Source organism: Lycium ferocissimum, chromosome 3 (assembly GCF_029784015.1).
Source record: "Lycium ferocissimum isolate CSIRO_LF1 chromosome 3, AGI_CSIRO_Lferr_CH_V1, whole genome shotgun sequence".
Lineage (NCBI taxonomy): Eukaryota > Viridiplantae > Streptophyta > Magnoliopsida > Solanales > Solanaceae > Lycium > Lycium ferocissimum.
This window is the reverse complement of record NC_081344.1, coordinates 12327259-12399347: the sequence shown is the minus strand read 5'-3', so window position 1 is coordinate 12399347 and position 72089 is coordinate 12327259. Positions and strand designations below refer to the sequence as shown.

General features: G+C 34.9%; 5 protein-coding genes and 1 non-coding gene across 6 annotated transcripts in view; 4 read left to right on the top strand and 2 right to left on the bottom strand.

Moving 5' to 3' along the window:
• The window catches only part of LOC132049746 (BEL1-like homeodomain protein 9), a 6776-nt gene extending 4418 nt beyond the window's left edge, over positions 1–2358 (top strand). Inside the window, exons 2-4 of the mRNA XM_059440666.1 lie at positions 282–664; positions 1322–1382; positions 1739–2358. Of these exons, the coding sequence (XP_059296649.1) occupies positions 282–664; positions 1322–1382; positions 1739–2272 (978 nt within the window). The 3' untranslated portion in view covers positions 2273–2358. The remainder of the gene's footprint in view (positions 1–281; positions 665–1321; positions 1383–1738) is intronic.
• Positions 2359–36870: 34512 nt separating this feature from the next.
• LOC132049745 (CASP-like protein 5B2) lies at positions 36871–41492 on the top strand. The gene is made up of 3 exons (XM_059440665.1): positions 36871–37404; positions 39988–40120; positions 40837–41492. Exons 1-3 carry the CDS (start codon positions 37274–37276, stop codon positions 41035–41037), a joined length of 465 nt encoding a protein of 154 aa, XP_059296648.1. The 5' UTR covers positions 36871–37273; the 3' UTR covers positions 41038–41492.
• A 646-nt stretch (positions 41493–42138) lies between these two features.
• TRNAI-AAU (transfer RNA isoleucine (anticodon AAU)) lies at positions 42139–42212 on the top strand. The gene has a single exon. It is a non-coding gene; the product is annotated as a tRNA-Ile (tRNA).
• Positions 42213–42586: 374 nt separating this feature from the next.
• On the bottom strand, positions 42587–43315 carry LOC132050948 (uncharacterized). The gene has a single exon (XM_059442274.1). It carries the CDS (start codon positions 43237–43239, stop codon positions 42955–42957), a length of 285 nt encoding a protein of 94 aa, XP_059298257.1. The 5' UTR covers positions 43240–43315; the 3' UTR covers positions 42587–42954.
• An 8479-nt stretch (positions 43316–51794) lies between these two features.
• LOC132048701 (uncharacterized) lies at positions 51795–52226 on the bottom strand. The gene has a single exon (XM_059439398.1). The coding sequence runs from the start codon at positions 52224–52226 to the stop codon at positions 51795–51797; it is 432 nt and encodes a 143-aa protein (XP_059295381.1).
• Positions 52227–70676: 18450 nt separating this feature from the next.
• The window catches only part of LOC132048700 (uncharacterized), a 1549-nt gene continuing 136 nt past the window's right edge, over positions 70677–72089 (top strand). The window contains exons 1-3 of the mRNA XM_059439397.1: positions 70677–70757; positions 71263–71328; positions 71461–72089. The exon at positions 71461–72089 is cut by the window's right edge and continues 136 nt beyond it. Coding sequence (XP_059295380.1) covers positions 71638–72089 — 452 coding nt within the window. The 5' untranslated portion in view covers positions 70677–70757; positions 71263–71328; positions 71461–71637. The remainder of the gene's footprint in view (positions 70758–71262; positions 71329–71460) is intronic.

Sequence of the window (72089 nt, the reverse complement as noted above, 5' to 3'; positions counted from 1 at the left end):
TTGAATGTATATGCCTTGTTTTTCTTTTTAGTCCGTTTTTTAAAATATGTTACTTTCTAAATTACTAACTCCTTAACATTCAATATCTCATGTCGCATGTGTAAAACTACAAGATTTAAGAGAGATTTGGTACATTATACACATTTTTATATTAAGACTAAGATTAAAATTATTCTTTCTTAAACTCTATGCTCATTCAAACTAAGACACATAAAATAAATCGCTCTGAAGTTTCTCATTGCATTCTTGATAAATTAATCATTTTGGGTGATATGTCTCAGGTATACGGAAGGTACAAGCAGTACTATCAACAGCTACAAAGGGTAGTGGCATCATTTGAATCAGTTCCTGGACTTGGGAATGCAGCCCCATTTACAAACTTATCTTTAAAAGCTTTGTCCAAACATTTTAGGTGCCTAAAAAATGCCATCACTGACCAACTGAACTACACAATCAAATCTCATAGACAAATAAATTGTGATGATTCTACCAGTACAAGATCAGTCGGGAAAGGCAGCCTTTATAGTTATAATTGCCAAAGAGCAGCAATCCACAATGCTGGATTTGTTGAGCATCATCAGCCTGTTTGGAGACCACAAAGAGGTCTACCGGAGCGTGCTGTAACTGTTCTCAGGGCTTGGTTGTTTGACCATTTCTTGCACCCGTAAGTACTAATACTACTTCATCTGTTTCATTTTATACGTTATATTATAACAGTCCTTTTTTTCTTTTGTTTTTGATCTGTTCAAAATGCATAATATATTTTCATATTTTGAAATTGTTTAAACGTTAACTGTTTCATTTTACCATTATGATATACTTTTATAACTGTAGAAATGTCATAGGATATCTAAGGCTAGCTCCAAATTCTTGGGATGCAAAAGTCTTCTTTCTTTCTTAAAGGTTCGTGTAATACGTCAATCATAGTCATATAAATGAAACCGCGCGAGAGAGTACTGAATTCATGTTATCTATGTTGAATTAATAAACTATATTCATCCTTTTTTTCCTTGGCTTCAAGAGTCCGATGTCTTTAATTGATCCACTGGTCCAACTAATCTAGCTTTTAACGCTTCCTACTGAAAAGGACTCCATTAAAATTTAGGGCCTGCTGAACCTGAGATTTTCTGTTAAAGGTGAAGGAACCACTGTCATTGCACCAGAACTTCATTTATTAAATTTATGAATTAGAAGACAAGGTGAAAGTATGGAGTTAAAACTGTAGAACACGTGGTAGACTGGATGTTTGTTGAAAAAAAATATATCTGTGTAATGATTTTGTCTGTGTAATTTTAACTCATTATTGTTGATTTTGTTGCAGTTATCCCACAGACTCTGACAAAGTAACGTTGGCCAAACAGACTGGTCTCTCCAGGAATCAGGTTTGCATTTTTCAAATTTACGCTCCTTGATACTCCTCCCTTTGAATTAATCTATACTAATTTCCTTTTTAATCCGTTTAGAAAAAAATGGTTCATTTTAAAATTTGTAAACAATTTAATTTAAATTTCTCAATTTACCCTTAATGAGAAGTTTTTATAGTCACACAATTATTATGGCATGTTTGAACATAAGTTTCATAAGTCTTACTGCTACACAAATGTCATGGCACGTTTAAGAGACTACAAGTTTTAAAAATCTTCGCTTCTTTCTTAAACTCTATGCCTAGTAAAATAGCTGGTGTTTTGCGCACAGACATCTACATCATATAATTCAATGTATTTCACAACTGGATCAGGTTTCTAACTGGTTTATCAATGCAAGAGTTAGACTGTGGAAGCCTATGGTTGAAGAGATACACATGCTAGAAACTAGGCAAGCTCACAAATCTGCTTCACAAAGGCAGGGCCAAAACAACAACAATAATCCCATTGAACATTTTCCCACGAGTAATAATTCACTTCCATCTACATCAGCACAACAATTTCAACAAGTTCCATCGAAACGAACGCGAAATAATGATCCAGCAGATCAAGTGAATTTATCATACGACAATTTTTCATCTCATTCTCGTGTTGGAGTTGATCAAATGAGTGCGTCGTCAGGTGGAAATGGTGGGGTGTCACTAACGTTGGGACTTCATCAGAACAATAGTGGAATTGGAATTGCAGGTTTATCAGAGCCCTTTCCAAGAAATGCAGCGCGGCGTTTTGGTATCGATGCAAATAATGAGGGATTCTTGTTTGGTGGTGGATTTGAAGCACAAAATCGTCAGTTAGGAAGAGATCATAATATTATTGGAGGGCAACTGTTGCATGATTTTGTTGGTTGAATATTATATGCTTCTTCTGTATTTTGTAGCCTTGTATTGACAGATACGAATCAAGGATTTATATATATTCAGTGGGTTCAAAATGATGATCAGTTTAATTTATATATTGCACATGCATGAAGTTCTTTTGCATATGTACTTCGAGTTGAGGAGAAAGTAATGGGTTGAGTTGAACTCATTGAATCCGCTCTAAAGTCGTCTATGCGTAGAACAAAAAACACAACTGATCTCTTATGTTTGAAGATAGATTACCTTATGAGCAGTTTAGTCATGTAAGGTTGTGAAAGGTGAGCAGCTCCCGGTCAAATATTTAACAAAATTCGTTGGATTTAATAGGAATTATGAAAAAAATATTAGCGGGAATTCACATTTGGAGGTGCAGTTGTTGTTATTTTGATTTATTTCTAGAGTAAGGTGCAATATTTTTAGGTGCAACTTGTATTTTTTGTCTAATTAGTGTAATTTTTTGTGATGCAGTTTGTAGGATTTTAATGCGACTTTCCTAGTGTTTTTGATTAATTTTTTCCCGTATTTACCCTTAAATTTGACCCATAGATTTTGTAAAAATATTTGCCGGATGTCACCACTTTTGACAAACTTAAAGAATCAAAATTGTTCGAAAATATTTTTGAAAGACTAATTGTAAGCTACACATAAATGCTCAGTTTTGTCAGTTTCTCTCTATGCTTTTACACTACTCCCTCCGTCCCATAATAAATATCACTTTAGCCAATAACATACATATTAGGAGACTAATAATGCAATATAAAGTTTACTAAATTATCTTTATATAATAAAATAAATTACTTTTTCTTCTTGATTAGAGCATGCGCAACTAGTAAATCTTTTGATATTAGGAATCCAACACAAGTTACTATGTGGCTTTTCCAATTATCATTTAGCTATTACTTTAACTTGTCAATTTTTTTATAAGGGTAGAGTTGGAAAAAATTGTTAACTTATGTCACGGTTTCCTAAGATGACACTTATTATGGAACAAAACTTTTCTATTAAGGTGATATTTATTATGAGACGGAGGAAGTATCATTTTAGTCTCGGTTCCATTTTTACCCGTCCACCCCATTTGGAGGGGTCAAATTTCTTCCTCTTAAAGCAATTATTATAGGGTAATTTTGTCATGTCGACTTTTTTCTTGTAGGCCCTTTCCTTATTACTGGAGAATAATTGTTGCAAAATGGTTGAGAATTGGGATACTATGTGTACTCGTTCACTTTCTGTGCAACACGCTCCATTAATATCATTTTTTTTTAACTGTTTCTTTGGATTGTTTTTATTCATTCAGGCCTGTAAGTTAGAGCGTTACATCAAAAGTGTCACAAAACTCAATGATTAATTCTTGATGGGACATCAAGCTAATCTGTCAAAAATACTCATCCTGGGGTCCCAAAAAGAATAGTAAAAATTGGACTACCAGATTAATGCATTTCATTTTTTATGGGAATCTGAATATTAAAAAATGAAATTTACCTGTTAAGAAGTTACTACATAAAGCCAAGTCGAAGCCAAAATTTAAAGTTTATAGGTTCTCAATCTGCTACCAAACTTGTAGCTTGATTACTGGTTCATAATTAAATATTTATACATAGTGAATTTCCTAATACAAACACAAGTGCTTTTGTATAAAAACATCCCTACACTAAAACCACATCCTAAAAGTACCCATATGAACAAAAAAAATATCCTTAGAGTCAGTGAAGGAGCCAGAATTTTCACCGAGGGGGTTCAAAATATAAAAAAATAAACATACGAAGAAGCCTAAGGGGGTTCAACATCTACTATATATACATAAAAAATAATTTTAACCTTATAAAAACAGTATTTTTTTTTAGCTGAGGGGGTTCGGATGAACACCCTCGGCATAGTGTGGCTCCGCCACTGCTTAGAGTTGCATAAAATGAGCAGGTTTCATCCTTCTATTCTATTACCCACAGTTAAAAAATAACGGAACCCTCAAACGAAAGTTCCCTAAAATTATGCACCTAGGCAACTAAAAGACATATGGATAACATCAAACCTATGAACTCAGACATTTAAACATTTAAATTTATTATTTTCAATAGAGATCGGGAAAGCAAGGTACAAACAACTCTTGTAGATCTTGTCACAAGCCATCCCTGAAGGAGGAGGAAGTTCACATGTGGATGACATTGGTGTAAACTCATATTTAGGTCTCTGTCATGCGTAGACATCTAGCTTTTTTTTTTTTCATGGTGAAAAAGTTCTGAAATATGGTTCAAGTTGAGTGTTGTAAGTTGCTCTGTCCTTTTTGTCAGCATCGGGTATTGTAAGACATATCTAGAAAATTCATCACTACTACTTCCGTCCCATAATAAGTGTCACATCCGCTTAAAACATGCATAATAAGAAACAATAATGCAATGTGAAGTTTATTAAATTACCCCTTTATAATAAAGATAAATTACTTTTTCCTGTTGATTAGAGCATGCATAAGTAGTAAACCTTTTGACATTAGAAATCTAACAATATCAAGTTCCTATGTAGCTTTTCCAATCATCATTTATGTCTTGGTTTCCTAAGATGACACTTATTATGAATTTTTTTTTGTTAAGGTGATACTTATTATGGGACGGAGGAAGTACTAATTTATTTTGACAAATGACAATCTTTTCTAATGCACCAATGGAAGAAAGAGAAGAGATATGTAGGAGCAACACGACGAATTATAAAGAAGCTAACTTTCATCCACCAAAGCGACGCTGGCTATGTTTTCAGTTATGAACATCATTCTTATTTTCAATATGAATTACCAAGAAGATTCAGACTCAATTCTTAGAACATAGTTACGATGATAAAGCTCAAGAAATGATCACTTGCTAAAGAAATGATCCTGATTACTGCTGAGATATATCAGATTGTGTTAATGATGTTTAATTCAACTTTTCTATTTCACTGTTAAGCTGATATAGCACTTTAAATTGTCTTGCGGATTGCATGTCTTTCATTGAACTTCTACGATTTCTTTGAGTTTCAATTTTCTGTTGTCTATGGATGCGCGCAAACACGTTTCTTCCGTGTAAGTTTGAGCCTTCGTTAGCTCTTTAACAAGTATGGAAGTTGCTAACTTTGAGAAACTTTAAGGATGATTTTTGTTCATATGGTTATTGGTTACTTCAAAGATGCAGTTTAGATTGTGGATATAGTTTAAAGATGCTTTAGGCCAAAAACTCACATATCAGAACCTAAGCAAAAGCTACTGGGTGCCTAAATAGTTACGTATGGTTTGTAAGTAACCTTTTATACTTGTAACCATTCTTTTCTAGACATTTACCAGTAATCTGAATCCCTGCCAGTAACTTTACAAGAGATCAAGGTCCCACTGTTATTCCTTACTTCCTAAAATTTAGCTCAATTGTATGGCAGAAGAGTAACTCAATGGAAGATGTATGACCACGGTAGTGTTGTAAAAATGCTGCATTTGAAGTCGGAGCACGAGTACTTATTGCACCCCACTCCACCTACCCCAATCTACAAACTGCATTCCGGCATAAACATTGTTGGCAAACCGCACACCAACTGTAAATGCCATTGCAGCAGGCGGAAACTGCTTTCCTACTGGGGATGATTCCACTACAAGCTCCAATCCAGTTAAAATCTGCAACTGTGTATTTGAAGAAATTCCGAGGAAAACACCTAAAAATGAGTATAACATATCAGTAAACAAAACACAATACAAGTAAAATAATTTATCTTTCATTCAGTCAACTGCAGGGTGGAACTAGGCCTTTCCCACTATTTCAGAGTGAATAAAAAAGACGGAGCTACGGATAATGCTACATTTAAACTACTACTTTTATTTAACGTAATAGCATTGCTGACTGAAATCTTTGTTGAACAGATTAAACTTTCCCATTCTGACAATCATTAAATAGACAGAAACAATGTTCTATGTTGTTCAGCATTTGTGTGGAATTACAATCATCAAAATTGGAAGTGAATAGACTTTCAGGGGATTCAATGCTTGGATATTGGGAAAACAAAGAGATAAGATATCAAACAATGTAAAGAATGTATGACATGTGATTTAGCTAGTGGAAACTATATGCTTTTCATGAAGTTAATTAGCAAATGCAGGATTGAAAGTAATAAAGGGCATACCCCAAAGCATTGCACTCTTTAATAGAAGTGAAACAGGAATATCGTCCTCTGATTTTTTGACATTCCTGATAAAGAAGCATCTAACTGAGAAAGGATCAATACATGAACAAGTTAAATGAGAATTATAAAGTCTGTTTGACCAACAAATAGCATGTGATGATGGATCTTATGTAGGCTCTATGCAAGCACAACTCGTGATAGAAACTTCATACTGACACCTATTTCTCATACTACAAAAAATATAATAGTCTATGCAGCAGAATAGTGAAGCACAAAAAGGGGAAGAGAACAGATCGCCTTCTTGGTAGTCATGGTTTTAATAACGGATAAGAATTCCACAACTTAACAGATCATGTGACCAGGCAAACATTTTCATTCATTCCTCTTTTGGGATGAGTAACCGATCAGCCAAAGATTTGTAAATTATTGATCAACTAATGCAAAATAATGGAAGTAACCTCTAGACTGCGTACAATAGACCCTTGTGATCCGGCCCTTCCCTGGACCCTGTGCATAGTGGGAGCTTAGTACACCGGGTGGCCCTTTTTTTGATGCATTATAAATGATTTAAAATCGTTATAAATAAAGCATCACATTGAATATGTAAAAATGACATAAGATGGGATCAAAAACTATGAAACTGTATGAGGGAGGAGTTGATACAGAAAGTCTCGAGCTTCAAAATGATGAAACAGGAGAAGGTATGAAAGACTTGTTGTTATTGTTAATTAAGTAAAAGGTGATGAAAGAGGCATGGAATAACGAATGCGGTAGAGAAAGAACGGTAGAAGTACTTACATTTCTGCAAAGCACAAGACTAAACTGCAAGCTAAAAAGGTTATCTAGTATCAAGAAGTCTGATAAAATGGAAACTAAATGACCTCCAGTAGAATAGTGAGCGAAATTACAGCTACATTTTCTAGTATCTGTTTTTTTAATATTACATGTAAATGAGGCTTTTACTTCCGCTCAAGAAAACATTTAGTGGTGCTGAGAAGCAAGGGTATCTGACATATTTAAATGATGCAAATTTGAAGAGGACCAAGTCCAAGTGACATGGATCCTGAATTGTGCGATTGAACCTATAAAAGGCTCTAGTAGTGTTTCAGTTAAATATGAAGGTAAAAGTTCTATTAAAATGACTCCAGTTCAATTACATGAACAACAAGTCAACAATAGGCCTTTACACTACCAAGTTCTTTTCTTAAAAGGAAAAATCCCCCACTCTTTCAAGTCCCAATATTCTTCATTTGCATAGCCATACTTGTCTGGTGGATCTGATATATAGTTAAGGGGCAATACATACCAAAAGGTTAGAGAAGGAACATGCATGGGAGTATATACCACCCATATGTATAACCTATGCACATTAGTGAAGCGGTTGGATAAACAAGAAAAATGCATGTTTGTGAGACCTCAGTCAAAATCTATAGGTGAGTTGAAACAGCCACCGAGCACGGAAGAGCATGGCATCAGTACCCCTCTCTAAGTGAAGGTAATATTCTTAGCCCTCTAGATGAATCCATCTAAAATACAATAGGGACAGCCGTACTACTCTGTCTCTTACTCTTAAGTTTTCAGCATCATTGTAATTTGGGAGATCCAATTTTTTATCCTCAAACTTTGTGGCTCTTTACTTTTCCAAACTTCTTAGAAGGCTTTCTTGCGGTTTGAGCCGTACTACTCTCTCTTACTTTTTAAGTTTTCGGCATCATTGTAATTTTGGAGATCCAATTTTTTACCCTCAAACTTTGAGGCTCTCTACTTTTCCAAACTTCTTAGAAGGCTTCCTTGCGGTTTTGAGCATCCATAGATTTTCTAGGTAGCATGCAATAACAGACTAGGCCTTAGTCCTCCAAGAAAAAACAAAGATAAAGATGATCCATAAATTTTATGTTGTTTTACTACTAGCGGATACAATTAGACCTACTGAATATATCTTCATTGGCTTCAACAGACAGCCTTCCATCCTACATGGATTTATGACCATTTAGTTACAGACACATTTGCAAAAAGATGCCTGAGGTTAAAAATCTAACAGCGTCAATCTAACAGCGTCTCCTTAAGCTTGAACTCCAGCTTTATGTCATGCCACCAGTGGCGGACCGACACCCTCTTAGCCGAAAAATTACACTGTGTAAATACGTAAAAAGAACTTTTTTATGTATATATACTATGTGTTGATCCCCTTAATTTCATCGAATATTTACTTTTTTATAGTTTGACACCCCTTAATAAAAATTCTAGTTCCGCCACTGCATGCCACAACCAGATTAACCTTTCAGTTGTTCCTTTTCTACTTTTAGATCAACCTCAGTTTGCTAGAACCCCTCTCAACTATTTCCGTTGTGGATGGAAGCCCTCTCTAATCTCAGGAAAATCATGGGCCTCATTTGCCAATTGAACGCTCATAATCCCTCCCATATACCTCTCCCTTATATAAAGATCTTTTCATCTTCCGTTATATTGATCTTAGTGTGTCTCACAATCACTAAGCTGTTAAACTAAAAGGTTTATTGAACCACCTCCTTATAAATTTGCCAAAAATCAAATCTTGTCCAATAACAAGCTCCGGTGTCACGAGCTCGCCTGCAGTGATGGATGTGGAGCAAACAACGGTGAGGGAGGGGAGATGGAAGTCTCAGGGTTGCGGGTCGGGTTAAAAGAGGCGAGTCGGGTAATTTAAATTGAAATCAGATAATTTTGTGGGATTTGGGTTTTCCATCTAATTAAGGGTATATGTGTAAACTTTGCCGACGGCAGGGTTATTTTTGTTCACTATCACGGAGGATAAAGTTGACTAATAAAATAAAATAGAGGGGTATATTTGACCCTTTTCCCATTTTACTTTCAATGAATATGGTAGTATTTACACTTAATTTAAGATTAATATTCCAATATTTTTTTTAGAACTTCTTTATTTCAAATTTTTGTAGCTGGTGTTCAAGAAGATATCTACTTAAGGCATTGATGAATTTTGTTATTAATCGGCAACCGTTACCAGTTGGTACATATAACCTGAAGGTTACACATTAACTCAGCAGATTGAGTTTTTTTTTTTGCTTTGATAGACTGTTGACCAAATCATTCGAAGTAGTCTTGTTATGTTTGTTAAAAAGATACATGAGGCGCATAGTCGTTAATCACTTTTAACGTAACTCATAGATAATAATATGAAATTTTAATTGAAGTATGGATGACCTTTGCTATAAACCAACACAAAAAAAGAAAAAGAAAAATAGATTTCATTAATAGACTGATAAGAATGATGATAACAAATTGTAACTTAGTTTCTCAATGTTTTAAACTTGACGACTAATTTTTTTTTTTTTTTAATTTATGGATGGATGAAGAAATTGGAGAGATTTCCTCCCTTGGGATTGCATTTATTATAATGAAATATTAACAGATAGAAACTGTTGAAATCATTATGTATGCCAAGAATTTAAGAAATCACGACTCTTTTGGTATGTTTGTCATTGAGGAACTAGAGAGGCAATTCCCTTCTCTCATAGGTGGTACATACTTTTGATTCGGTAGACGGAGAGTAGAAGGATCATGACATCACTATCCATAATTTTTTGGGAGTCAAAACCGGGCCTATAACTATTTTAATTTTGGGGTAGAATATTTTTTTTTTTTTTAAGAAACCCAAAGGTAGATAATTCGATTAAGAAAAAAACTACAAGCAGCAGATAAGAGTTCAGATGATCAAGATTGTAAGTATGACCATTACCATATTTTTAAAAGTTTTACACGTGGAAAGGATAGTAATACAATGAAAACGATAATATATTCACGCCATATTAACACTTCATACTATTTACATTAATTGAGCAACCAAAACATTATGTAATATCAATCACTTGACAAAAGCAAGTGCATCCCTTTTGAAAGTTAACCATATAAACCTTCACTGGTATAAGTCAGTCATTCCATAAACCTAAGATTGTGTCTGACAAAATTATTACATCTCCTAAGATGGAATTACTTTAGTTTAGCAACAAGGAACGCCTCAATCACTTTAAGGGGCTCCAATTTGTTCTTCTTCTCAACCAACTTAATCTCAAGCATTGCGACTGCATTTTCAAGTTTGGATATCCTTCCTGATTTTTTTTTCTTTGACACCTTATAAGAAAGATCTGTCTGCTTGTCATCAGCCGCCTCATCGGGGGTGCCGTCAACCGCCTCATCGATGGTGCCATCAGTCTTAGGCTTCCATGCCTTTGTAATTTTCTTCTTAATCCAGTTTTTTCTATCGTGAATAGAAACAACGCTGAGCACTTGTCGCAGAAAGATGTGTGATCCATGATAAAAAGCCAAAATGATGCCAAAGTCATCCATGTTAGTCTCGTCAAAGCATGATGTGCTCAAAGCACACTTAATGCAATCGCTCTTTTGATCTACAACATACCAGGGAACACATCATGGAAAACACGGCCTAGTGACATTTATATGCTTTATCTTGAACTGAATCCAATCTGGTCGGAGGCGTGGAGGTACTTTCCAAAGCGCCAAAGGAGTAGCCTAGACATGCCATTGCCTTAGGACATGGTTAGAGGAGCCAGATCTGATAAGTTTTCTCGTGTGAATATGTCTTGTAAGGGACAACCAAAACATGAACACTCCTAACAACATGCATACAAGCTGAACAAAGAGACTCCATAGCTAGGGTTAGGGTTGGTGTTAGGGTTAGGGAGGGTTTGGAGAAGGAGGAAAGGAGCGATCCGATCAGTATTGCTCTGGGGCACAATAGTTATTTCTAGGTATTAACTTATGGTATATTTTATTTTCAGGATTATCCTCATCTTCATCCTTGTTGCTCTTCTCTTTCATCTTCAATCTTCATCTGCAGGTTTATAAAATTAGAATTTAGGATCCCAAAAAATTTACTACATTGTATCTTTCAAAACAGTAATATATATATATATATATATATCCTAATCCTCCTCTCTCATCTCCTTCATCTGCATTATCAAAATCAACAACCAGAGGCGGCTGCACATATTTTAGAAATTTTGAATTTCATATCCCCCCCGCCCCCACACCCACCCAAAAAAAAATAGAAAAGAAAAAGAAACTTAAATAGAAAAGAAAAAGAAACTTACCATTTCACCTTTTTGCATTCTCTCTCGGTTTTTCACGAGGTTTATCTTCAGTTGGGCATTGGATATTTTATCCAAAATCATAACTCCACCGCGGTTATGGAAGTCCACACGATGGACACACCAATTGATATGACCCCGCATAGCTCAAGGCCATTCACTAAGAGTCAAGCGAGGGAGCTCCAAGAGATGCAAGCCATGTTTATGAAGAAAGGAGCCTTGGAAGAACTTGGAGAGAAGATGGCCAAAGCTTACAATGTTTGAGAAATAGCTTGGGAATGCCTAGAAGACCAAAAGATGACCTCCTCTCAAAGTGGCTAGATGTTAAAGAGGGGCATTTTTGCAAATTGTGGGCGTTGGATGCAAATCTTGGCCAAGAATGCAATTCTAGGCCAAAATATCAAATTGGAGGCCACATTTGCAAGTCATGACCGTGGGAAGAATGAAGACCCATGTTTGGGGTTAATTTTGCAAAGTGCCACTTTTGGGCCTTTGGTGTAAAGCCCTAGACTATAAATAGGAGACTTGTCTTATTTTCGTTTTTTAGCTTGAATTTTGAAGAACTTGAGAGTAATAGTTTGTTAGGTTATTAATGATAATATAGTTTGTTTGGTTGATAATTCTAAGTGTGATTCTTAGTTGCAAAGTGAATTATTTATTTCCATTTGAATCATTTAGAGTTGCTCATTTGTGGTCTTCCAAATTGGGTAATTCTTGAATTCCAAATTGCTAAGGTTCATTGGTGGAAATCCCATTAGGAGGGTTTAGGTTTCACATACCTAAATTTGCCTATAGATTTCTTATCAATTGGGTCTAGTATTTATTCATCTAATTTTCTTCCATTCCTAATCTTCCCCATTCCTATTTTCCATTTTCGTGTTCTTTAGGTTTTTAGAGTTTCCTAAGTAGAATCTTATCATTTGGTATCAAGATCTAGTTTAGAGAGTGTTCTTACATTCTTCAATCCTTGGTTCAAAGAAAAATTCAAAAAAAATAAATAAAAAAAATTCATATTCTAAAAACCCCAAAATTTTTGTTCTTGTATCTCGAATTTGAAGTTATATTGGAGTTTGTTGATATCCAAAACCCCTAAATCCAAAAGTTGAGTTCATTTGGTTAGGTTTGGAGTGAATCACCATTGTTGAGCTTTGAAGCTTTGAAAAATCAAAAAGTGGGTTTGGTGATTGAGTTGAAATTGAAGCTAAGAAATTAGTGGGTTTTGTTCTCCATATCAAAGGGAGCTTGGATCTGAAAATTGGAGCAAAAACGAGTTGAAATTAAGATGCTTGGAAATTTGAATGTTCTTCATGTTCTTGAAGACATTCATATCTTCATCTTGAGAAGAAGACCAAAAAGGAAGGTTTAATCCAAAATATTTCCAAGTCAAGAAGAAAAGTTGTTTATTGGGCCAAAAAGGGCAAATCCTAGGTTGTGTGGGGTCCAATACGTCACCAGATCCAAGAAATTCAGCCCAAAGTTCGAGAAAATAAATCCCAGGAGTGCGTGTTCTGACCACGCATCACACGGCCAAAGCACAGCACCGGCGTACGCTGCACGTGCGATGCACGGGTCCCAATATTTTTTTTTGAAAATTTCGATTCTCTGCAGAGTGCGTGTTGCACAGGTTCAGAGAAGGGTGTTTTGTGTGATCCTTGTGTGACGCATGACCATCGCACGACTCTAAAAATGCTGAAATTTTTTCTAAGTGTTAGATTCAGAGAGGGAAGTCTTGTGCGCTGGATGTGCGACGCACAACCATCACACAATCATCAGAAAGTTGTTCTAAGTGTTCAAAAACGGTTCGATTCCTTCTTAACTTCCTTTGTTTGATTCTTACAACTAATTAACAACCAGTAATCGACTCATTAGTTGTTAACTAGTTCTTGAGTACGAATTCATTTCGTGCCAATTCTTCTTACATTTTTCCATTTATGTCGTTGAAACTTCTTTGGCTTTTGTTCGTTTGCTTTGAGTCGTCCCTCCTTCATCTTAACAAGGATCCATTCTACCACAAAGTATAAGCAACCGTGTGAGTCCGATTGGTTAAGCAATTCATCAACAACTTCGAAGGCGCACGGGAGTGTGGTAAGGTTTGAGAGTTGAGTATGAGTCACGCGAGGCTTTTATTACTAATCTTGTGTGCTAGTTTTGCAGGTTTAAATGTCGGTTCAAAATACACAAGATTTCCCTAATATGGGGGGGAATGGAATTGATTCTCCAAAGAATAGTGGCGATGAAGTCCAAGTTAGAAGCTAGGATGAATGGCATAGAAGGAGAAGTGTGTGGCGTAGTTGGGAGGTTAAGTGGTATGGATGAGCGGATGGTGAGTATTATGAAAGTACAAGCGGATAGTTCGAGTAGAATGGGCACTCCCCGTTCTAGGAATGAAGGAAATAGGGATAGAACACAAGATACGACACCAACCATTACCCCGGGACAAGCATATGCCTTATGCAACCCCAACACCACAACTACCTCCACCCAAAGAGCTCCACCACCCCAAACAACTAACCTTCCACCCCAAAACTCCACATTCCAAAATACCAATCGACAAACCTATCCCCAAGTTTACCAAAACAACCCGAATGAGGAAATCCCTCAAGTAATCTTACCACAAGCACCCCAAGCCCAAATACAAGATCCCTTTCTTAACCAAAACCAATACCAATACCAATTCCCAAACCAACACCAAAATCCATATCCAAACCAATGGGAGTGTAAACTATGAGGAGCGGTGGTGGCATGAGAACCGCCAAGGAGGTAGGCAAGGAGAGATGAACAACCGGGGTAGAAGGAGACAATGAGGCTTTGGGAGATTTTCGGGCCATGACGCTAGGTTCCAAGGTTATGTCGACCAAAGAAGGGCTCAAGGGTATGAAGATCGATGGAGATGGCAAGACAATGACCGAACGTTGAACACAATCAAGGTCAGCCTCTCTACTTTCCAAGGAGGTAGCAACCCGACAGAGTTTCTCGAGTGGAAGATACAAAGTGAACGCATCTTCCTCACCAACAATGTGTCCGAGGCCTTAAAGATAAAGTATGCCCTCACCCAATTTGAGGGATACGCTTCCACATGGTGGGAATCTAAGAAGTTACAAAGGGCTTAACAAAACATCTATGATCTTCCAAATTGGAACGAATTGATTGAGCTCATGGAAACAAGGTGGCTCCCATCCACGTATCGTCAAGATGCACTCAAAAAGGTGTACTTGTTGAAATAAGGGACGAAAAGCGTGGAAGAGTATTTTGATGATTTTGAGGATTTGCGGATGAAAGACAAGCTAGAAGAGCAAAAGGAGTGCACCATTATAAGGTTCGTAGCCTACTTGAACCGTGACATTGCTAAACTAATGAGGCTCAACACTTATAATAGTCTTGAAGAGGCATTCTATGATACATCCAAGATTGAGGCGGATCTAAAGGAGGAGAGGCATTATAAAGAAAAAAGCAAGTCATCTTCAACTTGGAGCAAAGGCAAGGATAAGTGGAAAACTTCCACTTGGGAAAAGCCCAAGACCAACACTCCAACACCTCAAGCCAAGTTCGACTACAAAGCCAAGGGTGATGATAAGGCTAAAGGAGGTAACAACCCTAAACCCAACTATAATCTTCCTTTTACCATCCAATACTTTAAGTGCCAAGGAAGAGGGCACTATGAAAGTAAGTGTCCCAATCGAAAGACTATCACCATTGTGAGAGATGGGTACCGATCGATGATGAAGATGAGAGCGGGAATGGTAATGATGACGAGGAAGAACGAAGTGAGTGTGAGGGTGATTCCGATGAAGAGGTTGAGATAAGGTATGAAGAATCCTTGAGTCATGCTATTGTGGCTAGAAGAGCCATGGGGGCTCTAGCTAGGGAAGAGAGTGACCAAAGGGAGAATTTGTTTCGTGCAAGATGTAAAATTATGGACAAGGTGTGTTCCTTGATTGTTGATGGTAGGAGTTGCACGAATGCCGCTAGCTAGTTTTTGGTTGAAAGTATGAAATTTCCCACCCGCAAACATACTAATCCCTATAAAATCCAATGGTTCAATGAATGTGGTGAGATGAGGGTCAACAAGCAAGCCATTATCAAATTTAGCATTAGCAGGTATCAAGATAAAATTTTGTGTGATGTGGTACCCATGTAAGCTTGCATCTTTATTGCTTGGAAGACCTTGGCAATTTGATGTTGATACCCAATATAGTGGGAGAACTAACAAATACTCTTTTGTGGTCAAGGGGAAGAAGTACATTCTTAATCCACTAACCCCTTACCAAGTGAGTGAGGATTATAGAGTGATGAGGGAGCTTCGGGAGAAGTATCAAAAGGAAGAGAAAGAGAAGAGTGAGAAGGAGACTTTGTTGGTCATAAGTAGAGAGGGAACATCTTAAGATGGTTCCAAGAAATGTTTGTTGGCCAAACCAAGTAATTGCTTAAAAGGGGTTGATGAGAGACACTTCATAGTGTGTCTTGTCAACAAGAACCTTCTCTTAAATGCTAACCAATCTACTAGCACTTTGCCTAGTAGTATGTCTTCTCTTTTGCAGGAATATGAAGCATTGTTCCCGGAAGAAATGCTAGATATCTTACCTCCCTTTAGAGGTATTGAGCACCAAATTAATTTTGTACTGGGTTCTTAAATCCCGAATAAGCCGGCATATAGAAGCAATCCGGAGGAAACAAAAGAGTTGCAAAGATAAGTTAAGGAGCTACTGAAGAAGGGACTAATCAAGGAAAGCCTTAGCCCATGTGCCGTACCGGTGATTCTTGTTCCGAAGAAAGATGGCACTTGAAGGATGTGCATTGATTGTATAGCCGTCAACAAAATCACGATAAAGTATCACCATCCCATTCCTAGGCTTGATGATATGTTGGATGAGCTTTGTGGCTCAAGTGTGTTTTCGAAGGTTGATCTTAGAAGTGGCTATCACAAAATTCGAATTAACCCCGGTGATGAGTGGAAAACGGCCTTCAAAACCAATTTTGGCCTCTATGAGTGGCTTGTCATGCCATCCGACCTAACCAATGCACTTAGCACATTTATGAGATTGATGAACCATGTCTTGAAACCCTTTATCAATAAATTTGTAGTTGTCTATTTTGATGATATTCTTGTATATAGCAAATCAATTGAGGAGCATGTAGACCATTTGAGGCAAGTATTTGATGTATTGTTGCGTGAGAGGTTGTTTGCTAATCTCAAGAAATGTTCTTTTTGTGTTGATAAAGTGGTGTTCTTGGGTTTTATAGTGAGTGCAAATGGTGTTGAGGTTGTTGAAGAAAAGGTGGAATCCATTAGAACTTGGCCAACTCCCAAAAATGCAACCGAAGTGAGGAGTCTCCATGGGTTGGAAAGTTTCTATAGAAGATTTGTAAAGGGCTTTAGTACAATTGCCTCCCCAATGACGGAATTGATTAAAAAGGAGGTTCCTTTTGTGTGGGGGGATAAGCAAGAAAAGGCATTCCAAGAATTGAAGTCTTTGTTGAGTTTGGCAACTTTGTTACAATTTCCAAATTTCGAGAAGACCTTTAAAGTAGAGTGTGATGCTTCTGGAGTTGGCATAGGTGGTGTCTTGATGCAAGAGGGCAAACCGTTGGCCTATTTTAGTGAGAAGCTTAAGGGGGCATCGTTGAACTACTCAACCTATGACAAGGAGTTGTATGCACTTGTGAGGGTTTTGACTCATTAACAACATTATTTGTGGCACAAAGAATTTGTGATTCGTTCGGATCATGAATTCTTGAAGTATTTGAAGAGTCAATCCAAGCTCAACCAAAGACATTGATACGCTCAAATTACACCTTTTAATGGCATAATGCGGACGTTGTCAAATATAGTAACCCAACAAGGTTGGGGTCGAATCCCCCAGAGAACAATTTGTAGGCGTTTAAGCAGATTATGAATTATCACCAACAACAGCTAGGCCAAACGCATCAATGGTGGTTCTTAGATATGCTTTTGATAAAATATGAAAATATTAAATCTAATTAAGAAAACAAGTAAATTGATCAATGGCCACAAGAATGGAATAAAGGAAAATACTTCTCAAGTAACGATCCAATATATTTCACGAATTACGTATAATGGTAATATTATGTTAATTAGCCTCGGATAATGACTAAATTAACTTCTCCCGAAGATTAACTAGACTACCTAATTGAATATCCCTAAAGCAATTAAGAGCATTAAGAACACCCGACTATGGCTACAAGTGGTATCACCTATTCCTAGGTCAATTTCCATTAAAATCAAAAAGGTTAACGCCCCAAATTCATGTTAATTATTCTATCCCAACCCCATTTTTCCTCTTCCGAGTTTCAAACAAAGTAAATGGGCAAGTCTTAGGGTTAGCTACTCCCTTGAGAAACGTTGAAGAACAAGAATAATTAAAATAACAATAACTTATTTGATTAAAAATAATGTCGATCAATAAATAAGCACAACAAGAGTTTCAATCTCAATTGTCACCAAGATATTCCCATAAACAAGGTTCAAATAAAAGAAAGAAAATATACGTAGGAACCCTAGCCTCCAAACTTGTGTTTTTTGCCAAAGATGTCTAAGAATTGTGGCTTATGAAATATTTATAGGTGTAGGAAAAATCCCAAACAAAATAACCGAGTCCAAAAAGAATTGGGAGAATTTTGAGTCCGCAAATCCTTCCCCGCCGCAAATTTCGCGCACTAAAATGCGCGTGGCTAGAACCTTTCCGTACGTACGTGCGCTTTTTTTTTTCAATTTTAATTTTGCAATTTAATTTAACTCCTCCAATATTTAATAATCATTATGTCCCCTTTTATCTTTTCCTTGTCTACCTCTTGTCTCTTGTCTTTTTTTTTTTTTTTTTTTTTTCACTTTTATCCAATTTGCTTCAAATATCTTCATCTTTACACCGCTTTATTCCTACACAATAAAAATATAATATTAAGCATAAAATTATATAATTAATACTCAAAAGAAAATTAAAAATATTAAAATGTGAAGCAATAATGGCTAAATATATACATTTTTGGCCGAACATCAAACATGTCAAGTGGGTAGAATTGATTGAAGCCTTCCCTTATGTGATCCATTACAAAAAGGGTAAAGATAATGTGGTGGAGGATGCTTTGGCTAGAAGGTATGTCTTGCTCAATACACTGACTTCTAGAATGATGGGTTTTAAAAGCCTTAAGGGATTCTATTCTCAAGATCCCGACTTTAAGGCAATTTGTGAGGAGTTGACCCAAGGGAGGAGGGTTGATAGATCTCAACTTGTTGATGGGTTCCTATTCAAGGATGGTAGAGTTTGTATTCCAATGAGCTCATGGAGAGAGTTGTTCGTCATTAAGAAGCATAAGGCGGAAACGTGGGCCATTTTGAAGTGGCCAAGACACTTGACATTTTGGGTGAACAATTCTATTGGCCCAAGATGGGACATGATGTGGAAAATCTAGGTGGTCAATGTTTGGAATGCAAGCAAGCCAAGTCCAAGACTCGGCCCCAAGGTATGCATACTCACCTTCCAACTCCTATTAGTCCTTAGATAGAAATTTTTATGGATTTTGTGTTAGGTCTTCCAAGAACCAAAAGGGGTAGCATTTTGTTGTGAAAAATGTCTCATTTTATACCATGCCATAAATGTGATGATGCGTCTCATGTAGCATCTTTGTTTGTGAATCATGTGCTTAAATTGCATGGAGTTCCTAGAACTATTGTTAGTGATAGGGATTCTAAATTCCTTAGTCATTTTTGAAGAGTCTACAACTGCACTTGGCACCAAGCTTTTATTCTCTACTTCTTGCCACCCTCAAACGGACGGGCAAACCGAAGTAGTCAATAGGACTCTTGAAGCATGCTTAGGTGTATGATTAGGAGAAAGCCTACTTCTTGGGAGGATTGTTTGCCTTTAATAGAATTTGCTTATAATCATTCTCTTCACACTTCTATTTGCATGATCCCATTTGAAGTTTGCTATGATTTTAAACCATTGCTTCCTTCCCATTGTATAGTGATGTTGTTGTGAACTGAGATACAAAACAAAGGGCGGCCGAAATGATGAAAAATCCATGCCAAGGTAAAGGAGAACATTGACAAAATCAACACCAAGGTAGCAAAAAACAAAATCATCGGAGGAAGAATATAGAATTCCAACCTAATGATTGGGTTTGGATTCATTTTCAGAAGGAAAGATTTCCTCAATTGAGGAAAGGGAAGTTGAGCCCAAGAGGAGATAGGCCCTTCAAAGTCCTTGAAAATATTAATGACAATGCCTACAAGATCGACTTGCCAAGAGTATAATGTTCACAATGTTTTCAATGTAAGTGATCTTTCCCCTTGTGTTGTAGGTGAGCCTTTAGATTCGAGGACGAATCTTCTAAGAAGGGAGGATGATATGACCCCCCGCCTAGCTTAAGGCCATTCACTAGGAGTCAAGCGAGGGAGCTCCAAGAGATGCAAGCCATGTTCATGAAGAAAGGAGCCTTGGAAGAGCTTGGAGAGAAGATGACCAAAGCTTACAATGTTTGGGAAATAGCTTGGGAAGGCCTAGAAGACCAAGAAATGACCTCCTCTCAAAGTGGCTAGATGTTACAGAGGGACATTTTTGCAAATTGTGGGCGTTGGATGCAAATCTTGGCCAAGAATGCAATTCTAGGCCAAAGGTTCAAATTGGAGGCCACATTTTCAAGTCATGACCGTGGGAAGAATGAAGACTCATGTTTGGGGTTAATTTTGCAAAGTGCCACTTTTGGGCCTTTGGTGTAAAGCCCTAGACTATAAATAGGAGACTTGTCTTATTTTCATTTTTTAGCTTGAATTTTGAAGAACTTGAGAGTAATAGTTTGTTAGGTTATTAATCATAATATAGTTTGTTTGGTTACATAATTCTAAGTGTGATTCTTAGTTGCAAAGTGAATTGTTTATTTCCATTGGAATCATTTAGAGTTGCTTATTTATGGTCTTCCAAATTGGGTTATTCTTGAATTCCAAATTGCTAAGGTTCATTGGTGGAAATCCCATTAGGAGGGTTTAGGTTTCACATACCTAAATTTTCCTATAGATTTCTTATCAATTGGGTCTAGTAGTTATCCATCTATCTTTCTTCCATTCCTAATCTTCCCCATTCCTATTTTCCATTTTCGTGTTCTTTAGATTTTTAGAGTTTCCTAGGTAGAATCTTATCACCAATTAAGGTGTGCCGAAAGTTGTTGCTCATTCGCAAAGCCCTGCCCACACTTACATTTGATTGTAAGTGACGTATGTAACTGTACATAGTGTTGTTTGAGAAGATGCAGTTTTCTTAGGTTTTCAAAACTGACCTGGCACTAGTACACAAATCGAAACAACCGCTTGGGAATTTGAGCTACTTTTTATGATAGAAACATCTTAGAATTCTGAATTAAACTTCTTACATCTTCATATTAATAAGTAAAATTTATACAACAACATCAAACGAATTGTATTACAAACACATGGTTAACATCTTATTAACTTAAATTAATCCTTACTAATATAAATAATTGCAATAATATATATTACTATATGAAGTTAAAGACTATACTTTTTAAAAATACTCGACTATAAAGACTTAATTATTGAGGCTCTCCTAACGCTTTCATTTGAAATTTGTAGAGGTGTTTTGCCTGAACAAGAAGACAGAAACGCATGATCTACATTAAGATCACGAAGATTTCTTCCCGCCCTTGTATGATCTCCTGTTAGATTTTGAGCTCCTTCACGAGAAAATATTGAGCTTAAGTTCACCTCAGCATGACTTCAGAAATATTTTCTAATACTGCCCGAAACTAAAACTGCTTCAGATAAAAACCAAAAAGTACCAACCTAATCCTTCTTAGTTCGATTGTTCTCCTCATCTTCATTCTCATTCTTCTCCTTTTCATCCTCATAGCCTTCCATCTGAATTACACACAAGATTTTGTTTAGAAAATTTGAAATTCATTTAAAAAAAATAATAATTTGCTTACTTACCCTTTCCCTCTAAGCCACATCTTGCGGTTTTCAGTGAGCGCCTATTTAATTTTGTCATGGGTACCCTCACGACGCATTATGCACCATGGTTCATGAGTCGTAAGTGCTCGTGGGTTCGAGAACCCATAGCCGCACTTAACATATATATATATGTAAGATTGGGATGCCTTTTGCTGCATGTTGTTTTGGGGCCGGACGAGATTCGACAAATTTTCGAAACAACCAGCTTCATTGCATTGGAACGCCCATCTAAAGAGCTAGTTAGCCATATCTCTCAAAGCCTTGCTCATTTTCTTCTGGAAATTAAAGAGTAAGAAAGAATATAGGAACAACTTCAAATGAGTAAGAGTGAAAATAACGTATTTTAATCTCACTTCCTTCTCATAGATTTTCACGATTTTTCCTTTATTGCCCCGTATACATCGGACCAAAGATGGATATTTTCCCATCCCGTATTTCAAAACTAGGTCCACCAATAGGATGCATCTTTTGAATGAAAAAAACAAGTGTCTCAAATAGGGATAGGTTGGGCCAACCCGAACCCCTAAAAGTGAACCCTTATTGATTTTAGGTCTGACTCACTCTTACGGGCTCGGGTTGAGGGTAACAAGGGTGTCTTGCCTCGCCTATTATACGTTAAAAAGTTTGTCAGAATTTGGTAGGCCGGGCTGATCTAATATACTCTTTTATGTCTTTAGTTTGCTATTACTAAAATTTATATTGACATAAGCTATGAGAATTTTTAATATTAAACTTTATTTTTTTCGCATAAAAAATTATAGATGGAAAAATTAAAATCTTGTAGCAATAAGGGGGAAATTGTAATTTGAATAAAAAATGATTTTTTTTTGGAAGCTTTAAACTTTAATGATAATATTTTAAATGGATACAAATTTAAACTGAAACTTCAAATAATAACGTTACAAATTCCAAATATGCAAACATGATTTTTCTAATTTCATAAACTTTTAAAAATAAACTTCAAATTTAATCTCTAGATGATCTTCTATTCTTTCTTTGTTTCTTTGTTCCAATCAAATGCAGTCTTTGTATGTATTCTACCGTATTATTTGACGTGTATAGATGAGCTTGGGCATGTATGATTTTTTCCTCGTACTATATCAAATTCTAGTACAATTCAAGATGTCGTCTCACAGATATTGGAACCACCTAAGTTGAAATTTCAAATAATCCTCCATAAATAAAACTAACTCGACAAACTCACAAATCATCAATGATAAAAACTTATCTCACTGGGTGTTTTCACCAAATCAATGTAACTTACCATGATTAACTGATTTAATGAAGTAAAAGCATGTTAATTAATCATGGTTAAATAAAAGAACATTATATTCAAACACAAGACATGCATATATTGGCTTGGTGTAAACACATCAAGAAGAGTTCAAACCTTATTCTTAATATACATTTTCAATTGAAGGATCATATTTTTCTTTTTGGTGTGAAAAATATTTTGTTATGCAATGTTCAGTCTGTGCAACCACAATTGATACTCGATGTAAAATTAAATACGCGGAAGACAACAAATTAAAGATAGCAAGATAATATAAAGATAGATTGAAGAAAGAAAGGCTAAAACACATTATTCAAGAAATCTAGACTCATAATTAGCAAATTGAGAACCTCTAAATTAATCATACAATTACATTTACTAATCTAAAGGGAAAGAGAATTGAACTCATACATGAATGTCCACACAATGTGATATTCTAGAGAGAATCAATAAAGAGATAAAGTGACAAATCCACCAACTCACAAGGAGTATCAATATTCATCAACATTATCCATCTTTATATAAAACTTAATTTAAGCTATTTATACCTAGAACTAAATTTCCTTATTACAAAAAGACCCTTAGGAAAAATATTACACTCAAGAGGATACTTGGGCTAAATATTGGGCATTTGCTTGGGCCACCCATTCTTGGATTGTCTAGTGTAGCCTCTTGGCTCTTGAATATCCATTTAAGCATGTTGTTGGTCTTGAAATCTTCCTTCGCGCCCCTTCTAAATATACTTAAGCAATCCAAGCATTTGTGGGGCCCTTAAAGTCCAAGGTCACCAATTAGATCTACATCATTCTTCCATTCTTCAATAGAATTCGTCCTCGAATTCAAATCTTGCAAAACAAAGGGACAAAGAAGCATACCACAACTACAAGACACATTAGTCAAATCAAGAACTATAAAGATCTTCTCAAAATGCACACACTTATTATATAGCTAAGTATCATGATAGACAATAAAGACTATGTCACCAACTGAAGTAAGAAACGCTTGACTACACTCATGATGGATATTTTGGGTGTTATCATCCCCTCCCCTTTTAAAGAAATTCATCCTCGAATTTTTCTCCTATAAAAATATAACTTACCAATGGTAAAGAGGTGTCCAAGGATAACATATATACTCCAAAAGAGGGACTAGAAATAATATCACAAACACCCAAATGTTCCATCTTCCCAAAGAGAACACTCTTATGGTATAACCAAGTATCAAAACAATCAATAAAGATTATGTCCTTAAATAATGCACTAAGTAATTGGTTATCCCAAATATTATGTATAAAGGGTAATTCAAGAGAACAAATAAGCTTAAGAAATCAAACATGCAAGTTCATATCGGTTCTGGGACTTATGAAGCACAATTCACCCTCTATTTTCCAACAAGAATAAATCCTCCCATGGCCAAGTGCAAGATAATCTAGAAGATCAAAAATATCAAAACTTACCACATTAGTCCATTCCCAAGATGGTGTATTAATCAAGTTACGACAAATTATAACAACACCGGGATCAAATACAAATACCAATCGCAAAACTTTCTTGAATTCTTCACTTAGCAACTCACAACATGAATCAAATAGCAACATCAAAGAATTTTCATTAATCATAGCAAAGTTGCTACTATAAAGGGGTTAGGCATAGAAATTTGCCTTCATGGCTTTAGATAGTCCAAAAATAAGCACTAGCCATTCAAGCAAATCATTATTGACTTTAAAAAACAATGATACCTCAAACCTTTTTGTAGCCCAAGAAGATGCTCCCAAGTATCTTACCTCTTTGTAGATACTCCCTTGATTGTAGGTACTCCCTTGCTGGTGTTTCACAAATAAAGAAAGAAAGTTAGTAAACTCATCAAAAGAAGGATTTTCACATTTACACCCATAGATATGTGGCAATGCTTCAAATGGTTCATGTTTACATTTCTTTATTCTACCCAAAGTTTATCGTCAAGAGTAGGAGTAGACTAAGTAAAGAAATTGACACAAAAACTAGCATCTATCAATTTACTACTAATATCACTAGTGCCTCCCTCATTCTTTAAACTCATTCTTTAAAGGGCGTTCTTCATATTTAGAGGACCTTGCAACACAAGATGCGGTTTCAACAAATATTTTTGGAGTTAGCTTGCTAATATCCAAACAATTAGCACCCTCTCAAGCTACAAGAATCATTTTCATAAGTCATGCACTCTTTAAATTTTGAATCATCATTTTCATTAAGTGCATACAAGTCAAGAAGGAATAAATCATTCAATTGGATTTCATCCATAGTGTCCATGCTTGTAAGCTCAATTTCTAAATTATGGTCAATGTCAATCACACAATCAAGATTAGGACAACTCAAAAATGACTCACATTATCAACACAAAGATCACCTTTCAACCCTTCTTGAATATTTTCACCAAATAAAGGATTGTCAAATATTTTGAAATTTTGACATTCTTAGGCTCAAAATGGATATCATCACACTTCTCATGCTCTATTTCAAGATTACTACCACAAAACATATTCATGTCCTTACAAGATAAAGAATTATTACAATTGGGTTCGCTTATAAAGAAATATTCATCATCAATCACATTTTAGTGTTTCTAGTAGCTAGAGAAGAAATAAATTCATCTTCATCACAAGAATTCAAGGAATACTTTTTATCTCATGTTTTATCGTAACTGACATAACACTAGCTTGAAACCCTTTAAGCTCACAATGAATAACAATTTTAACTCCACAATCATATTCAACTAGTGTATGGCCACCATCCATTTGCATATTAACGTAAAGTAAAGAATCATCAACCACACCAAAAGATGGTCTAGCATTCACACTCAAGTCACTAGCAAATTCATTTGAAATAACTAGAGAGTTAGGAATAGCCTTTTTACCTAGATAAGCACCTAAAGAATCTTCTTTACCTTGTTCTCGTAAGATTAAGCTCACTTGCTCACTTAAGGAAGTAATCCCAACTTTACTTGCTTCTTCAATTCTTGAATTTTTCTCCATGTTGATTTGTCCTTTTGTGTTCTTCTTCAATAATACCTACAAAAGAAGTGAAAACACTAGAAGAACAAGAATTCAAAAGGTTAGAGTTAGAATAAGAAAAACTCTTACTCCCACTCTTTTGTTTTTCTCTTATCTCATCTTCTTTGCTCTCACTTGCCTCACATTTCTTCTTTTCTTCTCGTGACAACCCACTCCCATTTTCACCTCTCTTTTCTTTTGCTTGTAGCCACTCCCTCACTTCATTCAAAATATCCTCTCCTTTTTCCTCTCTTGAGTTGTTACTATTCACGATCTTACCCCTCTCCTTTTTCCTCTCTTGAGTTGCTAGTATTCACCACCTTACTCCTTTTTTTTTTTAAATCTTTGATTCATTTATTTAGGAGTGCAATACGCTCCAAGGATCCTCTTTGAGTCATTGGGATGACTCTTCACTTCAACTTTCAACTTGGCAGCACTAGAAGTTTCAAAGAATCTACTTGAATTGTTGGAATGACTTTGTACATTAAATTTCAAGTTTAGTAGTCTCCACTTCTATTTTCTTAACTTTCTCATTTGTTATTGAAGATTCCTTAATGGACATAGGACTTAAGACATGCTTTCGTTCCATCCAATCTACAACAACAAACTTTCCGAAATTACTATCGAACAGAAAGTTGTTACTTTTGAACCAAGGGGCTCCTAAACACATCGAACAAGTAGACAAAGGATAGACATCACACCAAATTCCTCCTTGATAGTATTTTTACCTTTTTGTCAACCAACCTTCCGCCAAGTTTATGTGATAAACTTTTTGTATGAAAAGGTATCTCCAACCGCTCAACTAAAGACGGATCAATGAAGTTGGTATAACACAATTTATCTACACCTAAGGTGCAATCAAATGCGATACCACTCTCATACCCCTCACAATGGCTCAAATTTCGTCAAAGTTCCTTTAGGCTCATGCTCTTTTTTCTTGTGGAAGCACTACTATAATAATCATGGAATACTTCACAATAACTTCTACTCGAAGTAGAATATATGATGAACTTCCTCTTTCTCCATAATCATCCAAACCTAAGACATAGTTAAAACAAGAAAAGTAGTTAGTAAAAATAATGAACCTCACAAATCACTCCCTTAGTGTGTCACTCAAAATTTATATCACTCAACACTCGTGTTTACACTCAAGGCCGAAGGCTATTATGACCACTCTCAAATGAGCTGACCACTCTTTGTCTTTTACCTCTCAAGGGATGTCCACAATCTCTTCAAGAACCAATCAATCTCAAATTACTTCAAGCAAGTATCCAAGTATCGGTTCGGATTGAAAATTTCAAAGACTTTGGCTCTTCAATTTTTTTTCCAGTAGTTCTTCACTCTGGTTTAAGCCATGGAGTAAGATTGAACCAACAGCTAGAAACATCTTTTACTTCCACATTTCAACAATAGCTTCAATCTTATTTGAAGCTCTCGCTTCGAATCCTTGAGAACCAACGATGGTGGTCTCAAAATTTTCTTCTCAAAACAATGATAGACACACAAATTTCAGCCCAAACAATGAATCCAAGAGAGATTTTTAGTTTGAAGATCCACACCCCAAATACACAACAACGAATAAGAACATGGGGAACTAGTTTCGAACTATTGTAACAGTGAAAATTAAACAAACCAGTAACACCAAGAACAACTATTTAGGGATTTCCAGATTTTTTTCTTTCTAATTTTCAGAAAATAATAAAATCAAGGATTAAGAATTGTAGGAACTATTCTTTAGCCTTGCTCTGATATCAATTGATGTAAAATTAAATACATGGAGACAACACATTAAAGATAGGAAGATAAAGTAAAGATAGATTGAAGAGTGAAAAGCTAAAACACACAATTGAAGAAATCTAAAGACCCACACTTAGCAAATTGAGAACCTCTAAATTAATCATACAATTACATGTACTAATCCAAAGGGAAGACAATTGAACTCATTTATGAATTCCTCACAATGAGAAGTTCAAGAGAGAATCAATAAAGAGACAAAGAGATAAACTCACCAACTCACAAGGAGTATTAATATTCATCAATATCATCCATCTTCAAATAAACCTTAACTTATGCTATTTATACCTAGAACTAAATTTCTTTATTACAAAAAGGCCCTTAGGAAAAAACTACAATTGAAGGATACTTGGGCTAAATATGTGGGCATTTGCTTGGGCCACCCATTTTTGGATTGTCTAGTGTAGCCTCTTGGCTCTTGGATATCCATTTAAGCATGTTGTTGTTCTTGAGATCTTCCTTCACGCCCCTTCTAAATATACTTAAGCAATCCAAGCATTTGTGGGATCCTTCAAGTCCAAGGTCGCTAGTTAGATATACATCAATACTTCTAGCAAAAAAATAACTATCATCAAGAAAAATGTTATGATATAAAATAAAGACTAAGCTTCAAATTAAAAGGCAAAAGATATACGGAGAGAGAGAGATAGGAAATAGTAGTACTATATCAATTGTTTCTTCTAACTTTTATTTGGTGTATTTCTTTCTATATTTTCGAATATAAACAAGCTCCTCTATATATAGACTTCTAAGACAAGCCATAAAAAGGCTTCTAAGACAAGCCATAATGCTTCTAGGACAAGCCATAGTTGAAAAAGGCTTCTAAGACAAGCTATAAAAACTTAATGACCAAACTAACTTTGTGGCCAAGTAAAATGGACATACAATATAATATTTACAACACACCCCCTTGGATGTTCATTAATAGACGATGTGCCTCATTAAAACCTTATTAGGAAAAACCCTATGGGAAAAAGTCCTAATGAAGAAAACAGAGTACACATATCTAGTAATACGCTTTGAGAGCTGCCTCATTAAAGACCTTATCAAGAAAACCTAATGGGACAAAACTTGGTTAAGGAAAAAAGAGTACAACGCGTATTTCACTCCCCGACGAAGACCAAGATTCGTATTTCGTAGTTTCGCATTCCAATCTTGAATATCATCTTCTCAAGAGTTGAAGTTGGCAAAGATTTGGTGAACAAATCTGCAGGATTGTCTTGGTGAACAAATCTGCCGGACTGTCACTTGAACGGATTTGTTGTACATCAATATCACCATTCTTCTGGAGGTCATGTGTGAAAAATAACTTTGGTGAAATGTGCTTCGTTCTATCTCCTTTTATGAAACCTCCTTTAATTGAGCTATGCATGCAAGATTATCTTCATAAAAAATACCGCGGGTATTTTTGTATCACACTTCAAGCCACATCTTTCTCTCGATGAAATGTATCACCGATCTCAACCACACACATTCTCTACTTGCTCCATGAATAGCGATTATCTCGATGATTTGAAGAAGTAGCAACAATGGGCCCGCTTTGTCGATCGCCATGATATAGCAAGAGACTTCCGCATGTAAACATATAGCCTTGTTTGAGATCGAGATTTATGTGGATCGATAAATAACTCGCATCATAACCAACAAGATCCGTACTACTTTTGTTAGTATAAAACAAACCCATATCGCTAGTTCCCCTTCGTATATCGCAATATATACTTAACTCCGTTCCAATGTCTTCGTGTAGGAGAAAAGCTATATCTTGCTAGCAAAATTAACAGAGAACGCTATGTCAGGTCTTGTAGCGTTAGCAAGATACATAAGTGCACTAATTGTACTAAGATATGGTACTTCAGGACCAAGAAGCTCTTCATTCTCTTCTTAAGGTCTGAACGGATCTTTACTCACTTCAAGTGAGCGAACAACCATTGGAGTACTTAAAGGATGCGCATTGTCCATGTAAAATCGTTTTAAAACCTTTTTAGTATAAGCAGATTGATGGATAAAGATCCCATTTGTCAAATGCTCAATCTACAAACCAAGACAAAGTTTTGTTTTTCCAAGATCTTTCATCTCAAATTCTTTCTTTAAATATTCAATCGCCTTTTGGAGCTCTTTTGGAGTTCCAATTAGGTTTATGTCATCAACATAAACAACAATTATAATGAACTCTGATTTTGTTTTCTTAATAAAAACTCATGGACAAATGGAATCATTTATATAACCTTCATTTACCAAGTACTCACTGAGGCGATTGTACCACATGCTCCCTGATTGTTTTAGACCATACAACGGTCTTTGTAATCTAATTGAATACATCTCTCGAGACTTTGAGCTAATTGCTTCAAGCATTTTAAATCCTTCAGGAATTTTCATATAGATTTCATTATCAAGTGAGCCATAAAGGTAAGCTGCAACCACATCCATCAGATGTATTTCAAGGTTTTCATGTAAATGAACCGATTTGAGATATCAAAATGTTATGCCATTCATAACGGGTGAATATGTTTCTTCATAGTCGATACGGTCGTTGAGAGAATCCTTGTGCAACAAGGCGTGCCTTGTATCTCACAATTTCATTTCTCTCATTCCTTTCTCGCACAAAAACCCATTTGTGGCACACACACACACACACCATTAGGCGTTTGGACTACATGTCCAAAACCTCACGTTTGGCAAGTGAATTCAATTTCGATCAACCCTTGCCATTTTGGCCAATTATATCTTCGTAGACATTCTTCGATAGATTGAAGTTCCCGATCCTCAATGTCTTTCATAATATTTAGTGCAACATTATATGCAAAAACATTATCCACCATAATCTTCGATTGATTCAAATCTATCCCATCACCAGAAGAACTCAATGATAGTTCTTTATTCACATGAGTCTCGGATTCCCTAATATCTTCAGGAGTATCAAGATTAAGCAGATATTGAATATCTTCATGATATTCTTTCATAGTGTCATTTTGATCATTTTTCGTGTTTCTTTTTCTAGGATTTTTATCCTTAGAACCCAATGGCCTACCACGCTTCAGAGGCTATGACACTAGTAGATTGTCCCTTTGGGACATCAATTCGGATAGACACATTCTCTGCAGGGATATGTGACTTAGTTATCCTTTTCAAATCAGTAAATGCGTCTGGCATTTGATTTGCTATTTTTTGCAAGTGAATGATCTTCTGGATCTTGTTCACATATAGAAACGTGGATCAAAATGAGATAGTGATGGAACTCTCACGCAATTTCTCTTTTGATTTCTTTCTCTCTCCCCCTAATTGTGAAAAATTTGTTTCATCAAATTGACAATCTGCAAATCGAGCAGTGAATAAATCTCCCGTCAATGGCTCAAGATAGCGAATAATAGAGGGTGATTCAAACCTAACATATATTCCTAACCTTCTTTGGGGGCCCATCTTGGTTTAGCTATTTGTGGTGGTGCTACCGGTACATATATAACTACGATGTGCAAAAGATTCGGAGATGAGCAATATTTGGTTCATGACCAAATACTAATTGTACGGGGAGTATTTATTATAATGAGTCGATTAAGACGAATAAGAGATGCTACATGTAAGATAGCATGACCCCGGCGGTAGTGGGTAGTGTTTTCATAAGTAGTGGTCTTGCTATCCATTGTAGTCGTTTAATAAATGACTCAGCAAGGCCATTTTGGGTATGAACATGTGCTACAGGATGTTCAACTTTTATCCCAACTAACAAACAATAATCATCAAAAGATTGAGACGAAAATTCTCCGGCATTATCGAGGTGTATAGCCTTAATGGGATAATCTAGGTAATGTATAAGCGTATTATTTGTGCCAATAATTTCGTTCGCAAATGCAGTTGAGACCATCTTGAAGATGCGTCTATTAGGACCGTAAAATATACGAATGACCACGCAAGGTGGATGAATAGGTCCACATATATCCCATACATACGTTCTAGAAAGGCGAGGATTCAATGTCAACTTTCATTAGTGATGGCTTAGCTATCAATTTACCACGATAACAAAAAGACATGAAAATTCACCACTTTCAAGAATCTTCGTGTTCTTAAATGGATGCCCATTTGAATTTTCAATAATTCGTCTCATCATTATTGATCCGGGGTGACCTATTCGGTGCATTGCCAAAGCACAAAAGTACTTGAATCATTAAACTTCGAAGCTTACGATCAAGTATGCTTCAATTGTACTCATTTTTGCATAATACAAACCAGAAGACAAAGTTGGTAATTTCTCCAAAACATATTTCTAGCCGGAGATATTCTTTGTAATGGCAAGATATTCATCATTTATTTCGTTTAATGTCTCAGCGTGATACCCATTACGGCGGATATCTTTGAAACTTAACAAGTTTCTTGGGGATTTAGAAGAAAATAATGCATCTTCTATAACAAGTTTCGTCCCTTGGCGAAATATAGTAGCTCTTCCAAAGACCTTCAATCAATTTCGAATTGCCGAAATTGTATTAATATTTCCCCTTTTTCTACGCAAGTGAGAAAAGTATTTCTCATCTTTGAATATGGTATCGTTGTTCCCACTATCAATCACACGAATATCTTCATGATTGGTCATTGATCCAAATAAAATTTGAAGAATTTCCAGATTCTTCAAATGAAAGAGCAAGACAAAGTGAACATGAAAGTAGATATTATTATTATACAAACTATTACCAAACTTTATTTACATAACTATGGAAACATAACTATTATAGCTAATAGTAACAACATGAATGAAAATATCTAAACTATTACGGATTCATCACCGATCGGATGATCTATTTTTCCTTCGGGGAGTTCAAAGAAATACGTCACATCTAGATCATGCTCAACATTATCTTGAAAATAAACTTTGCTTCGGCATTCTTTTCTCGCCTTTTTGAGGGAGGCTTGATACAACTCAACTAGGTGCTTTGGCGTCTGACCAGTCTGAGACTAGTGCCCTTTCCTCCACGTGACATTTATTTTTACGAATTTTCTTTTACTGCAACCCCATTGCTTTTCATCCTTCCTTTTACTGCTATTTTGGTGGTAAAGGGTATTATTTGGTGCAAGACGAGAATCATGATTAAAATTCCTTCCTCGACCACGATACATGACCACAGTGGCGAGACCACGGGAGCGACCTCTTCAACGCCTAGAATGGCGATAATTTGCCTAATTTCTTCGGGGAATGGGGGCGAGAATTAGGAGCTGACATGATTTTTCATTAATAATTCATTATGTTGTTCGGCCACTAGAAGATGTGAGATTAGATCGGAATATTTCATAGACTTCATCTCTCGGTATTGCTGTAACGAGGAGCATACTCGAGCGAGAAGAAAAGTGGAGAATGATTTCTCGACATATCATGATCAGTGATATTTTTAGTACGTTAATTTCAATGAAATAATTTTAAACATGGTAGAGGTATACGCCCAAATAGATTTAAAATCTTGTGAGCCTTAAATGGAGCCAATCAAAGCGTGCTTGTGGAAGTATGACCATCTTAAATTGGTACGTATCTACCTTTTAAATTATTCCACGAGTAAGAGGATCTTTAATAGTGAGATATTATTTTCAAGCCTTAATCAAGGTGATGGCGGAGGAATATCATTACTTTACGGTCTTGATTTGATGCTGATTTTCTTTGATTGTGTCTGCCGGACCCATGCATCAAGGTGAATCTCGGCATCGAGAACCCAGGAACGGACTATTCGAAGGATATATCCAAGACTACAAATTCCGCGTTTAGAAAGATTTGCCATTAATTAAGGAAGAGAGTCCAATACCTTGAGGCTTTTAAAGTATTTGCGCTCGAGATAGCGAGTCTCGTCTTGATAATGTAATATAAAATAAAGACTAAGCTTCAAATTAAAAAGGCAAAAGATATACAGAGAGAGAGAGAGATAGGAAACAGTAGTACTACATCAATTGTTTCTTCCTACTTTTGTTTTGTTTTCTATATTTTCCAATACAAACAATTTCTATACATATATAGAAAAGGAAAAAAAGGCTTCTAAGACAAGCCATAGTTGAAAAAGGCTTCCCAGGGCAGAAAAGCTATAATGCTTACAGGACAAGCCATAGTTGAAAAAGGCTTCTAAGACAAGCTATAAAAACTTAATGACCAAACTAACTTTGTGGCCAAGTAAAATGGACATACAATATAATATTTACAACAAGGTGTTATTTTTATTTTCTTAGTTCTAGTGTTTGTGAGAAATATAATCTTTTGACAATCCCAAATCGACAATAATGATATTTTATTTTTATTTGATTAGATTCTTTTTTACAACCGGAGTGCAGGTGGTGTAGTTGGTTATCAGGCTAGTCTCACACACTAGAGGTCCCTGATTTGAACTCGGGCTCAGACATTTTTTAAGTCTAATATTTCCTTATTTCTTTTACACGTGTACTCTTGAACTTAAGCAATATAAACTGTGTTAACATGATGCATCATGAATAAAAAATTTTAAAACTGCAATTTCTGTTAGTACGATTCAATTATCTCTTCGACTATTTTCACTAAAATTTATATGAGTTTAAGATTTATATAATGATACTACAATTATTTTTATACTATCAGTTATTCTTTAAAAATTACCCATATATAATTACGAGTAACTTTTTACAAAGAAAATGAAGCCGATAATCTGCTACAACACATAAATTGAGTGTGTAATAGGATTTCTTTTGCACTATTAATATATGTAAGTCAAGTCGAGTTAAATTCAATTTTTATTTGTTATTACAATTTTTTTTCTTTTGATGTTGGGGATTTAATAAACTGTTTGGCCAAACTTTTGGAAGGCCAAAAAAAAAAAAAAAAAAGAAAAAAAAGGAGATTTGCATCAAGCACTCTCACGTAATACGTGTAGCACTACAAGAAAGTATAGAAATCGCAACAAAATTTTTTATATTTGGCAACAACTTAGTTTTATTATTGGCAAATGATTTTTTTTGTTGCCAAAGATTTTAATTTTGTTGCCATAGTATTGATTATTGTTGCAAAAAGTATTTTTGGCAATTAAAAAAAAAAGTTGTTGCATGTTGTTGCAATAACAGCCGTTGGGAAAAGTTCATGCAATAAAATATTTTTTTTTATTGTCAAAAGTACTTTTTGCAACAATAATCAATCTATAGCAACAAAAAAAAAAATTGTTGCCAAATATATTTTTTCTTGTAGTGTAGATGCATTAGTGTCTATATGTCAGCTTTATCATGCTTTCCATAGTAATTTGTCAGTGATTCTTTTATATATACTGCTTTAAATTGTTTGTTTTTATGTCGAGAATCTCTTTGGAACACAAGCATCTCTCTTAGGAGTAAATTTTCATCTGTCTATCCTGGGACTCCCGCATAGCTAAACAGGATTCTTTGTTGTTCTTTGCGTATTAGGTGTCTATGTGAACTAAAGAAGTAGAATCCGTGCATTTTTCTGGACAACTATGGAAAACTTTTACTCTTTATTATTTATAGTACTAATTATTTCCACCACATGATGCATGGCCTTTTAACAAATTATAGTGCCCATCTAGAATAAAATCAGACAGAAAATCGCCTTCAATCAGGTGAAGTTTTTTGCGTTTTAAAGCATCGCTCATAAATTAATTATAATATGTAATGCAATCGAATTATTTGATACAAAGCTCGTACTTTTATTGAAAAGGGTGCACTTTTGTTGCAAGCATATATATATGATTCGAATAAAAGAAAAAGTAGACGATTTAGATGGACAAAGAATTATTAAAAATATATACAGAAAAGGTTGCATGGAAAACAGAAAGAATTCTTATTTCATATAGCCAACGGGTTTGACGGAAAGTCTGAACTGGTAATTATAGTTTGCACTTTGCACTTATGGGTTACTCCTTTTATTTCAAATTCTATGTTTGATGAGACCCGGAATTTTAGAAAGAAAGATAAATTTTTGAATTTTTTCGATCTAAAACATGTCATGAGACTAAGGGTAAAATGAGAAATTTAGGGTGAATTTGTTATGAAAAAATATTTTTGTAAAATGTTTTCATACCACACCAAACACACCCCTTAAAGTTAAAACTGTTTCGACGACATGGTGGTTTTCTCCATATTCCTCTCCAACTATTAATTTACTTTTTGTATCTTTTTCTAGAAAAGACTGATATTATTGGAGTACAGTTTGACTTCCAGCAACCATATGTTTATCAACCTATTTAAGAAGAGGAGACCCAATTAAACTGGAGAGGAATTATTAAAATTATATAGTATAAAATGGATACGAAGAAGTGGGGTGAGGGTATAGCTATGGCAACAGGTTTGATGGTACTCATAGGACTCCTATGTTGCTGCCTTAGCTACAAGAAGATGTGTTCTCATGGTAACAAAACCAAAGGTGCTAGCAGTAGCTTCAGTTGTGATGGTGCCTTTTGAGGTGTGTGAGTATATTAATGAACATTCTATTAGTCTGATTCCATTCAAAGAGAAAACACTGCTGGTTCAGCTTGTTTGAAGATTGAATGATAAATTAGAAATCTATGTATACTGATTTGTCCAAAAAAAAGAAAAAAAAGAAGAAGAAGGGGAGTAGTACTATATTTGGAGGAGATCTAGTTGGTCTTGAATAGGGAAAAGAAGCCGATTTGATCTCGATCACGCCATTTTAGGTACAAGATTGAGATACATATATCCACTAAAATCTAAAATGCCATTTGAATATGTATATTGATTAATGCCAGGCATCATGTGCTTATTAGTTTTTACTTATTACCACTTTTTTTATTTCTATGGATGTATCAGTTCCTAGTATATATACATGTATACATATTGGACAAAAAAAAAAAAAAAAAAAAGAACATGTATACATAAAGGCACGTTTTTATTTGATGCATGTTTGCGCAATTTTTGTCTTACAACAGCTAGAAATGGCAAAATCACATTCTTTTGTAGTTTTCCCTTATTAGATCTTCTCAATTAATTAGAGGGGGGTTGCGGTGTATTATTATGCCATGTGGTTTTGGGAAAGTTCATCTAAATGGTATTTACCGGCTAATCTCCTTTAAATTTAAAACTTAAAATCTTTAAAATTAAGATGTGTTACACAACATAAGGTACAGATTTGTTCACTTGTAGATTGGTATAATTTCTTTACATAGAACTTTATATATGGAAGACTGACCTAATGTTCAAAATCATGGGAGTAATATGTGAAAACTGAAAAGTTTAAATTTTAAAAGGAAGAAAGTGTAATTTAATAAAAAGAAGATTAAAAGCAAAGTTCAAGTACGTAATAAAGCAAGGGCCACGTTGGACCGTCTCTGCAGACAGCACTACTTTCAAATGAGTAGTACAAAGCTTCACCATTACTGTCCATTTCTTGTCGGAATATAATTATCTAAGCAAAAACCATAGTACAAAAGAATAAAAATAAACCCATCAAGAAAGTATATTTTCTAATTGCATTTTTAGCTCAGGGGTCTCATCTTTTGTTCATCAAATCATATGTAAATGTAAAGATCTATAGAGAGCAATCTGGTAAATGAGTTTATTGATAATCTTTTACCTTATCCAAAAAAAGTAAATGGGGTTATTGAATTTGTGGAAAATAGAGGGATCTAAAGTTCTTTTTGGTGAAAAGGGTTATGTGGAGCTTAAAGGTATGAAATTTGCTCAAGTATTTTGTTATTAGGAAGAAGTAGAAGTAAGTATTAGAAGTATGAAGCATTTGGTGGGAAGTCCAGGAAGTGTGAGTGGGTTGCTATTGAGGTTTGGTCAATGTTTATTTGCAGCTGGTTCAATTGGTGTAATGGTTTCTGCTTCTGGCTTCTCTAATTACACTGCTTTCTGGTATGTCTTTTCTCTTTTATTAGTTTTCTCATTCAATTTTTCTTGTGTTCTCAGGCTAGTTTGATAGCAAGATGGTCAAATATTTGTCTCCTCTTCTCCTTATTTAGTAGTTTTAATTCTTCATTTTACTACCTGTTATTTCCATTTCTTTGTTTTTCTTGCTATTTTACTATCGTTATATCCTGATTTGATTGCATTTTTTTGAGCCGAGGGTTTATTGAAAACAACCGCTATACCCTGGAAAGGTAGGGGTATGGTCTGCGTACAACTTACCCTCCCTAGACCCCCGGTTGTGGGATTACACTGGGTGTATTATTGTTGTTTGTTGTTGCTGTGGTTCTTTTGATAAGGAAGTTCAATGCTGCATTATTATCAGATAAATCTATGAATTTAACAGATCTCCGAAATGTTTTTTTATGGTTCTGCTAAAGATTTCCTTATGGACTTACACGTGATGTCTATGACTAATAAAGGAATGGAAAAGATCGAAATTTTCCCCTGAACTTTTCGAAATGCTCCAAATTTTCCATCCGTTAGTAGTTGCGGTCAAATCTACCCTCACCATTTAATTATGGACTAGATTTGCTTATTGCTAAGGAGAGAGGCTTTCCAACACGTGAGCGTATTTTACAAGCAAAAAGGGTTTGCTCTTGATTTATGTAAAATTTTCCTATTGCCCTTGAACGTTGAATAATAAGGTTGATGTTCCAGCAACAATCTAGGTCTCAGTTCCCCAAGCTCAGTTTAACCACTGTTAAGCCTCAAATCAGCCCAAATGGAACTCCAACAATGATCAATCGCACCACCAAATTAAGTTCCCATTCCATCGGAACTCAATCGACACAACTCTATCGCCAATAGCAATGTCAGAGCTCTATATCGACCTCCTAATGCTAAAATAAACCTAAGTACACAGAATTCAACTCCTAAATCATTTGCAGTAGTATCGTGGAGGTCAAGGTGGGTTATAGTGGTTGAGGGCTGGTGGTTTTCTACAGGAGGTAAAATGGTTATTGGGGAAGGTGGTAAAGTTTTCTTTGAACCGAGGATCTATCAGAAACAGCCTCTCTACCTCCCAAAGGTAGGGGTAAGGTCTGTGTACACATTACCCTCCCCAGACCCCACGTATGAGATTACACTAGGTTTGTTGGGGAAGGTGGTAAAGTTAAACAGATCATCTGAATAGGGTGATTTCTATGGAACTTCCGTTTTGTTCTTTCTTTGAGTGTCGTGGGGGTGAAATGGTGGTGGAGTAATGATGGCTTTCCGATGGTGTTTCTGAGAGTGGAGGGAATCATATGGTAGTGATTGATTTAGAGGGTTGACGGACAGTGGTTGAGGAAAATGGAATCTGGACAATTTCACAAGGTTCAGGGGTAAATCAGGACCATTTTGTAAAGTACAGGGCAAATTTGGACCTTTTTCCTAAAGGAGAGGGAAGAGGGGTAACAACTAGCTGTTCATTTTCTGCCCCAAAAAGGTTTGAGGTATTTGTGACTTAGGTCGCAGGTTCGAGCCGTGAACCGTGCGAACTAAACCTAGTAAATATGGAGAAGGGTGTGTGTGGGTTTTGGGGGGTGGGGGGGTGGGTGAAAGTAAATGGGGGCTCATTATCCCCGTGTTTTGAAGGCTCCGGTTGGTCCTAAGGGTTAGTCCCAAATAGATTTCTCGGTCGTAAAAAAGAACTAGTTGATTGTTCGCATCTGCTTGAACAGCTGTTTTTTGGACTGATCAGCAAGTTAAGCTTGGAACTAATAAGTATAGCACTATCGCATTCATTTTCAGAGAAGATAGCTGAAAACAGAAAGAATTCAGCGAACATTCAAATATATAATAATTGTAGCCTCTAATATTTGCTTTAGCTTCTAAGTTAGGAACTTTTCTGCCTGCATCTAATTTATCATATTTCATCTTAGAGGACCTATTGTAATTTCTTTTATTTATCCTGATAAGGCGGACCTATCTAATGTAAAACTGCTAGATAAAGAGAGACATGGTTATTAATCTTCTATTCATTGAAGTTAAACATGTGAAAGCATGTGTCTGTGGATAGCCTTTGCATTTGAGCAGTACTTGATGAGAGGCCTTCATATGTAGACCCACGATTGTTCCCTAGCTCTTGATTTTACATTCCTCAGACTCACCACATAATATCTATATGTCGGTCATCAAACAAAAATATCTATGTGGATTATTGGTTAATCCACGACAGTTTGTTGCATGTTTTGCATTTCTCTTCTCGGCAAGATACTTGAAGAACAAAGGCTCCCACACCTGTTATTCAGCATCCTGTTTCTTTCTAATATGCACTTTTTCCTTGTTTGTGCTGAAAAGGTTGGAGCCTCTTATGTCTGATAAATCTGAACTTCTGAATTGTTTTTTTGACATTGGTTCTTATGTACCATGTACAATAGTATTGTTTTTGTTAAATCTTTCTTTCCGTTGATGTTTGCCAAAATTTTCGGGGTCCCTCCATCAGCAGTGCACCTCTTAAAATAGTGTAGACCACTGTCTCTGTTCAGTATGCATATTTCCTTATTTATGATTATGCATGTTTTATACAATACCTGACATATCTTGCAGCTATTTGATTGCATCAATGGGGCTTCAAGTATTGTGGAGCTTCGGGCTTGCATGTCTGGACATGTATGCTTTAAGGATAAAAAAGGACCTTCATAATCCAGTCTTAGTGAGCCTATTTGTTGTTGGAGACTGGGTATGTACTTTTGCTTTGCTTTCTTCTCTTGCTTATGTAATGTAGTTGGTTATATACAACTGAAACGGTATAAGCACCTTTTTGTCTCTATCATCCTCATTCTTCCTTTCTAACTCTTGTTTTGTCCCTAAAATAGTTCACATTTTCTTGTTTCCTTTTCTTCACAAATTTTACCAAGAACAGTTGATCTGATTCCCCTCTCACTGGAAGCAATGACTGCTTGACATTTTTTGCTTCTTGTCCTTGGTAATATACAAACCTTCAAGTTTGAAAGTACAGTTTCCTCTGCTTACAAGTAACTGCTGATATTTCAGTCAGGTCATTGCCCCAAATCCAATTGGAATGTTTTGGATGCTATAAATAATTCTTTCCTGGTTGAGAGCTGTCCGAGTACTATGCTTTGATAGTCATCGTGATCATCACCAGACATTCACCTTAAACATCCTTCTGTCATTAGTAAAGAATGTTACATTGATCATGTGATTTTTTTCCTGCTAGGCTGAAACTCCTCTTATCTAACATTACTTGACAACGGTAGCTTGGTCTTGCCTTTTTGTGGCTCAGACCTTCAAAGTAGATCCTCCCTTTTGGCATTTTCTGACCATAATGCGTATATCTTGTCCTAGGAATCTTGCCCCTTTCTTTTTGTTATAACTATGCTGTATTCGCTTGCCATTAAAAAAGTTTTATGTTTGCTCGCTTGACTTTAATTACAGGTTACTGCAACCCTATCACTTGCAGCTGCGTGCTCGTCAGCAGGGATTGCTGTTTTATATTCAAAAGATTTAAACTTTTGCAGTACTCCACCTCATCTTCCATGTGGTCGATTTGAGCTCTCTGTAATGTTGGCGTTCATAACCTGGTTTCTTATTGGGATTTCCTCCCACGTGATGTTTTGGATTCTAGCCGCAGTTTAATGATGCGAGGATTGCTTTTCTACTCAGAAGATTGCTTCTGAAATGATCTCCAAGAACCGTCACATCTAAATCTAATTACCACGAACATGTAACCTTATCTTCCTTGGCAATTGATGTGAGTTTCGTCTGCACTGATGGAGTTGCTTGGAGTTTGGCAGTTCCCTGTTGTGCTCATCAAGCTCCATTTTGATTTGAGTGTAAATTGTAACCTCCTAACTGTGCTCTAACTTACTGCAGTTCAATTACACTTGTGAGTACTGAGGTTTTTTGCTAGCAGTACTTGACCCTGGGCTTTTTGAAATCAAATTTCATAGTCTAGCAGCTTGCATAGCTTTGTTAAATACAATATGAACTTGTAACATATACAGGCATTAGACATATTTTTTTGACAGGCTTAGGTTTTTGCTGGTTGTGCACCTGATATTCAATTAGTCGATGTTTGCTTTATGAAGTAATCAGAAATGGCAACTCCTTTTTCACAGAATTCACAACCCTCTCTTCTTTTTTGAATTAAAGTCTAATGAGTCTAACCACAATGTCAATGTGAACATATCTCGTACAAGTGCAAGAGTGTATCTGTATACTCTCTACTTCCGTTATCTCTTTTCCCAAATTGCTTTGAAATGTTTTTCGTCGAGGCGAGGGTCCATCAGAAACAGCCTTTCTACCTCTCAAGGTAGGGGTAAGGTCTGCATACACACGACCCTCTCTAGACCCTACTTGTGGGATTACACTTGATATGTTGTTGACTATGATCTGGCAGTAGCAGTAAAGTGTAAATCTTCTTAACACAAAATAGCAGCAATGAAGTTTACGAGCCGCAACTATTTACATTTTAAATTTTGCAGATCTAAGTCTCTATGACCCATCACTCTTAACTTGTAGACAAGGGTCAAGGGCAGCTGGCATTTATAAAATCTTGCTGCACCTTTCTAAGGTTGGAAGGTCACATTATGATCTAAATTTTATCTTACTCTGCTGGGAGTTTCACATGTAGGAGTTCCGTTGTAGGGGATGGTTTTGTTCAAATTTTATCGGTTTTTGTTAGTTCAATTGAGAGACACTAAGACAAATAAGATAATTCGGCCGAGTACAAACAACGGCCCATTAGCTCAGTTGGTTAGAGCGTCGTGCTAATAACGCGAAGGTCGCAGGTTCGAGACCTGCATGGGCCATTGGAAAATATTTCTTTTCAGTTTTTTTATTTTTTTATTTGATTCTGGTGCTGAAATTTCTTCCTCTTAATTCTGGGAAAATCAATTTCTTTATTCAAATTACTTTTATTCAAATATGAAATATCCCGTTCCCTTGTTCTTAGTGACACATAGTTTAAACCTTGAATTGAGTGTTATCACGAAGCAATATATTTTCTAAAAACAGGTAACCATCATAAATAACCAATTTCTTTGGAATTACTGAGTTCATTCACTTGTTAAAGTCAGAAGGAGAAAAAAAAAAGAAAAAAGAAGTTTCTTGTGTTTCATCATTATTTTACAAGAAATTTTCTAGAATCAACAAATTAAATGCAAATATCAAATGAACCATTAAATAAACAGAAAATTTGACAATTTATATCACGTACACAACATATACACAGTACACTACATAACATGACCAACCAATATATACACTTTGAAATTAAAGTACACGTAGAAAAGCAAAAGTCTGAGTTCCCTTTGGTTATCCTCAAACAAGAAACCATGAAAGTAAGTAGTAAAAGTCTGAGGTCCCTTTAGTTAATCCTCAAACTTACACCAAACTAAAAACCACCAAACAAAATTCCAAAAAAAAAAAAAGAAGAACAAGAAGAAAAGATGGTCACACATGAAAACCCACCGTACCTCTAGTTACAATCATTTAATTCCACCATATTTTGCTATTGATTTTTCCTTTAGCAAAAGTTATATTTTTTTTACTTCATATTGCACGAGTAGAAATCCGGTGGCACCTAGCCACCGGTGACTGAACTCCACCGGACACCATTCTTTTGGTGACAGTGGATGCAGAAGATGAAGTTGAAGATGAAGTCGTCGAAAACATAGTATCAACATGTCCAAAAAGCTGTATATCGGACGTTTCAAAACGACCCGAATCGCCTGGAAGTCTCATGTAAGAAGCTGAAGGCGATTCATTCATCCATGTTGTCCTTCCATTTTTGTACTCCACTATTGCTTTGTAAACAAATGGGATCAACCCCTCCATTTTTTTTTTTGTGCAACTTTAGAAGAAATTTTTGGAGTGTTAGAGGAGAAATTTTGGAAGGGGAATATATATATATAGTAAGTGGATTATTGGATAGATAGTCCAGCTGTAAATGCTAAGCTAAGCTGACAATGAGGCACGAATGGATGAAAATTAAGGAAAATATATAAAGAGGCTTTTAAGCAATGACATTGAAGACCTATTCCTCACATGAAAGCTCCACTTAAACTACATTACATTTACATATCACCAAATCTCAATTTATTATTTCTCGTAATCTTACTTTGCACATCTTGATTAATAAAAAAAGTTAATAGCTAGAATATCGCTTTTGGTAGGTAATTCATTTAAAATCCACTGGCTAGTCGATCCTGATAAACAATCCTATTGTTTATTTCATTATTCTTAAACTAGTATCCATGGTCTTTAGACTTTACATGATTTAGTACTATATTATGTGTGGTAGTTCGGTTTTTCCTGTTTAAATTGATCTATGTTATGGTTTAATCCGAACTAAATAATTTTGGCTTACACCTTGTATATATGTTAAAAAATTAATTTAATTAGTACAATAATAGATTTCGAACTCAGATCATTTTTTTATGATAAAATTCTAGCCTCAAACCGCGTGATTATTACAAATTCTAGCTGGATCAGCCTATATAGATAGTTGACATGTATTACTCCCTCCGTCCCAATTTGTTTGACATTTTTTGCTTCTCGAGAATCAATTGAGTTGTTCTTTGACCGTAATTTTTTTTATACGTCTTTTAAGTATTTTAAATTATTAATTATGGTGACTTATAATAGTCTTTAACTAGTTTCCAAATATGTAAACTTTATTTCAATTTTTTCTAAGATTCTATGTTCAAACACACGGTCAAAATTAAGAAGTTTGATTCTCGAAAAGCGAAAAGTTTCAAACAAATTGGGACTGAGGGAGTACTATCTTAATGGTTCATATATAGTATGTAGTTTTTCATTATTTGGTGATACCATATCTTTTAGGATATGGTGATCCTGTTAGAAGCTTTCAAAAGTTATGTACTTGCTGCCACTTTCATTTTCCTATTAACAGTTGAACCACAGCTTTCCAAGCTAGCAAGATACTATTCTTTGTGCTATTTTTTTCCCATCTAGGAAAACTAAGTGCTGTCTATGTTGCTCCAATAACATCAGAGAAACACCAAAAGTGGAAGAATAATGAAAAAGATAATTGACTCTCTTGAAGAGGATAATTTCAGGACAAATTAAAGAGCTGTCACTTAATAAATTAGTACTACTAACTTTTGTTAATGGTTACATGTGTGGACACATTGATTCTTCTGATTTAGCCTACCTGAGTTGTTTGGTTCCGTAATATCTTGAAGGAATTATTGAAATCTTGACAGAAAAGACTAGAGATAAAAGTTACATAGAAAAGTGTTGTTTCTTCCATTGTGCTTGGCACATTTGGGAGCACTTGAACAGTTAGCTGGCTTGAAAGTTCAGCTTGAAAAGTTTATAGAAGATTAAACAATTGAAGGGAAGGATCGATGAAATTTCATCTGTCACATTTTTTGTAAAATATTCCAAAGAGAATAATATATATTTTTTTAAATCCTTGTATCCTAATTTTGCTTTAATAACATGACTTGTTGGGACTCACTTGATATAACTGTTCATTTTTTGCAAGGAGAAAGAAATAAAAAGACACGTGAAACTCTTATCATCACCACTTATTTAAAAAGATAATTCTGATACCTTTCATTTATTTGACATACATGTCAAAGTCTTTTTTAAATTTTAAATTATGTGCTCAATTAAATGCTAATATGTAGATTGAGACAGAGGAAGTATTGTCTTAATGTCTAATGACATCCATGTGATTGGTTGTAATATGAAATCTAGCGATTGGTTAAAGTATGGGTTGCGGTCTTCATATATGATATTAGAGCTAGCTTTTGAAGAATAATTAGGTTCAACTTGCATTTTCTTTGTATGATATCACAGTTAAACTCCTTGTGGTTATGTTACCTATTGTTATGTTATTCACACTCCAAATATTCAATTCTGAGGGTGTATATGAGTATTGTAATGTATCACATTGGTCGGATATATAAGCTATACGTAGTCTTTGTTCCATATATTATTTAGTGCAAGTTTCTTCTTGTGAACTAATTTTTGAAATTGAGTTAGAATGTTAGATAACCATCATCACAGGTGTTTTTCGATCTTCTTTCTTTTTCCCCAGTTACTTTCAGAACCCTTAATACTGTAATTGGAAGAAAAAATTGCCAGTTGCAACAAGTGAAAGAAAATAAGGGAAAATTGATGTGATTTTTTTCTGTTTGTCTGGCGTACCTAATTTTAGCAATTCTATATATTACGTGAAACTGGAAGAGTTACGTACCCATGGTGATGGGGAAGGTTAGTCTTCAATATAAGCAGATGAGAAGTCTCTATAGTTTAACCAATTATAAGGGGTTAATATAATTTAAGCTACTCTTTTTTTTTAATCCAACTATCGCTCTTTGAATATAACGAGCTACCAAATTTTGCCTGATTTCGTTAATAATATCTGATAATTAGAAATGAAAGTTTCGTCCTAATCTGAGAACTTATTTTATCCAGCATTTGTATTCATTATTCAATCAAAGTTCCTAAACAACCATAATGTTAGTTCACAGCTTTTTAAATAAGTTAATTGCTAGTAGATTGAAGTAGAAAGGTACCAACTTGTAATGAAATTCAAGTTTAATAACCTGGTCATAGCTTATATATTAGTATTACTATGTACGTATTTATTAAATACTTGCATGCTATGACTTTCCGTTAGACATCCAATTTAATTTTTTGCTTCTTAGACTATAATTAAGATATACCGACTCTTATCTTATGGATTCCACTTAAGGTGAAGTCATAACTTGCATCACTACTAAATGTAGTCGTCCACTAATCATATAATCTTTTAGTCATTTTCCTTTTTCTAATCAACCAAGAGTTAGTTTCAAAGTAGGAATCAAAGTGTCCTACTTCTAATGCCATATAGATAAAACTGCGTGCGCCTTTGTGTTGGGCGTTAGGTAAAGAAAGAGAGAGGATTGAGTTCTTTTCACTTAGGGTGTGTTTGGTATGATCCTAGAAAATATTTTCTTAGAAAATAAGTGAATTTCTTATTTATTTTATAGTGTTTGGTAAGTAAGTAATATATATAATCACAAGAGAACTTATATGTAATCTAGCAAAACACTAAGGGGTGGAATGAGGTGGAGAGTAGGGGTTGGGGGGGGGGGGGGGTTAATGGTCAAGGGATGGGGGTTTGGGTGGATGGGAAGAAACAATGAACTTGGAATGTCACGTATGAAACTTGTTTTCTTTACTTTCATTAGGGAAGTCATTTTCCTCATGATTTCTAAGGAACTTTGTTTTCCTAAAAAATATATTTTCTAAAATATTTTGACCAACCAAATATGAGAAACTTGGATCCCTGCCAAACACACTCTTAGTCTCAGTTTTAAAGTCATAATATTACCTTTTTAACTTTTGTTTTATATATAAATTATCACCACAAGCGTATTAGGAATCTTAGAAGCTTTATTTGTTGGCTACCTGAACTTTCATCTTGTTGGTGAGGGTTCGAATCCCCATGTTGTAATCCTCTCCCCCATTTCCCCTTACCCTACCCCCTATGTAATTAAAAAAAAACTTTTAAAAAAAAAAAAAAAAAAAACCACCTCAAGCAGTGGCTATATTTTATTTGTGGAAGGTAGATTGTGGGGAAAAGCTAAAATCTATTTTACCTTTTTGAATGGAGTCGAGCGTGTTCAATTAAATTTAGACGGATTGAAATGAGTTGAATTAATAAATGTATGAGTCATTTGCTTGAGCTGAAATGAGCTAAGAACCAGGTCATAAACCAAATCCACCCAATTCTTACTAAGTTTTAATGAATTTATTTATTTATTTATTATAATTTTTTAAGTACCTGATAACAACACCCCCCCCTCCTCTATTATGACCGTATATATAACATATCAAACAAAAAAAAAAATCGTTTAAACATATTTTGATAAGGTTTTTCATGGGTCAATTTGAGCTACATATCAACCCATATTTATATTGTCTGAATTAGGCAGATCAATTGGACTGAATTAACAAATAAGTGATTATCGACCCGTCCAAACCTGGATGGGATGGGCGCATCATATTTTTATTGACTAATTTTGTGACCCCTATTTTTGAAATTGAAACCACAATCTCTCCGTATATGATATAAATAGCTTCTCAAATATAAAATCATTAGCCGGATATAGCTTCTGGCCCATTTTGCTTGAAGATAATGTTGGAAATCTTACGGACAATACTTGATCACGAACCTTGTCGGAAATTACTTGCTCACGAACCTTGCAAGAAATTCTTGAAAGCTTGAGGCATATGTCAATTAAGACACTGTCCTTAAGGATATTTCACCCGGTATGAGTGTATCCCCCAGGATTCAACAAGCTCTTCTAGTACAAAAGTAGGAGCCAGAATCTAACAAAGATTTCACAAAAAAGAAAACCCAGCACAACATAATATAGAAGAAAGAATATTTCTTTATTATCTATCTACCACCAAAGAAAATAACTTAAGACTTTCTTAGTTCAAACCATTCACTGAAATCATGCTTACATATTAACTAATACAAACGTTCCAATCTATCAATGGCCAAACAGTTTTATCATCATAATTGTGTCCTTCATTAGCCTTAATGTCAAAAAACGGTTTTGGTCATTAAACAATTTAATGACTGTTGAACGTCTGTCCATTTTAAGCAATAAGACTCATTAAATGAAAACAAATTAATTATTTATATTTGATGAAGCTAGATATTATTTAGTAAACATGGATTTATGCATTTTTTTTTAGATATTCTAATTATTTTCATAGCAATCCCCACATATCTCAAAAAGAATATTAAATAATAGAATAAAATAATTTTTTTAATAGGTGAAATAGTAAGTTTTGCTGGGTTTTCACATATGAGTAAAATGCGTCGAATCTGGTGTCGCATAGACTATGAACCAGACCTAGATAAAATAAGATTATACTTACAGAATAATTGGTGAAGTTTAAACAGTTCTATGAACCAAGAATTCTTTTGTAAGCCCATGGTCTTATTCTATCACATTATACTCGTACAATCTTTGTTGTTATTGCAGTTTTGCCGTAAGAGGCCATGCGCGTTTCTGGTATTAATGAGTGCTCTAGAAATCCGTCACAATTTCATAGGAGCGGCACCACTCCACACTCATATAGGTCCACCCATCAAGTGTATTCTGCAGAGCAATACATTACCTATAAAGGATATGGTAATGGATTAAGAGTTTATAACTCATCACTCACTTTGCCTTGCAGAACTATATACACACACCATAGGAAGAGACATAATTTAATAGTGCATTTTTGATCAACTAATGACTTGTTATTACTCATATGAACCCAATTCATGTAATTTCCAATCACATATATTGGGTTACCATCATTGTTGATCTTCTCAATTGACAAAAGTCTCATTCCCCTTGATGTTTCTTTTAGTCTTGTGAATCGGCCAAATTCACCTCAGACATCACATAACTCATGAAATAATTTCATCTCACAACAGCGCTGTTTTATCTCATTATGTCTCAAACGGATATGTTAAATTGCCATTGAAAATTAATTTATTCAGTACAGCTAATGCTGCTTGGCAACAACAATATATTGACACGTTGATTTTATCTCAACCTCAATATTCACGAAGAAGTATCTTAGCCTCATTACTAGCCAACTCCAAACCATAAACTCGGATTTCATTATGGTCTACTTGGCTAATTTTCATATTTTTACACCCCCACAATTGTTAAACTCATAATCGCTGATGGATTTTGAGAGCCTCTTAGCATTATTGTACCCTCTAGTACAACAATTATTAATTCATCATAACAATTTATCTTGAGTTGCTTCTCTCCAAAATAATACACCAAGAGAAGAAATAACCCATAACATATCATTATCAACAAGATAAGTATAAAATCTTCACCAAAATATTCTTCCATCCTTGTACCTTTTCTTCTCCACAAATCCTCAAAATGAAAATCATTTTGAATAATAAGACCACATAAAATATTATCACTTTACAAAATTCCCTGAACATAACTCTAGTAACACACACCATAACCCACACATTTTCAAAAGCTTAAGATAGGAAATAAAATTTTCATAACTCATGACACCGTAACCCCCACATTTTCAAAACTTTTAATATAAGGAAATAATATTTTTATAACTCATAAGAAGAATTACAGATTTCTCATAAGACATTTCATCTTATAAATAACAAGTTAATAATATAGCCTCACCCAAATAATTATGTAAAATGACATCATTAAAAATATTTTAAGAGAGCAATAAGCGAAAAGTAAGTATCAGTACTAATATTTTCTTCATTTATTTTTTAAAAATAGTAGGCACAAATAAACTATGATTACAATATCTATTGCGCACACGGATATGCTTACTAGCACCATAGTCGAACACCCAATCTCTTCACATTAGTCACAAGATTCACTTGAGAAATGACCACAACAATTATATTATCCGCTTACTCAAATTTATTTTCGCTTAGCGGGATTATCATTTCTTTGAATCTTCTACTACATTGAGGTGTATGATAGCTTAGTTTGCCACACTAAAAATATCATTTCAAGAATTTTACCACAATAGCTGCATATTAAAACATACGCATCCATATTCAACTCAACACCTCAAATGTAAATTATTCACAAATACTCGAACGATCTGAAACTTATTAGAAGCTACCTAAAATAATAACACAACAACGTAAATTCATACCAAAAAGAGATCGTCCAATAAAAACTTTTTGCAAGAATCAAATAAATCCTCAAAGGGGCCTTTAAGAATTTTCTCACTCATTACTAATCCACTCGCAGAAAAAACTTCATTATAATTCATTGAAAAATTCTTATGCATCAACTGAAGCAGCCAATTGATACAACCATAAGTTGGCACTCAAAAAATACTGTAATAATTAATCTAAGTCAACAAAAAATTAAACTTTCAGTGGAATGCACTATTTGCATAAACACGGAGGACATCATTTTCTAAAATAGTTCAAATGAACATTTTTGCACTACTTATAATATCACTGATCATCATAAGGCAAACTAGAAATCATAATGGTAATTATATTTCCAGACTTGTTACTTGTGTGCTCCAATTTTTGTTATTTGTTCGTAATGTAAAACCAAAAATAATGCATGATAAGGAAAAGTATCAATACTTGAATTAACTCGAATACTAAACACGTTATTTGACAATAACATATGTCCAGAAGTTTTATCACATACCTTTACCTTCTTTGAAAAGAATGAGTGAAAAATCTCTATACCTTTCGATGGAATTAGAACAGTGACTTGGACATCATCAAATTGATTCTCTGTAAAATTATAGTGCAAATATCCTTAAGATTGTTGGAAATCTTACGGAAAATACTTAATCATGAACACTTGTAGGAAACTCTTAATACTTGATTACGAACCTTGTCGGAAAATACTTGATCACGAACCTTGCAAGAAATTCTTGAAAGCTTGAGGCATGTCAATTAAGACACTGTCTTTAAGGATATTTCACCTGGTATTTGTGTATCCCCCAGGATTCAATAAGCTCTTCTAGTACAAAAGTAGGAACCAGAATCTAACAAAGATTTCACAAAAAAGAAAACCCAGCATAACATAATATAGAAAAAGAATATTTCTTTATTATCTATCTACCACCAAAGAAAATCACTTAAGACTTTCTTAGTTCAAACCATTCACTGAAATCATGCTTATATATGAACTGATACAAACTTCCAATCTATCAATGGCCAAACAGTTTTATCATCATAATTGTGTCCTTCATTAGCCTTAATGTCAAAAAACGGTTTTGGTCATTAAACAATTTAATGACTGTTGAACGTCTCTCCATTTTAAGCAATAACTCATTAAATGAAAACAAATTAATTGTTTATATTTGATGAAGCTAGATATTATTTAGTAAATATGGATTTAAGCATATTTTTTTTTTGAGATGTTATAATTATTTTCATAACAAATAATACTATTTGGGGAGTTAAATAATTTTTTCTTTTAGTACAATTTTAATTAAACTTTTTAAAATAATTAAAATAATTAGCTATGTTCAGGTCATTAGTAGACACGTAATGAGCAATTCCTTCAAAGAAAGTTCCCATAGATTGTGACCTTCAAAGAAATTAATTAACTTTGTGGATAAGATTTGTAGCCTTCCTTGTAAGGAAATTCCCATTAGGTCTTCGCGTTTGGTTTGGCAGCGTTCCTTGTAACTTGTAAGGAAATTCCCTTTGTTTTTTTGGTGATCAACAGTTTTATTTTGGTAATCAACAGTTCTATTAATCACCAAGTTAGGATCATTACAGCACCATAGTTGAGCCATCACAGCTAACTATTTCAAAGAGAACAAAAAACCATTACAAGACTCTAGCCTACATATATAGAGGGGCAGTACATAGTAGCTTAAAACTGGTAACTCTGAATAGTAGCAGATAGTCCAGGACCAGCTCTGACATTACAGATATAGGCAATCTCACGTGCAATACTTGCAACATCTCGACTTCTCTTCTCAAAGAGTCTTTGATTCCTTTCGATCCAGATTGAGTGAATGCCTTCAGCATAGACCATTCTAAAAATCCTTGCTCTGTGAGACTTCCCTTTACCACATTGCAATACCCAAGTTAGATGATTCCCCCATGTTTGTGCAGGTGAAAACTGTCTCTGAATCCAGCTAAACAATCTGCTCCATAACTGGTTAGCAAAGGGGCAACCAACAAACAAGTGACTTCTATCCTCATGACATTGCTGGCATAGTATACACAGTGGTTCGACATCCAATCCCCATTTAATGAGCCTATCAGATGTAAGTAGTCGTCCATGTAAGGTCAGCCACATAGTAAATACAGATTTTGGCCTTGCAGCATTTTGGAAAATCAAGCATTTCCATCTGACCCTTCCAGATCACCTAGCATCAAGTACATAGTCTAATGAAGCTTTTGCCAGGTTGAAAATCAACATTTGCCATATCTAAATGTCTTCTGGAAGTAAAAATCTGTCTAACCATCCAACTAGCATGACCCGGAATAACCATAGTTGTAAACTCCTGATTTTTAACATAGTATGCATGAATCCATTTTACCCAAAGCCTGTCTTGTTTGCTAGCCAGGTCCCAGCATAACTTGATGATAGCAGCATGATCAAGTTTGTGAAATTCCCTTTAGGTTTTCACGTTTGGTTTTTTCTTTCTGTGTGTTCCAAATCTTAGTTTTATCAACTAAGAAATAGGTGAAACTATATTTTTCTATCATTAATTAATTAAAATAAAGTTGAATGAAAGCAAATACTCCCTCCTTCTCTATGAATACAATTCATATTTGGTCTCTATTCCGTCTCCATTGGAATTGTATAAGATATCTCGAAGTCGAGTAGGAAGACTTTTTTTCTTCTTGTTAAGAAATATGAGAGTGCACTCAATTATTGTACATAGAGGTGAATTCATGATAACTCCATTGATAGGAGCTTGAATTACTAAGACAGAATGAAGAGAAAGCTTAAGGAATAAGGAAACTTGAAGAAGAAGCTAACGTATGAAGAATGAATGAGAGGAAGAGAGGAGAGAATTCTGTTATAGAGAGATGATTTTTACAATTTACAATGATATAGAAATGATTCCATCTTATAGAATATACTCTACTTGCTTGTATATATACACCTTACACTTAGTTGAACTACCTTGAGTTAGTTAACTCTAACTACCTAACTATCTAGTGTAGTTAGTTATAACTACCTAACCATGATAGCTTGCATATAATATACATAACGTATGCTCATGTTAACACTCCTCCTCAAGCTCATGGTTTAAACAGGTTCATTACTCCAAGCTGTTTGAGCAAGTACTGGTGTTGTGCCTTACCTAGTCCCTTTGTTAGCAAGTCTGCTAGTTGATCATCAGTATGCACATACTCAGTTTTAAGTAGCCCTTGACAGATTCTTTCTCTCACAAAATGACAGTCAATGTCTATATGCTTGGTTCTCTCATGGAATATAGGATTTGCAGCAATTTGGATAGCAGCCTTGCTGTCACATATCATCTTCACTGGTACTTCAACTTCTACTCCAAGTTCTCTGAATAGTCTAATTAACCAAGTTACCTCAGCTGCACATGTAGCCATGCTTCTAAACTCAGCCTCAGCTGAGCTTCTTGACACAGTTTCCTGTTTCTTTGACTTCCATGACACCAAAACTCTTCCAAACTTGACTATATAGCCTGTAACTGATTTCCTAGTCTCCAAACATGCACCCCAGTCTGAGTCACAATAGGCTATCAACTTAGTAGCATCCTCAGCAGGCATGAACAAGCCTAATCCAGGTTCCTCTTTCACATATCTGACTACTCTGAGTGCTGCTTCCATATGTGAAGCTTTTGGACAATGCATATATTGACTTAGTACCTGAACTGAGAAAGCCAAGTCTGGTCTGGTCATGGTAAGATATAGTAGTCTTCCTACTAGCCTTTGGTACTTGCTAGGATCCTAAAGCAGCTCATCATTTACAGCCTGACTCTTCTTATTATTTTTTACTTGGAGAGCCCTGACTACTATCCTCAGGCTCTTGCTTATCTGTTGTTTGATCATTCTCAGTATTGTTGCTTGAGGTGCATTGATCATATTGGAATGAGGTCAATTTCTGATTAAGTTCAAGAGGAGTACCAGCTGTTTTGGCTCCTCCTCAACCAGATTCTGCTATTAGCTCTAGAGCATACTTTCTTTGAGATAGTATGATCCCTTTATTTGATCTTGCACATTCAATGCCAAGAAAGAACTTGAGCTCACCCAAGTCTTTCATCTTGAATCTCTTCTAGAGTCACACAATAGTTGTTGACTATTACCAGTTATCAAGAGATCATCTACATAGACTAGAATGATCATAATGTCACTACCAGACTTCCTTGTAAACAAAGAGTAATCATAGTGACTTTGTTGAAACCCCATAAGCAACAAAGATTCAGTTAACTTCAAGTTCCACTGTCTAGGGGCCGGCTTAAGCCCATACAATGATTTATGTAGTTTGCAGACCTTATGAGACTCCCTCTGTCTGGCAAACCCTTCAGGAATCTTCATGTACACCTCTTCTAGGAGATCACCATTCAAGAAAGCATTATGAACATCCATTTGGTAGATGAACCAGTGTTTGGCAGCAGCTAAAGCAACAACTAATCTAACTGTAACCATTTTGGCAATAGGACTGAATGTTCATAATCCAGGCCCTCTTGTTGGCTGTATCCTTTGGCAACAAGTCTAGCTTTGAACCTCTCCACTTCACCATTAGACTTGTATTTGATTTTGTAAACCCATCTGCAGCCAATAGGCTTTTTTCCAAAAGGTAAATCAACCAAACTCCAAGTCTTGTTGTCCTTTAAGGCATCAATCTATAACTGCATTGCTTGCTCCCATTGAGAATCAGCAGAGGCTTCCTTAAAGGAGGAAGGTTCAATATGAGCTGAATAGACAGTCAAGATATGTTTATAGGAGCATGTCCTAATCTCTTATGCCACAAAGAACTAGACTCAGATAGACCAGCAGTATTAGCAACTTCTCTTATTGGTTGAACTGAAGACTGATGAGATCTTCCTTCCCTTAGTATGTAAAGGCCACACTCTTCTTTACCAATCCCCTTGAACTGTCCAGTGTAGAGATCCTGAAAAATGCAGAAATTAGGAAAGAAAGATGCTGAGCACTTTAGTTCTTTTGTGAGCTGAGATACAAATAGGAGACTATATTTGAACTCTGGCACAAACAGAACATTGGTGATGAGAAGATCTTCAAATATCTTTGACTCTCCAACATGAGACAGTGGCACTACACTATCATTAGGTAGATGCACTTTATTCCTATTAGCCTTTGGAACAGGTTTATAACTATCTAGCATTTCAACTTTTGATGTCATGTGATCCGAGGCTCCAGTATTAACAATCCACTCTTTTTTCACATATTTGGACACCAAAGCAGTTAAAATACTACTTGCTGCTGCTGCTTTAGCAGATGTTTCTGGTGATGCAGTGTCACTTCCCTTTGACAGCAACTGTAAAATCTACTTGTATTGGTCCTGAGTGAAGAATGCTGCAGGTAGAGCTTGTGCTGGATTTGCAGCCATGTGTGCTATAGGTTGACTAGGTGTAACTTGATTTGCATGTGCATGTGGTCCATTTTTCCTCTTTGTTTTCCAACCTGGTGGATATCCAACTATTTTGAAACACTGCTCCCTAGTGTGTCCTTTATAACCACACACTTCACATATTATGAACTGTTTCTGTGACTTGTTCAAATGGTTCCCATAGTGACCACTGTTTCGTGCACCACCACTTCCTCCTGGACCAGTACCACCTACATGACCACCTCCAATTCCACTCCCTTTGTGACTGAAGAATGTTGTTCCTTCAATACTACCAGACCTCAAACTTACATGAACAACACTAGCTAGATTCCTTTGACTTTCACATCAACTATCAGTGAATAAGCTTTGTTTAAACTGGGAGTGGGGGACATCATGAGAATCTGAACTCTAGCTTGTGTATAAGACTCATTAAGTCCCATAAGAAACTGTAGGAGTCTTTGGTACTCAAAATGTTCAATGAATTTCTTTGATTCAAGACCAGGACATCCTGGACAAGGCATTATTGCATCAAATTCATTCCAAAAGTCACTTAGTTTTGAAAAGTAATCTGAGACTGACATAGTTCCTTGTGTGCAAGTGTGAATTTCCTTATGCAGATAAAACACTTGAGATCCATTGACCTTATCAAATCTTTCCTTCAACTCACACCAGACCTTGTGAGCATCAAATGCATACATAACACTACTAAGCAAGCCAGGTCTGACTGCACTCATGATCCATGAGAGTACTACAGCATTACACTTCTCCCACAGATCATGCAGTTCTTCAGAAAAGCTACTTTTTGGATATCTACCATCAACAAATCCTAATTTTCCTTTTCCTACCAATCCAATCCTCATGTATCTACTCTATAATACATAGTTTTCTGAACCAATTAACTGCATAGTAATCAGAGAACTACCTGGTGTATCTGTTGGCTACAAGTACAAAGGATGAGTGTGCTCTATCACTGATCCTGATGTAGTTGTTGCTCCAGTGCTTGTAGTTCCATTTGATTCATTTGTATTGTTGTTCATATCGTTGTTTCCAGTTCCTAGAGTTCGCGATCCTTCAACAGTTACATTCGTCATGATCTTCTCCTTCGAATGAACTTGAAATCACCAATTCTAACTGTTTTATGCTTATTTTTTACTCGACTTGATTTGATTCGAATCTAAGCAATTTTGGAAACTATGAACACTGATTTTTAACTCGATCTAATCTACAATCGCGATAGGCTCTGATACCATGATAACTCCATTGATAGGAGCTTGAATTACTAAGACAGAATGAAGAGAAAGCTTAAGGAATAAGGAAACTTGAAGAAGAAGCTAACGTATGAAGAATGAATGAGAGGAAGAGAGGGAGAGAATTCTGTTATAGAGAGATGATTTTTACAATTTACAATGATATAGAAATGATTCCATCTTATAGAATATACTCTACTTGCTTGTATATATACACCTCACACTTAGTTGAACTACCTTGAGTTAGTTAACTCTAACTACCTAACTATCTAGTGTAGTTAGTTATAACTACCTAACCATGATAGCTTGCATAATATATACATAACTTATGCTCATGTTAACAATTCACGGTTTGAAGTCTATGGGTTTCTACAATGATTCCAAGTTAATATAGAGTTTAAACAAAAGTTATTAAATTCACGTGAACCAGTTTGTTGATCCGCTCCTTTATACACTGTATGCAAATTCAAATTAAGCAACTTTATCGAACTACTGTGCGAGCTGGCACATTTCTAACTAACTAAGCTAAACAAATTACCTTAATTAATTAACTAGATAACTATATAAAATAGAAACTAAACACCCATTAGAGCTGGGTTATTGTCACGAACCAACCCCATAGGCCGTGACTAGTGCCCGAGCTGGACACCCGTACGTAACTAACACACAGTACCTCATATATTACACAAACCGGTAAGGTGATAATCTAAATATTTTAGAAAAATTTGGGCAGAGTTTCCTCTGTTTTTCTTACTATCCAAATCAAACCTGCACGCAGAAATACCGCGGGGCCACGCAGGGGCAACAGATCAATATACATATATATAAAAGGCGAGCCGGCCGCCGTGGCGAGTGGGACCGCCCAAAACACATGTCACACATACACGTCCGAACAAACTAGACACAACCCACACACATGTCTACAGACCTCTAAACAGAACAACGGAATCATATGACGGGACAGGGCCCCGCCGTACCCCTGAATAGATGTATACATATTTACAACAGAAAAATCGTACCAAAGTGTGTGCTCGGAACAAAGGAGCGCTCTAAAGCAAACAGAGTAAGTATCCTAAATTGGCGGATCTTCAAATCGGTCGTCGTACTGCGGGCATGAAACGCACGGCCCGAAGAAAGGGGTCGATGACGGAATATGTACGAGCATGTAAAGCATGAGATACCGTAACAAATCATGCTTGAAGCACGGAGTACAGAAAGTCAGCATAATGACCAGAATACCAGTATGCTTACATCCGAGATACAAATCGTACAAACGAGGTACAGAGAACAAACATAATAGTCAGAATGCCCCAAACGCTTACTCCGAACGTACAAATCATGCATATAACGTCCGCGTATAATATCCGGCCCATAATGGGATTAAGTGTCATAAGTGAAAACATTTCTTTTCGAAAGAACCATTTTTGTTTCATATATACGGGAAAATCAAACATATCATATCTCATCATCATGTCCTCACATTATCATATCACATATACCGCGGCCAGGAACCCAGCGGTTAATATCACAAATATATAAATATACCGCGGCCAGGAACCCCGGGGTTAATATCACAAATATATAAATATACCGCGGCCAGGAACCCAGCGGTTAGTATCATATGCAATGCAAAACACTTACAAAGACCCAAGAAGATAATCAAAACAACTGTTACTTCAAAACTGAAACAATAGTCAAATCGGGTTTCCTTCCGAATATCACTCGGGAACATATCAACCGAATTTCAGAAACCATAGCCACGTATCAAAATCATATGTGTAAAAATCCTCATTTCATGATTCAACAAATAAATATATAGTCATACTCGAGGTCGGAAAGATAGTCATGTTAAATTCCTTTCAAAAATAGGTCGTTGAATCAAACATAGAAAAGTCGCGGGACCCACGGACGAGCGCCAACCCAATCCGGGCCCGCCTATGAAAACTAAAGTCATTACTCGTCATGAAATCATTTGCGAAGATATCAACGCGATCCGAGCCTTTTCTTGAAAGTTACGGTCGTTCGTAGTTTCAAAATCGTTTAGGAACAAAACTCCTTTGAAAACAAAAGTTTTATGCAGCTTTGAAAACCCATTACTCCAAAAACGTAAGGACCGTTATTTCATCACCTTACGAATGTCAAAGGTAAAATACAATTAAGAGTCACAGACATACTCGGATCGAAACTTTTTATACAACGTTTGAAACCTAGTCGTACCAAAGACATAAGATCCTTTCGGAACCAACCGGTTACATAGCGTTTTAAATCCGATCATATCAAAGATATACGGACCATAACTTGACCACATAAGGATGCCAACATCAAAAGCAAATACGACTCATAAACGTGCTCGGACTTTTAAGAATAGAACTTCCCCGAAGCTCATAACATATCATAACTTAGCCACATCTAAGACATGCCAAAAGAAGGAAGGTAAGTTTTACATACCTCGATCCCTTACTAACAAAACTCGACCACTCGCCACCCAAATCCCGATCAAGTCTCGAGCTCTCCAATATCTACAATAATATTATCAATTTCCAAAAATTAGCTACAAGTACTTAGAATTTTAATTCTAAGTAGTATTTGTCTACCGAAATTCTTTCTTATAGCATCTCCCCTGTAAATTTAACATCCCCGAGAATTAAACTCGTCCAAATTCATCAACAACCATACCAACAATACCAACAACCAAACCAATAACATCAAAAGCCAATTTAAAATGCATTCCAACACTAGTAACCTCCCTTTCAACATAGTTTACCGTCATTCCATTCAACTACGGATTTTTCAAGCCAATATCGACACTTACACATTCATTACCAATTCAAGACCATTCAAGTGCAATTCAAAGAATTTCATACCATTTTACAAAATATACAAAAAAAATCCTCCAAGACTAGAATTCATCCAAAATCTCCAACCTTTAACACAACATTCACAACACATTTTTCATCAACAACACCCACAATTTACGCCTTAACAATTCCATTTCCATAATTACATAAATTTACAATAAAATCACAAAATTCCCTACAACAACTTAACAACAATTTTCATGCCAACTTGAACTAGAATTCTTCCATTTGCATTCAAAGGCCATCACAACACAATTAACATAATAAATAAAATTTGGTCATTCCTCTCCATCAATACCCATTTTCGGCCACACACACACATACCCATGACACAAAATTTTCATACTCTACATTCATTCCCACATACTACAACATATATAAAAAAAATTCTTCTAAACTAAAAAAGTAGAATTCTTACCTTTTCCAAATTCTTCTCTTTGTAAAAAAAAGTACTTTCTTGCCTCAAAGTTTATACCACGTTGAAGAGGGTTCCGGGCTTAGTAGAAATTCAAAGGAGATAAGTTTTGCACCAAGGATTTGAGTTCCACAATTTTTTTTTCTCTTTTTTTTTTCTTGAAGTGGCCGAATGGCCCTTTGTTGATGCTCTCAATTCAATCTTTTTTTTTTTCTTGAAGATTCTAGTGTAGAAGACTAAGGAAAAAGGGCCCTTCTATGTATTTAATTGGTCTTATTTGACCATGAGCTTGGGCCTTGGTGGGTTGGCCGGCCACCCCTATAATTTTGGGCCTTTTGCTTCCTTTTTTTTTTTTTTCCATTTCATTAAGCCCAAATCGTTGCGGGTCTTATTTGAAATTTCCGAAACTAGTTTCTAGAATTTCCCATTTTGCCCTTGCCTTCCTCCATGTTTTCACATCAAGAATTTCATGGTCAACACACATACATTAAACAAACATCAAATTATGGCCTTATTTCTTACAAGTCAGAATTATTTCGAATTTCCGAATATGCGAAAATGCGGGATATAACAGTTATACATTGGGAAAAAAACATAAGTAGACAATAATATAATAATATTTACATACTCATAGCAGGTAAAAATAATTAACATTACATGACAGAAGAGTTTTATAGTAAAACAATTGCTATGAATAAGAGAACCATTTGAACGTGAATAACATAAATTCCTACAATTTCGTTCATATTTGTAACTACTTTTGTATAGTTTCATACTTATTTATTACTCTGAAACTAAATTCCCAACGTTTTTTCAAACCTTTTCTACTTCCTTATTATTCTAACTAACCTCCTTTCATTGTTCATCCATGAAAAATAAAACCAAAGTATTTAATTCAACACGATGAGAAATGGAATGTTGAACACAATTTAGTACAATAACTTCAGTCTTGATAGCGCCTTTAATCGGGCATGGAGTGTGATTTGTATTATATGTAGTATAATAAAAATGTTATACATAGAATAATATTCATATAATTTAATTACACCTTTTATAATAGATTAGATATAACTCGTATAATTTAATTATACACTGTATCTAAATTTTTATATATATAATTTAATTATACACTGTATCTAATTTTTTATATACCTCTTATAATTTTATTATACGTTATATACTAAATTATATTATGTATATTGTACGTGTGGATGATTACTGCAGTTCTAACCCTTCCTGCATCAAATATATATAGCTTTGTGTAATCCTCCATAACTCTAAGCAAGCAAGAAGAAAATATGGAGATGAATGGAGAGATGAGTAATAGCAGATGAGGATGTATTAGTTGAAGAGAGAGAAATGAGAAATATAAGTATTAATCGGTTAAACAAAAGAGATTAACAATCATAAAGGACTTGCCTTTTACCAAAGAGAGATAATAAATGATATAACTGAATCCCTAATTTTAAGGGATATTTTTCCGTATAATATTTTTAGAATGTGTTCTTTTTAAAGAATTTTAGAAGCTATGCTAATTACGTGCTTAAAATTAATACCGTGACTAATGGTGAAATTTTCTCTTATACATTACTGTTGTCTCCAATGGATTGTGGACTGAGCCCAACTGCTGAATTCGTTTGGGCTTGTGCAGCATGTTTGAGGCTGAGTAAAACCTCCTCAACATTCTCTAACTTGCTCATGGGATGATGCTGATGAACCACATTTTTTAGGGATCAGGTAAAGGATATATCAACAAACAGTTAAAAATTAAAATTAGAATACATATGATTAAGTAGGGGTGTTCACGGTTTGGTTAAAAATCGATCCAAACCGAAAATCAAACCAAACCGATTAAATAAATCGACATTTACTTTGGTTGGGTTGGGTTTGGTTTTAAATTTTTAAAAACCGATTGTATTTGGTTTGGTTATGGTTTTACTAAAAGCAAACCAAACCGAATCGATAAATTTATAAATACTTTTTATAATTATATATATATATATACAAGATATTAATTTTATAAATACTTTTAAATAATTTATATACATTTTAGCTAAATTTTATTTATCTCTAATAAAATAATGAACTTTATACCTTAAGCCCATTTTAAAAATAAATCCATGAATTCAAACTCATTTATTCAAAGAAACAACTATGAGATTTACCTAGATTTTTTTTTTATTTTTTTTTTTTGTATTTCTTATAAACTTTTTTTCACTTAATTAAATTATAAATCCTAAGATATTTTCTCCATAATGCAAGAAAACTATAGCTGCCACAATAAAAGAATAATAACGAATTATAAGTTGGAAAATGATAGAAAATTCTCTCCTAATTGTAGGAAAAAAAAACATGAAAGAGAGAAATACCTTTAGTTTTCTTAAAAATCGAAAAATCAAACCAAACCGATGGAATGTATGGAACTTGGTTTGGTTTGGTTTTAATAATTTTAAAAACTGACTAGATTGGTTTGGTTTTGTTTTTAACTCAAAACTGATCCAAACCGACCCATGAACACCCCTATGTGATAAATGTGTATATAAATGATATATATTTTGTATTCATTGATTTGGTATAAATATCGTGTAACATCCCGTAAATCCGAATTAGGTGTGAATGTATGAATCTAGTATAAAGGTGATATTTTAGCCATACGAATCCATTTGGGACGAACTCGGGTGATAAACAGTCGTTTTGAAGTCAAACCAAAAAGTGAAGTTCTTAACCTGCCCTCTAAATTCGTCTAAGTCTAAGACAAGAAGACTTATGGCCAGTTTTCGGGTACTTGCGTTAGGAATTTGGGAAAACTTCCTTCTTGAAAGTTGTAGATCTTTTAAAGACCTTTCCAATGGTATATTATGTAGTCAACCGGACATCCGTACAAAGAGTTATGGCCATTTTACTAAAGGTGGCGGAACAATATTATTTTTGTTCATGATTTGCCGTCATTTTCGAGAACTTGCGTTAGGAATTTGGGAAATCTTCCTTCTTTAAAGTTGTATATATTTGAAATACCTTTCCAATGGTATATTATGGAGGTTAAACAGACATTCAAACAAAGAGTTATGGCCATTTTACTGAAGGGTGGTATAGCTGAATTTTCAACAAAATTTCACACAATGTACGCCTTGTTTGGACGTACTTTCAAGTACGGGCCGTACATCCTAGGACATACATTGCCCGTTTTTGGCAGAAAACTCGTTTAAAATGGGTATGGTCTTATTTTGTTCCCCTTTTTTCATTCTCCCAAACCCTAAGGACGAAATTCTTCTTTCCCAAACTCAAGATACTTTAAGGTAAGTCATTCTAAGTCATTCCAAGTTAATTCTAACATGCACCCATGATTATTAATCAAGAATTCATCATTCCTAACCTAGGGTTTTCAAGAAAACCCACATAAAGATCAAGATTCTAGCTTTTGGAGTTCTTCTTCAAAGTTCAAGTTTTTAATTCAAGTTTTGGAGCGATTAAGGTATGTAGGGTTGCTATCTATGTATGGGAACATCAGTGTTCTTCCCCACGCTTCTTATTCTATAAAGTATAAATCTTTTTGAAACTAGGGTTTCTATACCATGCTCATGATAAATACGAGGTCCATGTCCAAAGATTATATTATGTATGAATTGTTATAATTCCATCGATTTTTTTCTTAACATTTCTTTATGATTATTAAAAATATGTCGAAAGTTTATGAAAAACCCATATATCTCATTCCATGGGTTCATGCATGCTAGTTTATGATATATATTATGCTATTTTCAAGAAAATACAATACATGTTTTACAAGAGAAAAATCAGTAATTCATGATATCCATGTAAGCAAGTTATATTCATGAAAACCGCTACCAAGTGCCTACTTATTTTACATGCATCATGTTTTTGGGAGTTGCTTTAATTACCGAGGAAGGCTTGATGTATGGAAACTTCACGTGCCACCTTAAATATGAGGATCGCCCACCCATTGTCCCGTACGATCTCTCATAATTTTCTATCCTTTCATATTTTATTAAATCTCATGTTCCCCTATTAGTACTCTTTTACCTAGTGAAAACACGATAATGCCAACTTCAGCTCTAGCCATGGTTATAAGTTATTGCTCTTTTACTTATGATATTTTTAAAGGTTTTGTATATATATATATATATATATATATATATATGTTCATGATCGTGTTTCATTTGACTTTCGAGAATACTTATTATTATTATTTCAAAGAGAATGTTATTTCATATATAATATTTGACAAGTAACGATCGAGGGCTCTCAATTCAATGACTGGCGTATAAAGCTAGGAACTAGCAAACAAGCAATTTTCAAGAAAAAGGAAAATAACAAGATTGAGGTTGACGGCTTCGTGTTATTAGGTGAATCTCATCTCATTCGGGTTTAGTCAACTTTTTATTTTATGATTAGTTATGCATCTAAGGTATCTTTGGGGGCTCTTTCCTAAGTATGTTTTCCAAAAAAGAAGAAAAAGAAAGGTTGTGGTTACTAGAGAATCCATTTGTTAGTTGTAATAATAATAATATAACTTATTTTGAACAGAATAATTGGAAAAGCCAGCCTCATGTTTAAACAAGTATTTTTATTAAACTTTAGACTTATTATGTTTTATAAAGGAAACATCAAAAATGCATTCACATTATATTCACGAGAACATCATTTATAGGGGCCTATCAAGGTTCATAAAATAAATTGACGGTATAACAACTTAAATTTTTAATGAGACGATTATACACTTGTATTGAAGCATGTAGAGAGTTTCTGTTTGACTTGGTTCCCGTGACATATCCCAAAAATTGACCTCTGTTAATTATAACTAGGAAGATTTACAAAATGATCAAAATCACATCCATACTTATAACTCTCCAATATTCCACTTTAAAAGTATATTAAAAAAATCTTTACATAATATATACAACCTCTAGCAAAACCCAAGAATTAGAGATTTTAAAGTTCTTCTATTTCTTTTTATTTTCGTTATTGTTATACGAAGCTGACCTCCATGGTTGGATCTTAAAATTTACAAATTTGATACTCACAAAAAAAAAAAAAAAATTTGAAGTGATTATTTGTGGTTGAATATGATTGTGAATCATTCTCTTGAGTTGTAAAAGTGTTTCAAATTCACATTGGTGGGTTGAATTCTCCGACACATTTATTTCCTCCGGCACTTTTAGGCATGATTTGAATTTTCACGTTTGTGAATATTTATTCTTATTTTCGACTGGATATTGTTCAAAATTTTGGGAACATCTTGAGGAGCTTTTATCTCAGTTTGAGACAATTTGGTACAAATTTAGTGAGGTTTTGGATCGAGTTTCAGATTGAATTTCGAGGTCGAAGAACATTGCTATCCAATGTATATCACTTGTATGGCATATATATGTCATGTATACCGATGCACATGATAAAAGTCGGATATATACAAGATATACACATGGACACGATGATATACAGACATATACAATATATAACACTTGTATATCAAATTTAAGAATTAGACTTTCCAAGAGATTCCCAACAAACACTGGATAAGCACCCAATTACCTAGACATATAATAATTTTGGCAAACCTGAATTTTCAAACCCATACCTCGAGCAATGCTTCAATGGTTGAGTACTTAGGTTCCACATTTTATATCTAGTCCTAGGCCCTAATCAGTGTTTGCAAAGAAATTTAACATCAATTTCCATATACTTTAGTTTTTTTTTTTTTTATATATTTTTTTTTTTTTTTTTAAATCTTTGTCATCTTTTTGTTGGTAGTTGGTTAGGATGTGATGTAGGAGTCCGTGGGAGTTTCTAACAAGCTCCTTGATTGATTGCGTCTTTACCCTTGGTGATTGGTATCCATTAGAGTTCTTGCATCTAGTCTTATTGCATTCTATTTTTTCGAAAAGATATGCAAGAAGAGGGGAGGGAGACGAACGAGAGAAGAATGGGGAGGGATAAATTTAATTAAACTTGGAGCTTAAAATCAGGGCAACACCTATTCCTTTAAGTTGCTACAAAATGAAAAATCTTGTTACGTAGAGTAATATTTGAAAGTGTTTATATAAAATGTAATTATAGCTCTTAAATCATCATGTGGTGTAAAATTCTCTATCAATTACTGCACGACAGATGAATATATGAATGGGCTAGCCCATCATGTGAAAGCAACCTAGTTTAGGACCCTACTTGAGTTGGGCTTTCTACAAACTTAATAGCTCAATTTGATGTCTTTTTTTTTTTTTTTTTTTGGTGCGGATTGTCCTTCATTTGGGGTGGTCTTTAATTTTTGTCCTTCAAATTGGCACATCTTTAAGTTGTGCCTTCGCCTAATATATTTGACTAGACACGCTAGTTTAAAAAAAAGATAAAAAATTGCAAGAATCTTCGTGATTCTAAATTTTGTAAATCTAATAAAATAAATTTTGAATCCGCCTTCCGCAAAAATTGGTCCTTAAGGCAAAATGTGCGTGGGCACTTACTAAATATAAAAGAGGCCGAATAACCAAAATAAAGACAAATTTTGAGGGGTAAAAATTTAAGACCAAAAATAAGAGGAAAAGAAAAAGCTTGCAAATTGCCCATAAAATTGATGTTCGTTTGTATCCCATATAAACAATATACAAACCAACACAAATATATATAATCGCCGATAGCTGAATTACAACTGCAACACTCAAACTACTGAATTACAATGAAAAATAACGAAAGAACAAGTAACTAAGGATAGAGATAAGAATGATTATGATTGAAGTTCAACTTTGAGAAAGGGCAAAGTATTTATCTAAACATAATAAATATACAATTCAAATAAAAAATAAATATAAATCGCAAATATTATTTGATAATAAAAGGAACAATTGTATCCAACCTTATTTGATGCGCATGCATTTGAATACCCGCAACCTTAATTTCTTTGAATACATGTATATTCAAAATGATTACATTCCAATTTATTTAAATACACAAAGGAACTGTGTATTCCAGTGTATTTATATATTGATATATCCTTTTGTTTTGCCTATATTTTAATGTATTCGAGCTCTGATCAGCAAGGTCGCCGTTGGATGTCGCAAAGGTTGAATGTATTCGACTGTATTTTAATGTATTTGAGCTGTCACCAGCTAGTATTTCACTACTGTAGAGTGTATTTGGATGTATCAAACAATGATGGGTAAATTTACATACAAGCAAGAAAAATTCAGATACAAAATTTCAGATATACTGTATTTACTCGTAAAAAATTGTATACAAACATATGTATATAGATCATTCAAACAACACATACAATCAAAAATATCTAGTTTGCCCAAAATATAATCACCCTACATTAAACTTATATTTACACTTTCAAAATGACGAATACACTCAAATATACTCGAATCTGAGATACAAGAAGGAGAAGAAGTCATGGAATACACTTAAATATACTTAGATCTAAGATACAAGAAGGAGAATGACAAGCATGTGTATTTCCTCAATTTGAGAATGTCTCCACCCCTAAAAAATGAATACAAGCCTCAGATCCAATCCCTCAAAGATTTACTCGCCGGTGGAAGAATTTTCGCCGATGACTTGACGGTGGTGGATCTCATCGCCACCGCTTTACGGTTCTCGTCTTCGAGATCTGGTTCTTCTTCGTCTTCTTCATGTATTCTTTCTTCTTCTTCTACGACATCGTTTTTGTATTCTTCTTGTTTAACATCAGGTTCTTATTTAATGTCTTATGTTTCTTCAATGTTGTGTGGATTTTATAATTTCTAATTTTTCACTTCTATTTTGTTGAATTTTGAGTAGAGAGAGAGAGAGAGAGAGAGAGAGAGAGAGAGAGAGAGAGAGAGAGAGAGAGAGAGAGAGAGTGAAAATTAAGGTTTTTCGATTTTTTTTTATTCATATATGTTTATATTAAGAGAGAGGATTTTAATATGTACGGGTTTAAGAGAGAGAGAGAGAGAGAGAGGTGAGGGAGAAGAGAGAGAGGTGAGGGAGAGTAGAGAGAGAGAGAGAGAGAGAGAGAGAGAGAGAGAGAGAGAGAGAGATGTGAGATAGAAGCTTGATACAGTGGAATAACTTTATGTACTTGGTATAGCTACGATATGTAAATTAGAAAATCACTGTATCTACTACATACAAAAAAATTAAATAGTAGTTTTTATCAATAAATACCCCTTAGAGGTAGCTATGACAAGTCATTTTCCTTTTTTTCTAACTATTAAGATCTTTTTAAAATAAATGCTTATTGGGCTTGGATCTAAATCAACCTTATTGAGGATCTTAAACTATCTTATTTCTCCAATAGTTGCTTGTGTGACATTCCTGCAGGTATCGACCTTGGACTGATTCATAGCCTTTTTTTTGTGCGGAGTGCCCTTCTTTTGGGCTTGTCTTTATATTTTTCCCCTCATTTATGCCTTCTTTAATTTTTGCCCCTGCCGCGTGTTTAATGAAAGTTTTTTGACAAAATTACTCTTACCCCATTAAAACCCTTTCTATTTCGTTATTTGCCCTTTTCTTTTCTTTTTTTGCTTCTTCGTTCCTCCTCTGTTTGTGTCTGTCTTATCTGTTCTAAAACTTAGGTACGAATTTGGATCTTTTACTCGTTTCAATATTTGTTTTTATGTTAAATTGTTGTTTGTTGAATTGATATCTTTGTCTTCGTCGTTTTTTATATTTAATTTATCCTTTTTGATTTAAAATTATTTTCTAACGTGTTTTGTTAAAGTGTCTGTATGATTTTTTGAACTTTAGTTTCGTTCCCTATGTTATATTTTAGTTTTTTGAATGTCGTATTATGAATGTCGTAATATGTTTTAGTTGATTTTGATATGCGTTTTGATTTTCTCTTTGTTGAATCTTTGAAGTTTTGCCGTTGAACAATGCTTTATGTTATTGGTGTTGTTTTTGTTTAATAATCGATTTTTGTGAAGAATGTGTTTGTGTGAGGCGGCATATGCATTCGTAGAATTTTTATTTTTTGAAACTGAATTTATGCCTATTCCGGCATAATTTCGTGATTTAAGTTAGTTTGTATGTGTTTTGATTTTTTGGTGTTTTTTTTTTTGTTAATAATGTTGGTTTTTATGAAAGTTTATATGTTTTCCTGATTATAGGAAATTTTTTTTGGCATTTTTTGAAGTTTGGTGGTAATATTTTGTATGAATGAAGTTATTTTGTATGTTTTTTGGTTTTCAATGTGTTGAATATGTTTATTTTTGCCTGTGAACATTAGTTTAAGATTTTTGGTGTTGTCTTTTGTTAAGTAACCTGTGTTTTCATGAAGACTGTGTTTGTCTGAGGCAACATATGTCGGGTCCGGCAGAGTTCTTGGTTTTTGAAACTAAAATTATGCCTGTTCCGACATAAAGTTATGCCTGTTCCGGCATAACTTCATGAATTAAGTTAATTTATGTGTGTCTTGATTTTTTGGTGTTGTCTTGTTAATAATTTTGGTTTTTATGCAATCTTATGTGTTTTTGGTGTTGTTTTGCTAATAATGTTGGCTTTTTATGCAATCTTATGTGTTTTGGTTCTTTCTTCTATTATGCAGGTATTTGTGTACCAGTCTAGGGGCTGATTTTGTATTATGGTAGATGTTAATTATTTTCATTCTCATTTTTGGTTTATTCTTATGTAAATTTTTGGTTTCTATTGACATTAATTTTTCTTTTATAGGAGGAACATCCCTTGGTTAAGTTTGAACATTGGGTTGAAGGAGGTGGCATGTGGAGTGGTGATTTTCATTTTCGGAGTTTAATTTTATCCTTTTTGAGTCTCTCTCAATTGGACTTGTTGAAAAAAGTGTGTTTGGACAGTTTATGGATTTGGTTGATGTCCACCTGAGTGATAGTATTTTCCATTGCTTGATCTTATTGCAACTTTCATCTAGTAATGATAGTGCGTTAAAGTTTAAGATATTTGATCGCGTGTGTGTATTTGATTCCGAGTCTTTCCGTCTTATTACTGGTTTGGATTCTTGTGTTGGCGATTTTAGTGTTGTGTCTAGCAGACCAAATAGATTGTTGGGACTTTATTTTCCAAATCAGGGGAGAATAACGTTGTGTGATCTCAAGAGTTTCTTACAGATCAAGTCAAGTAATCGTACTGGTGGTTTTTGGGAAAGATCTAGTGATCCTGTTAGACTTGCTGAGGTCTATATAATGGAGAGGGTTTTGTTGGGTCGTAATGAGAAATGTGTTGTTAAAGGCCATCTAATGAAGATAATTGATGATGACAGTCTTCGAGTGTCTTATCCTTGGGGTTCTCTTAGTTTTAATTGGTTGGTACGGTCGATTCGTGGTTTTGTGAAGACTTTCAAGAGCATGCCATCTACACGTTAAATGATTAGTGGTTTCCCTTACGCTTTAAATGTGTGGTCATTGGAGGTTTTCCTATCTTTCGAGGGTTTTCAAGTTTTCATGGTCTCAAGTCTCCTCATATGTTTTCTTGGGGTCCTTCAAAGCAAGTTGATTATAAAGTTATTACTGATAATTTCTTCCATGCTGAAAAAGTATGTGTTTCCTTTTTGTTGATGCTTCTTTTTCTTAGTTCTTTTTCCCTCTTGTTGTTTTTTGTGTTTTTGTCTAATTGATGTGTTTATATTGTGTTATACAGATTCAAGTAATTTATTGTCCATGCTGTTGTTGTTGGTACGGAACAAGAGATCTTTGGATTATCCGCCGCACTTAAATTTCCTGATGATTCAGGCCCTTGTTCTTCCCGTGCGGTTTTGCCATCTCAAGTTACTTCTCAGATAGTTGATGTAAGTTGTACTTTGCCTTTTGTGTTTTTGGTTGTTTAACTAAATTCTGAGTTAGAGGCCTTCTGGTAGAGTATTTTAGTAAGAGACATTTTTGTAATCTTTTCTGTTTTGGTTATGGAAATGAAAGTTTATGCCCCTTGAGGCATACTTTTTGGTTTTGCAAACGTAGAATCTGCCCCTTCCGGCATACATTTCTCCTTTCATATTGCAGTTCTGCCCCTACCGGCATACTGTTTTCATTTTGAGACTTATTGTAATATGTAACACATTTTGCAGTCTTCTCTGTTTTGGTTTTGGTTTTGGAAATGAAAGTTTATGCCCTTTGAGGCATATTTTTTGGTTTTGCAAACTTAAAATCTGCCCCTTCCGGCATACATTTCTCCTTTCGTATTTGAATTCTGCCCCTACCGACAAACTGTTTTCATTTTCAGACTTCAGTTCTGCCGGGTCCGGCATACTTGTTCAACATTAATTTAATGGCATCAAAAGTAATATGTTGATACAGGGTGTTTTGTCTAGTGTGAAGAAGCAACTTGATGGTGAACGATCTACAATTGTCAATCAAGTAAAGGTATGGCTTTTTATTTTTTTTATTTTTGACTTTGTTAACATGATATGTATACTTTGCATGCTGCATTCGTTGTTTTTGTTTATTCTTATTTTCTTTTCTTCTTTGTTTAAATTTTTTTTCCTTGTTTTGTAGTCTTTGGATAGCCGTTTCGAAGAATTGGATAAAAAATTTGTTGGTGCGATTAATACTGTGGATAGCTTAGTTCGTGTACATGATGAAACAAAGTCATGTGTAGCAGCTTCTGAAAGTGCTAAAAGAACTTGTTTAGAAAGTTGACTTGATAGTTTGGAAAGTAAATTTGATTATGTGATGCATTGTGTTAAAAGTTTAGTTCGACTGCATAGCGAAAATAAATCTTGTAAAGCTTGTGCATCTGGTAAAAGACAACCTGATTTGGGTTATTCAGTGAATGATGAGGTGAAGTTAGATGCACATCTTGGAAAAGATTTGCAGGAATGTATGGAGAATATGCTTTGTAAAGCAAGGTCTACGAAAAATGAGACCTCTCCCATGCTCGATATGCTCTGTGATGTTGCTGTTTCTTCATTAAGTCAACTGTCTGATAAAACTCATACTCTTTCTCAGTTTGAAAAGGAATTTATGAAAGAAAATGAAGACCGCGTAAAAAAAGAAGCACTTAAAGAAGTTGCTGCAATTAATGATGCTTTTCAATGCGGAGATTATGTGTTTTCTTCTAATGAAGCATCACAAAATGTAAATGAAGTAGCAGCTGCTATTGAAGATAGTAGAAAATGTCTGAG

What these genes read in the sequence shown, in the direction of transcription:
- LOC132050948 (XM_059442274.1), bottom strand. Translation starts at nt 43,239, where the DNA reads ATGGAGGGGTTGATCCCATTTGTTTACAAAGCAATAGTGGAGTACAAA.
- LOC132048701 (XM_059439398.1), bottom strand. Translation starts at nt 52,226, where the DNA reads ATGTGGCTGACCTTACATGGACGACTACTTACATCTGATAGGCTCATT.
- LOC132049745 (XM_059440665.1), top strand. Translation starts at nt 37,274, where the DNA reads ATGAAGCATTTGGTGGGAAGTCCAGGAAGTGTGAGTGGGTTGCTATTG. An exon ending in TCTAATTACACTGCTTTCTG is followed by an intron (nt 37,405 to 39,987) that starts GTATGTCTTTTC and finishes CATATCTTGCAG; the next exon opens with CTATTTGATTGCATCAATGG. An exon ending in TATTTGTTGTTGGAGACTGG is followed by an intron (nt 40,121 to 40,836) that starts GTATGTACTTTT and finishes CTTTAATTACAG; the next exon opens with GTTACTGCAACCCTATCACT.